The following is a 72,089-nucleotide window of genomic DNA, read 5'->3' on the forward strand; positions in this document are numbered from 1 at the left end:
CGATGCTCCGCTCGGGTGAGTACAGCCAGGACCACCCCCAACCCCGCCCCCGCAGCCCTGGCCGAGGCGCAGGCACTTCCAGAGGTGTGGCCCAGGGCGGCCGCGAGAGGCACTTCTTGGAACAGGCGGGAGACTCGTCACTTCCGGGGGCTGGGTGGGCTACTCCACGCGCCGACACACTCAGCAAAGAAGCGCCCGGAGATCAGCGATCTGATTGGCCCGGGCGGAAGGGCGCGCGGTGCCAAACTCGCTTCCTGTCAGTCCCCGCCCGCCCGTCCTACGGCCGCGCGCACGCTCGCCTGTCTGGAGCTCGCGCCTGCGCCTCGCCGCCATTCGGAGGGCCGCCGCTCTGCAGGGCCTCGCGGAGCAGCCTGGGGCCGCGAGCCCGGCCTCCCGGCGACGTTCGCTCACCTGGACGCCGCTGCGGCATAACGGTGAGCAGCGGGGAGGGTAGGGAGGGGCGTAGTCCGGAGCCGGGGACCCCGAGGCCCGCGTCCCATGGAAGCCTAGGGCATCCACTGCGGAGGGGCCTGCACCCTGTGCGCTCACGCCGGGCCTGGCGGATGGACCCCTCCTCCCCAGAGGCCGCGGGCGGGGTGGACTCTTTGGGACTTGGGTGTGGGGAGGCAGGAAACGTTTTGTTTAAAACCCTGCTGGGAAGTCGGTTCTGGCTCTCAAGGAATGCATTCAACCCTACATACAATTTTCTCTGCCCGTAGTCTGCGTGGGCTTTTGTCATCGTTGCTGTTTTAAAATCAGCGAGACAACCCACAGAATAGGTGAAATGTAATCATGTATCTGATAAGGGATTAGTATCCAGAAAATGTAAAGAACTCTTACAACTCGACAATGAAAAGCAATCCAATTCAAAAATGGGCAAAGGCTTCGGTAGTTATTTCTACAGAGAAGATGTGAAAATGGCCAATGAGCACATCAAAGGATGTTCATTAGCCATCAAAGTTATGAAATGAAACCAGAATGAAATACCATGTGGTAACCACTAGGGTGGCTATTATCAAAATAATCACAAGTGATGGCGAGGATGTGGAGAAATTGGAACATTTGTGCATTGCTGGAGGGGATGTAAAATGGTGCAACCAGCAGCTGTGGAAATGGTTTAGTGGTTTCTCAAAAATTTCTAAACTTACTTTGTGATCCAGCAATTTCACCCTTTGGTATAAACTCCTAAGAATGGAAAGCAGGGACGAAATAGATATTTTATGCCAGTGTTCCTAGCAGCCTTATTCAAAATAGCCAAAAGGAGGAAACAATCCAAATACCTATCAGTAGATGAATGGAAAACAGATTGTGGTATATACATCCTTAACAGGGCCTAAAATTCTGATACATGCTGTAGTATAGATGTGCTGAGTGAAATAAGCCAGACGCATAAGGACGAATGTATGATTACATTCATAGAGACAATCAAATAGAAGTTACCAAGGGCTGGGAGGTGGGGTAAGGATGGGAAGTTATTGTTTAATGGGTACAGAGTTTCTGTTTCTGATGATAAAAAGTTCTGGAAATGGATAATGGTGATGGTTTTACAATATTGTGAATGTACTTAATCGTGTTTTTTAAAATGGCTAGAATGGTAAGTTTTCTGTTATCTTTTAACACAATATTTTTAAATGTATAGGAAAAGGCAAAACTACAGGGATAGTGAAAAGATCAATGGTTGTTACCGTGTTTCCCCGAAAATAAGACCTAGCTGGACAGTCAGCTCTAATGTATCTTTTGGAGCAAAAATTAATATAAGGTCTGGTCTTGTTTTACTATAAAACCCGGTATAATATAATATAATATAATGAATATAATATAATACCGGGTCTTACATTAATTTTTGCTCTAAAAGACGCATTAGAGCTGATTGTCTGGCTAGGTCTTATTTTCAGGGAAACAGTAGGAGCACAGAGAATTGTTATGGCAGTGGAAGTGTTCTGTATTGTCCTGCAATGGTGGATACATGACCCTACATTTATGAAAACCCACAGAACTGTACATGTAAAGTGACCCCTAATGTAAACTGTGGATTTTAGTTAATAATAATATATCAGTATTTGTTCATTAATTGTAACAAATATACCACACTAATACTGGATGTTAATAATAGGAGAAATGTGCGGACAGGTAATGTGAAAACAGAATTTTCTGTTCAGTTTTTCTTTAAATCTAAAACTGCTCTAAAAATAAAGTTTACTAATTTTTAAAAAAATCATCTAGGTTAAAGAACAATGCTAGTATTTATATGCATAGAACCCAGTTAGCTTTAAACATGCCCTACCTATTGAGTTTTAATTTTAAAATCTTGACATCAAAATGTTTTTTAAAATGACCAATGGTGTTAGACTTTAAGGAAGAAATTGGATTGGAATGGAAAATAGGTGTGATGCCATATGGCATAGAACCTCGTTGAAAAATACAGGATGATGGACTGGCAAAACACTAATGATTAAAACTTATGTATTTTAGAGACAACATGAAGCCTGTAGAGGGTGGTAAAAAGTAAGGTGAGGTAAATTTTTATTAACTGGGTACTTTTGAGTTACTTTCATGGTTAGTCTTAGGAGCTCTGAAAATTAGAAAAAAAAAATTGCTAGAATCTTAAAACTGGAAGGAATGTCAGTGTCTAGCTTGTACCCAGCAGTTGAATTCTGAACTTGATTCTGCAACATTCCTGTGAAAGACAGAACTGTGTTACAGCAGAGATCTAGAATTAGGAAACTATGGTCTTCTGTTGCTTCCTCTAACCTAATTCGTGTGATCTTTGAGAAGTCACTTCCCCTCAGCATCAGTTTTCTCAGTTGTAAAATGAAGAGGTAGGTCTCAAGTCCTCTGAGGTTCCTTCCAGTCCTGTCTTGATCATTGGCTCCAATATGGAGGGCTCCTGCCTGACAAAGCAGTCTTTTCTATGATTGAGTAGAGTAGTCCATGATTGAGTAGTTCGTAGAACTTTATATGTTGAGCTTGAAATCTGTTTTCTTGCTGGCTTCCACTTGTTGCTTCTAAGATAGCTTACATATTGTCCATATTTCTTCCCCTTTTGAAGTTAAGTGCCTGTACTCACAAATGATATGCTTTTAAAAACTGCCTGCCTTCCTAGTTGTTTTCTTTTGCAAGTTCCCTAGTGTTAGTTGCTCTTTTAAAGAGTTGGAGACAGTGATCCACTGGGATACCCTGCCCAATGGAGAATATGGAATGTAGTTCTCTAAGGTTCTCTATATCTGATATTTGGATTTTAAATATTTGGTAAATTTCATCTTGTTGATTTTGGCTACTGTACTGCCTTTTCAAGATCTTAACTGAATTTCACTGTATTAGGTTTGTCAAGATGAACAAGAAAGAACCTGGATAGATAGCAGAACCTTAATCTGGTCCTCTGTCAGATGCTGATTATTTGCCTGATCTTGAGCAAGTTATTTAATGTCTAGGTTTGAGTTCCTCGACTATAAATTGAAGTTTTAAACTAGGTGGTTCCTGGGGTCTTCTCCTATCCGAAAATCCAATGACTTCGAAACTAGATGGTAGCTCAGGTCTTTATAGTTTTAAAATCCTGTGAATCTAAGAGCAAGCCCCCAATTTCATGAGAGAATATTTTAGATTAACAGATACTTCCTGGGCACGTACTATGTACCAGGGATGTGCAAGGGTTACCGAGGTGAATGGGTAGTCCCTGCCCTCCAGGAGCCCATGCCTTGGTATGGGATCAGGCTGTAGTGCCAGAGGGTGACCACTACATCGGAGGAGTGTATACGGCAGGGGGTCCAAGGAATATTGGGAAAGGTTGGGGAATTGACGAGTTTTTAAGAAGCAGTCTCACCTGAAGAATGGAGGAACTTGCCTGGCGACAGGGTGGCAAGATGTGGAATGTAAAGGAGAGGAAATACCTTGAGCAAAGGGCCAGAAGCTTGAATTGTCAGGGAATTACAGGTGCTTAAGTACTTTGAGAATGCAGTACAGTTGGGCCAGATTGTGAAAAGCTTTATATGCCATGTTCAAATTTTGTACTGTAGGTGTTGGGCTTACCTTGAAGAATTGTGAGCAGACAAGTCACATTAGGTTTTTATGTTTGGAAGATGACTGGTAGCAGTATGATGAGTGGATTGGAAGGAAGTGAGACTAGTGTTAGGGAGATAAGGCATCAGAATTAAAGCAGAAGGAAAAAAAAGCAATTGAGAAGTGTAGGGAATAGAGGGAAGGGTAGATAAATGTGTTGGAACTTAATCAGAAGAGTATGTGAGCCATTGTCTAGCTTTTTCATGGCCAGTTTATCTCATTCTGTTCAAGTCAACAACTTACCCTGACCTTTAGTCTTTTTGAAATTCATGCATGAAAAGGCATGAACAGTCAATGAAGCACCACCATCCTTTTTTCAGACGCCTCTTTCTTTGCCTATTTGTTCTGTTGATTATGTTGTCCCTTCCACTGCCTGTTAATTTGCTGCTCTGCTGGGTAGTATGGATAATTGACAAAATGGCAGCTGCTCTTGTAGTTTGTAGTTACGACAGCAGTCTTCTAAGAGCTTGTCACATCAGCTGAAGTTAGATGGTGGGTTTGAAAAAGGGTTGTTTATATACGTGAGCATTATTATTAAAGTGGAATGAGACAGGGACGGTGTCATAGATAGTATCTACTGTATTTGGTGTCAGTTCATTAAATAAGTATCCTAGCTGATTGGATTGGACTTCTCTCACTGTTGGAGGGGGCAGATTAGGGAGAGAAATAGGCAGAATTGTATTACGGGGGCACTAATTATCACAGAGATGTAATTTTGATTACGTTTTCTTTATCTTTTTTAGGTTCAACTTCTCATCTTTGTCCTTCATGTACTACAGACTGTTTTCTGTGGTTTAGTCAAAAAGCCATGTAGACTTGCTGCCCTTTGAAGACCACTTTTAAGATTTCTGTTAAGACAGCTGGTAAGTCTACTAGGGAAAAGCATGTTGGTCCTTATTTCTTTCCCACTCTACTTGTCCTGGATTTATAAAGTATTATTCTAACAGGGACTAATTTACAGGAGCAGCTGTAAAATGTAGGGTTAATATAAAATTTCCAAAGAGGTAAGGAAGGCAGAAATACAGTCAATGGAAAGTAGAAATAAGGAGAGGGTAATAGAGCTTTACTTACTGAAAGGGACCACAAGACTGGGATAGCAATCGGGAAAGGGTGTGTGGCTAAAAGAGGGACCAGTTCTCTACTGTTGTACTGTGTCAGACGTCCATTTATGAGATGTGGCTTTGTTACTCATTTCTTTGCATATATTTTTGTTTGCTTTTAACATTTCTCTCTTTTTAAAAAGCTTAGGAGAATATTTTATGATGAGAACATTTTTGACAAGTGCTTAGATTTCTTGGAGAAAAACCTCTATAAAAGCAAACACCATATCAAGTGATGTCTGAACATACCGTGTTTCCCCGAAAATAAAGACCTAGCCGGACAATCTAATGCGTCTTTTGGAGCAAAAATTAACGTAAGACCTGGTCTTATTTTACTGTAATAAGATAAGTAAAATAAGACCGGCTCTTACATTAATTTTTTGCTCCAAGACGCATTACAGCTGATTGTATGGGTAGGTCTTATTTTCGGGGAAACACAGTATGTTGATATGGATGTATCTGATAGAATTTGGGGTTAGAGAGGTAAATTCTGTAACATTCTTTTTAATTTTTTTTTAAACGAATAAGTTATTGGAGTATGATAGTGAGGCTTAGTAGTAGGCAGGTATGGGTAGTAGAAATTTTGAGATTGTCCAGAAGAGTTTTTGGTAGGAAGAGAAAAGACGGAGGGCCAGTTGGGAGAGAGGGAATGATATGGAAGTCTGAGGAGACATCGGGATTTAATACAAACTGAAAGGGAATGGAAACGGATGATATATTTACTGAATGGCCCTAGATGAAGGGTGGGAAAGCTGGTGAATGGACAGATTGAGCAGGCAGCAATCGAGGATAAAAGGATTCCGTTTACTCGGAGAAGCTGAGGTAGCTGGAGGTGATTGAGGCAAGAGCACTGGGCATTAGGCTAAGTGGTATTCATTAAAAACAGGCACTGATTTATAGGAGCAGCTGTAAAATGTAGGGTTAGTATAAAATTTCCAAAGAGGTAAGAAAGGGAGAAAGAGGGACCAGCTCTCTACTGTTGCACTGTGTCAGAGACGTCCATTTTTGAGATGTGGTTTTGTTTTATTCTGTATTTTATTTGGTAAGTTTGCCAGAGCATTTTTAGAAAACCTCCCTAACTATAGAACAATGTCCTCAGACTTTTCTGCAAGAGTAGAAGACAAAGTGCTTTACCCTTAAAGTTTATAATCTAATCCGTGTATTATACTTATGGGCTTTTTGATAAACTAGTTTATGAATTACTGTTGGTAAAACTTTATGAAGCAGCATATAGGAAAGGAAGAAAGTTGTTTTGTTAATGAGACTATGCATTATGCAAAAAGGGGTGTGTGTAGTTAAGTATGTACTACATTGAAATGAGAAAACAAAAGTACTTTCTCCATACTGTATACGAATTGCTTGAGAAATTGGGAAAGGTTTCTATAGCTAACAGTTTGTTTAATTATGCTTAAGAAACTCGGACAGAAATCATGAAAGTAATGCTTCTCTGCCTGTCACAAGTAAGACTTGTTTTGGATAAGCTACTGTGTGCTGGTCAGCTACAAGGTGATTTGGGACTATTTAATTACCACAAACTGAAGGAGTCTGTATTTTAGAGGCTACATGGTAGTGTCCAGAATAGTAATATAATAATAATAATAATAATAATAATAATAATAATGATAGTTAACACTGAGTGCTTGCTGTTTATCAGATATTGTTCTAATCATGCTATAAAATATTACATCCATTTTATAGTTGAGGAAAATGAAGCATAGAAAGGTTTAGTAACTTGATAAAAGCCACATAGTGGAGCCAGGACTCAAAACCAGCAAACCTGAGCTCAGCCTCTTATGCCATAATATATTTGACACATGACATGATAATGATATGATATAATGATATGATATGTGACAATATACCTCACCTCTCTAATATGAGTATCACTTGACTGTTCATTATTGTCACTTAAAGCCAGATGGGGTTACTGACGTAACCTATTATTTCTCCATGTTTTCTTCATTATGTTTTTAAGTTAAGATTCTTTTTAGAGAATATTCTTTATTACTAAGTGATTATGTTTTTCTTTTTTTTGTAGTTCGTCTAGCCCTAAACACAATTTTCTAAAAGACAGGATAATTGCAGGGTAACTCAGAAAGAGCTGATGCTTTCCAAAACACTAGTTTGTTTCTCCAGTTATCACCTTTTTAACTTTAGACACCTCAAAAATACAAATGAATCACCACTGATATGGGTGATAGAAAACAATATTGTCATTAATAACATCTTTAAAAACAAATTATCAAAATTAGAAATGATAGTACGTTTTTTTAATTACTGTTTTTTAAATTAATAATGGGAGATCCTGTGGTTATAAGTAAGTATTTCTAATCTGTACTGTTTTTTTTTTGAGGAGCAGTTCATGGAAAGAGTATATTTTGACCACAGTTACCGTTAACGCAAAGCACATTGTATGCTCTTAGTAATGGCTGTTACTTTTGGTAAATTTAATGGGGCGTAATTTAATGAGAAAAGATTTTGCAATCCACTTAGTGAATAAACTCATTGTATATGTTAGTTATAGAATATGTTTTAGCACTTGTTGGAGTCTCATGCTGAGGAGAGCATACTAGATGGAACTGGTGGAGAATAGAGTCCAGAATAGAATCATGTACATGAAATTTAGTAAATAATAAATGGAACGTTACGTATCAGTGAGAAAAAGGGTTGTGTAATTAGTGTTGTTGAGACAACTGAACTATTCATTTGGGGTGCAAACATAGGATGAATCCCTACCTCACCTCTTTATACCAGATGAATTAAAGATACAAATGTAAAAAAGAATGAAATTATCAAAATCATAGGAGAAAATATTGATTAAAAAATAATGAAGTGGGAAAGCATGATTTAAAAGAGTCATGAAGAAAATACTTTCAGATGTCATAAAAATGGCAGCGTGAGGTGAGACTCTGGAAATCTCCCCTGGAATTTACAACAAAATGAACAACTGTAACTCCACAAAGGACTCCCTGCACAGCAGTCAGGCAAGATTAAGAGGCTCACTACTGAAGTCACCTTAAGGCGGGCAAATTGCATGAGTGGGGGAGGAGGGAAGGGAGAAGTGCGGAGACGGGGCACAGGACGCAGACCTCGCTTGGTGCTCTGAGCTTGCTGCATCCCGGAACTACCGCAGCTGCGGGATAGGGAAGAATTCGGACTGTTAGGGATCCGTTTATGGCCCACAGGGCTGATGAGAACTTCCCAAAATTGTGGAAAGAATTGGATCCTTGAATCCAAAAAGCAAATGGAACACCTAATTACCTCAACCCCAACAAGCCTTCTCCAAGGCACATTGTATTGAAGCTGTCAAAAATCAACAACAAAGAAAGAATCCTCAAGGCAGCCAGGGAAAAGAAGATGGTAACCTACAAAGGAAAGCCCATTAGAATATCATCACATTTTTCAGCAGAAACTCTACAAGCCAGGAGGGAGTGGAACCAAATATTCAAACTATTGAAAGAGAGAAATTGTGAGCCAAGAATAATATATCCAGCAAAGATATCCTTTCGATATGAAGGAGGAATAAAGACCTTTCCAGACATACAGAAGCTGAGAGAATTTTCTAACACACGACCTGCCCTACAAGAAATATTAAAGGAGGCTATTAGACCACCATCAACAGGGACAATTTGTGGCAACCAAAGCATAAAAGGCGGGGGGGGGGGGGGGAGTAAAGGCCTGAACCGGAATATAGGAATGGAGAAAGTAAGCATGCTGAAGAAAATGGAATACTCTAAATGTCAAACTTTCTTTCACATAAACTTAATGGTAACCACTCAAAAAAAAAAAAAATCCAGAACTGAAATACATACTGGAATAAAAGAATAAACAGGGGGAAAAATCATAGAATACCACCACACAGAAATTGTGGTGGTATTGACAACTTTCTATTGACAACAACAAAAAGGCAAAGAAACAATGGAGACACAGTCTTACCAGGAAACTAAAGACAGAATGATAGGAAATCCTCATATATCAATAATCACCCTAAATGTAAATGGACTGAACTCACCAATAAAAAGGCACAGAGTAGCAGATTGGATCAAAGAACTAAACCCAACCGTATACTGTCTCCAAGAGACACATCTCAGCTACAAGGACAAACATAGACTCAAAGTAAAAGGGTGGAAATTGACACTCCAAGCAAATGGTATCCAGAAAAATCAGGTGTAGCCATACTGGTATCAGATAAAACGGACTTCAGGGTAAAAAAGGTAATGAGACAAAGATGGACATTTCATAAGGGTAAAGGGGACTGTACAACAAGAAGACATATCAGTCATCAACATTTATGCCCCCAATCAGGAAGCACCGAAATATACCAAGCAGCTACTAACAGAATTAAAGGGAGAAATTGACCAAAACACAGTTATACTAGGGGACCTAAGTACATCATTGACAGCTATGGATAGATCATCCAAACAGAAAACAAATAAAGAAATACCAGCCCTAAATGACACATTAGATGAAATGGACATAATTGACATTTATAGAGCACTTCATCCTAAAACATCAGACTATACATTTTTTTCTAGTGTACACAGAACATTCTCAAGGATAGACCATATATTGGGACATAAAACTAGGTTCAGCAAATTTAAGAAAATTGAAATCATCCCAAGCATATTCTCTGATCACAAGGCTTTGAAATTGGATATCAACTTTAAAAAGAAAGGAGAAACCACAAATACGTGGAGATTAAACAATATACTTTTAAAGAATGACTGGGTCAAAGAAGAAATAAGAGGAGAGATCTAAAGATACATAGAAACAAATGACAATGAAAATACATCCTACTAAAATTTTGGGGATGCAGCGAAAGCAGTTTTAAGAGGGAAATTTACATCATTACAGGCCTAACTAAAAAAAAAAAGAAAAAAGAAAAATCCCAAATAAATAACCTACGTTACACCTTAAAGAACTAGCTAAAGAAGAACAAATGAAACCCAAGGGCAGCAGAAGAAAGGAAATAATAAATATCAGAGCAGAACTAAATGAAATAGAGAACAAAAAGACAATAGAAAAAAATTAATGTGACAAAGAGCTGGTTCATTGAAAAGATTGACAAAATTGACAAACCCTTGGCTAGATTCACTAAGATAAAAAGAGAAAAGACACTAATAAAATCAGAAATGAAAGAGGGGAAGTTATCACAGATGCCACAGAAATACAAAGGATCATCCAAGAATACTATGAAGGACTATAAGCCACAAAATTCAATAACCTAGAAGAATGGAGAAGTTCTTAGAAACATATATCCTTCCTAGGCTGAATCATGAAGAATTGGAAAATCTAAAAACCCCGATCAGTAAGGAAATTGAATCAGTCATCTGAAACCTTCCCAAAAGCAAAAGTGTGGGACCAGATGGCTTCACTAGTGAATTTTACCAAACCTTCAAAGAGGATCTAATACCTGCCCTGTTCAAACTCTTCCAAAAAATTGGAGAAGAGACAGTACTCCGTAACTCATTTTATGAGGCCAACATTACCCTGATACCAAAACCTGGTAAAGATAACACAAAAAAAGAAAATTACAGACCAATATCTGTAGACCAAAAGATTACTCATGAGGACCAAGGGGGGTTTATCCCACGGGCACAAGGATAGTTCAACATACGCAAATCCATCAATGTAATACATCACATAAACAAAATAAAGGACAAAAATCATATGATTATATCAATTGACGCAGAAAAAAACATTTGACAAGATACAACATCATTTATGATTAAAACACTTAATAAAATAGATATAGAAAGAAAATACCTTAATATAATAAAGGCCATATATGACAAACCCTCAGCTAATATCATAATTAAAGGTGAAACACCGAAGCCCTTTGCTCTAAGTTCAGGAACACGACAGGGCTGTCCCCTATCACCTCTGCTTTTCAACATAGTGTTGGAAGTCCTCGCCAGAGCAATCAGGCAAGAGAAAGAAATAAAAGGCATCCAAATTGGGAATGAAGAAGTTACAATGTCACTCTTGGCAGATGACATGATGCTCTATATATAGAAAACCCTAAAGACTCCACCAAAAAGCTATTAGAAACAATCAACGAATACAGTACAGTTGCTAGGTACAAAATCAACGTGGAAAAGTCCGTTGCATTCCTATATACTAACAAATCTCAGAAAAAGAAATAAAAAAACAAACAATTCCTTTTGCAATTGCAACAAAAAAAATAAAATACCTAGGAACAAACTTAACCAAGGATGTGAAAGACCTATATGCTGAAAACTATAAGACCATTTTAAAGGAAATTGAAGAAGACACAAAAAAATAGAAAGACATTCTGTGCTCATGGATTGGAAGAAACAACATAGTTAAAATGGCCATATTACCCAAAACAATATATGGACTTAATGCAATCCCCATCAGAATCCCAATGGCCTTTTAAAGAAATAGAACAAAAAATCATCAGATTTGTTTGGAACCACAAAAGACCCCGAATAGCCAAAGCAATCCTAAGAAAAAAGATTAGTGCTGGAGGTATCACACTCCCTGACTTTAGTTTATATTACAGGTCAACTATAATAAAAACAGCATGGCATTGGCAGAAAAACAGACACATAGACCAATGGAATAGAATTGAGAACTCAGAAATAAAACCACATAAATATGGACAGATAATTTTTGACAAAGAAGCAGAAAACATACAATGGAGAAAAGACAGCCTCTTCAATAAATGGTGCTGGCAGAATTGGAAAGCCACATACAACAGAATGAAACTGGATTGCTATCTGTCACCATGTACCAAAATTAATTCAAAATGGATCAAATACTTAAGCATAAGACCTGAAACAATAAACTGCATAGAAGAAAACATAGGTACTAAACTTACGGACCTTGGGTTCAAAGAGCATTTTATGAATTTGACTCCAAAGGCAAGGGAAGTAAAAGCTAAAATAAATGAATGGGACTATATCAAACTTAATTAATAGCTTCTGCACAGCCAAAGAAACCATTGACAAAATAAAGGTGCAATCAACTGAATAGGAGAAGAGTTTTGCAAACAGTGCCTCTGGTAAGGGGATAAGATCCAAAATATGCAAGGAACTCATACAACTCAACAACAAAAAAACAAACAACCCAATTGAAAAATGGGCAGAGGACCTGAAGAGACATTTCTCCAAAGAGGACATACAAATGGCAAATAGACATATGAAAAAATGCTCAACATCACTAATCATCAGAGAAATGCAAATAAAAACCGCAATGAGCTACCACCTCACCCCAGTCAGAATGGCTATCATCAAGATAAATAATAACAAGTGTTGGAGAGGCTGTGGAGAAAAAGGAACCCTTATACACTGTTGGTGGGAATGCAGATTGGTGCAGCCGCTATGGAAGGCAGTGTCTAGGTTCCTCAAAAAATTATGAATAGAATTACCATATGACCCAGCAATACCTCTCCTGGGTATCTACCCAAAGAATCTGAAAACATTTATCCATAAAGACAGTGTGCTCCAGTGTTCATTGCAGCTTTATTTACAGTGGCCAAGACATGGAAACAACCAAAATGTCCTTCTATAGATAAATGGACAAAGAAGTTGTGGTATATATACACAATGGAATACTATTCGCCGGTAAGAAAAGATGCAATAGGATCATTTGTGACAACATGGATGGATCTTGAGATTATTATGCTAAGTGAAATAAGTCAGACAGAAAAAGTAGAGAACCATATGATTTCACTGATACGTGGTATATAAACCAAAAACAACAAAAGAACAAGACAAACAAATGAGAAATAAAAACTCATAGACACAGACAATAGTTTAGTGGTTACCAGAGGGTAAAGGGTGAGGGGGGTGGTAGATGAGGGTAAAGGGGTTCAAGTATATGGTAATGGAAGGAGAACTGACTCTTGGTCGTGAACACACCATGTGATTTATAGAGGATGTAATACAGAATTGTATACCTGAAATTTATGTAACTTTACTAACACTTGCCACCCAATAAACTTTAACTAAAAAGAAAATAGTTTCAATTTTTAATTTTTATGTAAACAATTGTGTGTGGTAAAAAAAAATATCGTAAGTAAAGTCAAGAAACAAATGATAAACTGTAAATATTTTTAGTCAAAGAGCTGATTCCTCTTATGTACAAAAGCTATTTATAAATAAGAAAAATGGACAAAGTATATCGTAGAAAAAAATATACATGGCTAATAAGGGAAAATATTCAATGTTTTTCATTAAAGAAAAGAACACTAAAACAATAGTGAGACCAGGTTTCACTTAAGAAATACCAAGGATTAGAAGTTTAATGATACTCAGTGTTGATGAGTTAGTTGGGGAATTGTTCTGCATATATACTGTTGGTTGGTATGTAATAATGCTGTAACTTCTTGAGAGTTTGGTAAAATGTATCAATTTTAATTGCAAATTGCCTTTGAAGCAGGTAATCCATTTCTAGAAATTTTCCCTTCAGATATACCCTCACATTCAAAGTTGCATGTACAAGGAAATTCAGTGCTTACACTGTATGTAAAAATGTCCTAGAAAATGCCCTCTAATTGAGCGGGACTCCTGAAACCCATACCTGCCCTTTCATAGAAACTCAGAAACTTAGCTTAGTTTTGTTTTCAGAATCACCAAAACCTATGATTTTTACTTCCCTGGAGTCTCAGAATCCTGTTGTTTCTTTTCCCCCACACTTTCTCTTCATTGAATAAAAGCAAGTTGCAGAACAATATGTTTAACACCCCATTTGTGTAGAATGTGGTTATACATTTGTGCATACATGGCACATTTCTTCAGTGACATATAAGTACAGTGGCTTTCCTTTGGGAGTGATGCTGTGTGACTATCTTATACTGCATAAATGAGTATGTTTTTAACAGTGAGCTGCTGTTGCTTTATCACTTAAGAAGTTGCATTTAAAAGTTTAAAAAGTCATTTTCTGGCAAGCAAGTTCCTGCCTCAAGGCTGTCCTCTATGTGAATTGCCCTTTTTCTTGGCAGACTCCTTTACATTCAGGAACTCGGCTCGAGTGTCTCCTTGACAGCTTTCTCTACGTTGCCTTCCATACTCTTACCTTCCTACTAATGTAAGCACCATATTGCAAGACACCCTTTTTAACCTGAGTGCCTAGAAAAGCATGGGACACAAAGTAATTCATTTATTAAATAAATGAAAAATAATATTAGGATGGATAAAACATTATATGTTGATATTTTTTAAAAGCTATCTTTTCATAGTTTAGTAAAACTGCTTTCTGAAATGGATTGAAAGTTTCTTGCTCAGCCTAAATAGTCTAGCTTGCATTTTGATATTTACTTAGCTTTGTGTGCTGACAGCTTGTTGATGTTCAGAGTTTTAGAGTCAAGGTCTAAGGTACATGCAGTAAATAATTCTGAGGTTAGGTTTGTGTCACTGATAGTCACATAACTTGGATAAGTCACTTCTCTGAAATCTGTAAATGAAAAAAATAATACTTGAGTCATATTGTTAAGGAAGATTAAATAAAGTGATGTATATAGACATGGCAGAGTTCCTGGAACTCAGTTAAAAATTAGTTTGATTTCTTTTTCTTCAAAGTCTTGATAGAGATGTTATTGAATAAATTCATGTGCCATCCTAGGCTTAAAATTACACAGTTTTAGAATTAACTAGAACAGCATTTCATTTAAGATCATATTTTCTGAAAATAATTTATTTTTACTTTTTGCAGCACTGTTGAAAAGTTTTTAAAGATATAATCGTGTGTGTTGTAACAGAAAAGAAAATGGAAGTATTCCAGGAACTTCGTAAACCATCAGTACGTTTGGAGTGTGACCACTGCAATTTCAGAGGCACAGATTATGAAAATGTACAAATTCACATGGGCACCATCCATCCAGAATTTTGTGATGAAATGGATGCTGGTGGATTAGGTAAAATGATATTTTACCAGAAAAGTGCAAAGCTATTTCACTGCCATAAATGCTTCTTCACCAGCAAGATGTACTCTAATGTATACTATCACATCACATCCAAACATTCAGGCTCAGAGAAATGGAATGAGAAACCAAAAAATCAGTTGAACAAAGAATCAGATTCTGTGAAAAGTCCTCCTCTTCCTGAACACCAGAAAATGCCCTCTAATTCAGCAGAACTCCTGAAACCTGTACCTGCCCTTTCCATAGAAACACAGAAACTTTGTCCAGTTTTGTCTCCAGAATCACCAAAACCTACTCCTCTTACTTCCCTGGAGCCTCAGAAGCCTGGCCCTGTTGTTTCTCCTGAGCCACAGACACCTTCTCTTCCTTCTCCTGAGCCTCCAAAACCTACCCCTATTTCTTCTCCTGAACTTCTAAAACCAGTCCCTGTTGTTTCTGAATCTCAGAAACCAGTCCCTATTCCTTCTCCAGAACCACAGAAACTTGCTCCTGTCTCTCCTGAGCCAGTAAAGGCTACTCTTACTAATCCCAAACCTCAGAAACACTCCCATTTTCCAGAAACATTGGGGCCACCTTCAGCGTCGTCTCCAGAGTCACCAGTTTTAGCTGCTTCCCCTGAACCTTGGGGGCCGTCCCCCACTGCATCTCCAGAGTCTCGGAAGCCAGCCCGGGCAGTCTCCCCTGAGCCGAGGAAGCCATCCCCATCAGAGTCTCCTGAATCTTGGAAGCCATTCCCTGCTGTTTCCCCAGAGCCTAGGAGACCAGCCCCAGCTGTGTCACCAGGTTCTTGGAAGCCAGGGCCACCTGGGTCCCCCAGGTCTTGGAAATCCAGTCCTTCGGCATCATCAGGACCTTGGAAGCCAGCTAAACCTGCTCCCTCTGTGTCTCCTGGACCTTGGAAACCAATTCCTTCTATATCACCTGGACCTTGGAAACCAACTCCATCTGTGCCCCCTGCATCCTGGAAGTCTTCATCAGTCTCACCTGGTTCCTGGAAATCTCCCCCTGCGTCTCCTGAGTCATGGAAATCTGGCCCGCCAGAACTCCGAAAGACAACTCCCACCTTGTCACCTGAACATTGGAAGACAGTTCCCCCAGTGTCTCCTGAGCTCCGTAAAGCAGGACCCCCCTTGTCTCCTGAGCTTCGCAAAGCAGGCCCACCATTGTCCCCAGATATCCGTAGTCCAGCAGGATCTCCAGAGCTCAGAAAACCCTCAGGGTCTCCAGAGCTTTGGAAGCTTTCTCCTGATCAGCGGAAGACTTCTCCTGCTTCACTTGATTTTCCTGAGTCCCAGAAAAGTTCCCGTGGTGGTTCCCCTGATCTCTGGAAGTCTTCCTTTTTTATGGAACCTCAGAAACCTGTCTTCCCTGAGACCCGGAAACCTTCTGGGCCATCTGAGTCCCCTAAAGTGGCCTCCGATATCTGGAAGCCTGTTCTCTCCATTGACACTGAGCCTAGAAAGCCTGCCCTGTTTTCTGAGCCTACCAAAACAGCTCCTCCTGCTTCTCCTGAACCACGAAAACGTGCTCTTTTTCCAGAGCCCCGGAAACATGCCCTTTTCCCTGAACTTCCCAAGTCTGCTATCTTCTCAGAAGCTCAAAAGGCAGTTGAGCTTGGTGATGAACTACAGACAGATGCCATAGATGATCAAAAGTGTGACGTTTTGGTTCAGGAAGAACTACTAGCTACACCTAAGAAACTCTTAGAAGACACTTTATTTCCTTCCTCAAAGAAGCTCAAGAAAGACAACCAAGAGAACTCTGATGCTGAGCTTAGTAGTAGTGAATATATAAAAACAGATTTGGATGCAATAGATAGTAAGGGCCAAGAATCAAGCAGTGATCAAGAGCAGGTTGATGTGGAATCTATTGATTTTAGTAAAGAGAACAAAATGGACATGAGTAGTCCAGAGCAGTCCAAAAATGTACTACAATTTAACGAAGAAAAGGAAGCTTTTATCTCTGAAGAAGAAATTGCAAAATATATGAAGCGTGGAAAAGGAAAGTATTATTGCAAAATTTGTTGCTGTCGTGCTATGAAAAAAGGTGCTGTTTTGCATCATTTGGTTAATAAGCATAATGTCCATAGCCCTTACAAATGCACAATTTGTGGAAAGGCTTTTCTTTTGGAATCCCTCCTTAAAAATCATGTAGCAGCCCATGGGCAAAGTTTACTTAAATGTCCCCGTTGTAATTTTGAATCAAATTTCCCACGAGGCTTCAAGAAACATTTAACTCATTGTCAAAGCCGGCATAATGAAGAGGCAAATAAAAAGCTAATGGAAGCTCTGGAACCACCACTGGAGGAGCAGCAAATTTGATTTTTAAACAGTGCGGATATATGCTCTACAAAGTTGTTGTTGAAACCATTTGTTGAAAGTATAGTCAAATAGTCTAGTTGGATCAGTAGATGTTGATGTGTATGGTATACCGTGTTTAGTTGTCTCAGTAGTACTACAGAGAATAAGCATTTGGTTATTTTTTTTTCATGGTCTCTGTTTATGTGGCTGTCTTGTAAGTCAATAAATTCATACTGTATATTCCAGATGGGTAAAATTTATCTAATTTCTTTAAGTACATTTGAATAACAAAAATGTAGGCGTTCCATTTAACAATCAAGAGCAATTTGTACTCAATTTAAATCATCTAGTTAAAAGTGTATCTTTTTTGGTGAAACTAATTTCAGACAATGGAAATTCTTAGTTGGAATGTTTAAGAATTAGGCATGAAAAATTTGAGAAATTTTGTTCTCTTAAACGTACTTTCAGATCATAAAAGTTATTTTGAAGTTTATTTGATCGTACAAAATTAGTTTTAAATAATAATCTTGAACAGTTTCTACATGTTTATTAACTTTTATGTCATGGAAAATTGGAGTCAGAGTTGCTGATTTTCTGCTAAAAGGGGAAAAATTGAGTAAGTTTAAAAAATTGTGTGCAGCCTTCTATACGAAACTGAAAAAGGTGAGTATGATTTTAGGTCTTGTATTATTATTTCCTTTGGAGTCTTCCATTGTCTCTTATCCCAAGATCTGGCTCTTCAATTCCCTGTGAGCTCACACCAACAGATGATCCGTAATTGCCAAATGTGTTAGAGATGTACCTCCTACTCCTGGGCCTATGTGCTGCCTGTTGGGGCTTCAGATCAGGTAATGAGTAGGAACTGAAAGTCTTCCAGATTCACAATGGAAAATTTTATAAATAGCATTTCTGTTTGAGAATGTGTCAATTTTATGTTTTTAAAGTTGTTACTGTAAATACTGTGAGACTGTTCATGGGTTATTTTATTCTAAAATATTTTGTCAAATGTGTATCAACCAAATTAAAAACAAAGGTTTTCATGTCACCAACATCTTCATGTGTGTGTTTTCTTTTTCATTGTATGATATCCAAATTCTATTACTTTTGCCTATTTCCACTTTTTTTCAGCACACTAATTTTTTTCATACTTGGAGCAGCATTTTCTCAAGAGTTCTGTGGTCAGGTAAGTTAGAGAATCACTGTACCACGTGCTCCTTGTGGAAAATCTCAGTGCACATTACCTTATTAAAGGTTTAATCCCAGCAGATGGCAGTCCTGACTGCCTCGTTTAAACAATGTGAAGCATTTAGTGCCATAAGGATTCTGATATGTAGCCAGGATTGAGACACTGCCTTTAAATAAGGTGTTCCTGGACATTTTTGAACAAGGAGTGTTTTTTTTCCATGGCATCCAAATTAGTATGCCAGTTGGGAAGGCTTAATGTTTAGATACTACTAGGAAGGTCTTAAAAGTTTCAGGTCTATCACTTTGTTGAGCACAGTCAGGCAGGAAAGCACTATGAATAGTTGGTTCTGTCTTTAATTTACACTGTGCACCTTGAGAACAAGCTTCCAAATCTGGAGTTTCTAGGCACGATGCCAGCAAGTAGGCCAGTAAAGTATTGGATCTACTGTTGTCTTTTTCTCATCTATACTGACGTGATTACAATTATGAATGGGAAAACAAAGGGTCTGCAGTACCCAGAAACCCTTTTGAAGCCTGCAATCTCAAACCAACCATGTTAATGCAACATTCTTTTCCTTAGGACATCACACTTTTTGCCTAGACCTTTGCTCAAGATGGAGCCAACTAGATCCCGTGACTTGCCATCTGATGTGGGTTTTTTCATAATATTGTCATAGAATAGAGGATATTCGGGCAAGTGGTAGTGATGCGTGTGTAGTTTTGGCCTTAAGGCCTTAACCCTACTTAATTAAATCAGCATGTTCTTGGCTCCCCTTACTGGTGGCTTCCCACTAAAATGTTTCTTCTTTTACGTCTAAGGTAAGGTAAGCTGTGCTATTACTTTAGAACGTGATACCTTTTTTTTAACATTGATAACTTTGCCTCCTGTACAATAGCATCCCTCTAATATGACCCTCTGTACATTTTCATTTTCTTATTTTCCTATGTAATTACAACTAATGAATTCTCAAACCAGTAATTTTACTTAATCTGCAAGGGAATCGATTATTGTGACATCTTTTACTCAACAGTCATGGACTTGATGCCCTTATATTTTGGGTGACCATTTTAATTTTCATTAATTTGACTACGTGAATTGTGATGTGTCTATAGCAGGTTCTTTTGTTTTTAGTATTGGTGGGGATGCTACATCTTTGTCTTGGATGAAGATGGATGCTTATCAAATCTGATCTCTGATCACAAAATGTAGAGGGCTACCTTTTAAAATTGAATTACTCCCTAGGTCTAAAAAACTCTGAAATTGTACTGCTTTTGCCACCTAGCTGTTTCTGTTCACGTTATTTTGATCATGTGATGTATTAGTTTCCTATTGTTGCTATAACAAATTAATGAAACTTAAGTGGCTTAAAAACAGTACCTGCTTAGTTCTCTGACAGTTCTGTATTTCACTGGGCTAAAGTTAGGGTGTCAGCAGGGCTACATTCTTTCCTGGAGGTGCTAGAAGAGAATCCATTCCCTTCCCTTTTCCAGCTTCTAGAAGTCACTTGCACTCATGATTCCCTTCCTACATCTTTGAGCTATCACATAGCATCTTTTTGACACTGCTTCTGCTGTCACATCTCTTTCTCTGATTCTCCTGCTTCCCTCTTTGACTTGAGGACTCTTGTGATTACATTGGGCCACCCAGATAATATAGGATGGTCTCCCTGTTTTAAAGTTAGCTGGTTAGCGACCTTAGATTTCCTTTGTCATATAAACTACCATATTCACAGAGTCTGGCAGTTGGGACTTGGACATCTTCGGGGGCCATTTTGCGTACCACACCTGGGCTTGGAAATGAGGGGTTTGGTACCTCTGGCTTAAGCAAGTCTGGTTGGGTTTCTTTGGCAATACATCTGTTGCTAGCACCTCACTGGTCTAGGCCCTCCCTCATCATTGTGTGCACAGATTGGTGTAGTAGAGACTCATAGTCTGGGGCCTCTAGTGTCAACCCTTAACCACCCTTTACACACCAAAATAAGGTCTCCACAACACGGATTTTATGTTGCATTCTCAATACAAAATGACCCCTTAAGATCCTGTTACTTAAGGCATTGACAAACGATACCTAACTCAAGTAACCTTCCCACCCCACCTTGCTCATTGCTTTTTCTTCCCCAACCTGTAATGCACACCCTTTTTCCTATTAAAGTCCTACCCTCACTAAGCCTGGTACAGTTCTCTCCACCTGCCAAGGATATTCTTGCCAAACTGCTTTTTCTATTTTATGAGCTGAAAAAAAGAAACCCTCATTTGCTGTTAATTTAGTTCAGGAATGCTATTTATTTACACGTTCCCCAGATTGGACGCTACACTCAATACTAAAAATACTGCTGGAATAAAATCTGATGTTTCAACACCTTTGATGCTGATCAATTAGTAGTTTAGTTGGTTTGAGCATGACGTCAATTAACTTTTTGCTTCTAACACCAGCCAATCTCTTGCAAATATTTGCCGTAGGCCATAGGGATGATTAAATGAAATAGGAAGACTACTAAATTCTTGATTTGTATAAATGTAAACTTGAGTTCTAGGTCAAGTGAACAAAAATATAACTTGTTATAAAAACAGACATGGCTCTGCAATCAGTTCCCAAACTTGAGCCAGTTTACAGACCCAGAGCCCCTTGAATGAAAGGGAGGCCAGGTCCCCTTGAGCGAGGACCCCAGTACATGGCCAAAAAACATACTGTTAATCCCTCTCATGGCCTTCCCCAAAGAGAACTATGGCCATTTACCTGAGTGACTGCTTAGGGAAAGGGAAATAATCAGACCCTTTAGAAATGCCTAGATAATGGCTCTGAACTGACATTGATTCCAGGAGACGCCAAGCATCACTGTAGCCCTCCAATTAGAGTAGGTGCTTATGGAGGTCAGATAATCAATGGAATTTCAGCTCAGGTACATCTCACAATGGGTTCAGTGGGTCCCCAAACCATCCAGTGGTTATTTCCCCAGTTCTGGAATGTATAATTAGACATACTCAGGAACTGGCAGTATCCCAGTTCCTACCCTACATTGGTTCTCTGACCTGTGGGGTGAGGCCTATTACAGTGGCAAAGGCCAGTTGGAAACCACTAGAATTGCCTCTACATTGGAAAATAGTAAACCAAAAGCAGTGAAATGGAGAGGATTCTGGAGTAGGAAGCACCGGGAATCTGTCTGCCTATCTACATAGTAATTGTACTGGCAGAATCTGATACAACTTTTGGAACTCTGGAGAAGGCTTGGGTAGACACTTATGGTTAATTTTAGTTAATTTCAGTTCTTCATACAGCAGCCACCCTTCCCTCAACCCCAGCCATCTGAGCATCTTGCACACAACCTGTGAGAGCTAGGGTGGGCAAAAAGGACCATGTCTTCCAAATATTGGGGATCTCAGCTCTGATTGCTAATTGCTGCTTTTGCTCACAGAAGTGCAAAGAGGTGGGCAGCCATTCTTATTGTACCTTCCCCCATTGTTGCCAGCCCCCCCTGCTCCCGCCGAAGTGACTTCCAGGTGAGGTAAATTTATGATCAATCAATGCAAATTATCAAGGATGAGGAACAGAAAACAGATTGAAAAGAAAGTGAGCAGAGCCTAAGGGACCTGTGGACACCATCAAGCAGACAAAAATATGCATTGTGGAATTAATTCTAGATGGAGAAGAGGAGAAAAGGGGACAGAATATTTGAAGACATAATGGCTGAACACTTTCCAAATTTGATGAAAAACATGAATATAAACACTCAAGAAACAGCAAACTCCAAGTAAGATGAACTCAGAGACCCACAATGAGATATATTATAATCAAACTTTCAAAAGCCAAAGACAAAAAGCAAACACTGAAAGCAGTAAAAAACAGTTATCACATACAAGGAATTCTTAATAAGATTTGCAGATTTCTTACCTGAAACTAGAGGCCAGAAGACACTGAGTTGATATATTCAAAGTGCTAAAAGAAAAACACACACCTGTCAACCAAAAATCCTATATCCGGCAAATCAAGACATTCCCAGATAAAAGCTGAGGAAGCTTTTGACCACTAGACATGCCCTGCAAGAAATGTTCAAGGTAATTCAGCCAGGTGAAATGAAAGTACAGTAGACAGTACCTCGAAGCAAAAAAATATCTTTAATAAAGGTAAATATATGGTGAATTGTAAAAGCTGATTTTGTAGCAATGGTTTGGAACTGTACTTTTTGTTTTCTACACTATTTAAGAGACTAATACATTTAAAGAAAAAAATAGTGTAACACCAAAATGAAAAAAACCCAATTAAAAAATGTCTCTTTAAGAGACATTGAAGAGGCCAGACAGATGGCCAACACACATATGAAAAAATGCTCAATGTCACTAATCATTAGAAAAATGCAAATAACCACAATGAGATACCACTTCACTCCTGTCAGAATGGCTATCAATAAATCAGTCAGCAAACAACAAGTGTTGGTGAGGATGTGGAGAAAAGGGAACCCTCGTGCACTGTTGGTGGGATTCCAGATTGGTGCAACCACTAAGGAAAACACTATGGAGGTTCCTCAAAAAGTTGAAAATGGGACGACCTTAATGACCCAGCAGTTCCACTCCTGGGTGTCTATCAAAAGAAATCCAAAACACTAATTTGAAAAAAATATATGCACCCCTATGTTCATTGCAGCGCTATTCACAATAGCCAAAATATGGAAACAACCGAAACGCCCATCGATAGATGATTGGATAAAGAAACTGTTGTTCATTTATACATACAATGGAGTATTACTCGGCCATAAAAAAGAATGAAATTTTACCATTTGTAACATGGATGGACCTAGAGAATATTATGCTAAGTGAAATAAGTCAGACTGAGAAAGACAAATACCATATGATCTCATTTATATGAGGAATCTAGAACAATAAATGAACAAACAAAATATAGACTCAGATATAGGAAAAAAAATACAGTTGCTAGATGGGAGTGGGGTGGGGATGGGGAAGAAGGTGAAGGGATTAGAAAGTACAAAGTAGTAGTTATAGTCACGGGGATGTAAAATACATTATGGGGAATATAATCAATAATGTAAAGCTTTTTTCAACGTTTTTCACCAAGGACCATATGCGGTAAAATACACAGCCGGGCCACTCACTCGAGGTGAAGTACGTATTGCCTCACCTGGTTTATTTAAGTAAACTAAATATATTTTTAGAATATGCTGTGGGCCAATGAACAATGGATCATGGGCCGCAGTTGGCCTGCGGGCCGCAGTTTGGACACCCCTGTTGTAAAGACTATGTAGGGTGCCAGATGGGTATCGGAATTATCAGGGTCATCATTTCATAGACTGTAGATGCCTGACCACTGCACGGTACACCTGAAGCTGAAGTAGAATAATATTGAATGTCAAGTATAATATATATATACTGCTCTTGTTGGTGTGTATATACACAACACACACACTACATATATATACACACACACTACATATATGTATATACATATATATATATATATATATATATACACACACACACACTACATATATGTGTGTGTATATATATATATATATATATATGTATATACATATATATGGTCATGGGATGTAAAGTACAGCATAGGGAATATAGTCAATGGTATTGTAACAGCGATATATGATGTCAGAGGGGTGGTAGATTGGGGGTGGTTATCACTTTGTGAGAGGTATAAATGTCTATTACATTGTTTTTTACACCTGAAATTAATAAAAATACATTTTAAAAATAAAATAATTAGTGTGAAACTAGCATTACTATGACTATATAACTCCAAATCTTTTTTCTACATAATTGAGGAGACTAATGCATTTTATGTTTTGGGGCACGTAATGTATAAAGATGTAATTTTGTATAAAGGGGTGGGGATGGAGCTATAAAGGAGCAGAGTTTTTGTATGTTTTTGAAGTTAAGCTGCTGTAAACTCAAATTAGGATATTATAACTTTAGGATGTTAGTCTTTATGGTAACCACAAAGAAAATTGCTATAGAGCATATGCAAAAGGAAATTAAGAAATTTAAACATTTCACTACAAAAAAAAATCAACTAAATGCAAAATAAGACAAATACAAGGAATGAGGGACAAAAACCACAGGCAAATACTCTATATGCTCTGTGGGCTATAAGGCATATATTAACAGAAAACACCCATCACAATGTCTTGTCTGGTGGATGAGGCAGAAACTTTCCACCTCAGCAAGACAACTGGATGACCAACCGTGGCCTGAGGACCATCATGAGCCCACCTTATAGGAGGAAGCCAGAGGGGGAGCCAAGCCTCCAGAAAACTACTGGTGGAAGTGGGGCTCTTTCTCTCACACCAGGCAGAGCTGGCTCTACTGAATGACCAACCTAAGATGCACACAGCCGGCCAGGGTATGTCAGGTGGGAACTGACAGGACCTCCTGACTCCCCAGGGCCTGGTGCATTGTGGGCATCCCACACACGTACAAGTGAAAGGCTACCAGGAAACACACTGGCCAGATGAGTGCCTTCATGCCTGGCCCATGTATTGTAAGTGCGAAGCTTAACCTCTTCCAACAGTCTTGTTTGCTCCTGTGAAGGGGAAGTCAGAGGGCACTTTGCTTCAAGCAGGCTGCCCCAAGAGTGAATGTCGCCTGCTCTTGGTGGCAAACATAGGAGTGGTGAGCATAGAAACCAACCTGGCCTTGAAGGCTTGTTTCCTGTTGCTGGATACTGGAGCTGCAGGACAAGTTCATGACTTCTCTCCTGCCCAGGGTTCTGTATGAGTTTGGAAGCCAGGCTCCCTCTCCGAGCAAGGACTTCCACTACCTAGTCATCACCACAACTGACGTAAGACACTGGCTAGGCTAAGGACCTGCTTTCATGGATATTACAGCTTTAAGGCTTGACAAGCACACGCTTCCTCTCATGCTGGGAATAACAAGCACAGCGATTGGGAGCTTGGGCTGTGAAGTCAGGCAAACCTGCATTTGAACCTACCTCCATCACTGTGTGTGTGTGTGTGTGTGTGTATGTGTGTGTGTGTTGTGTGTTGAAGGTGAACTTGGGCGACCTAGTCTCCTCAAATGCAAAACAAGGTGACTTGTAGGACCTACCTCATAAGGTTGTTACTGGCATAAGATAGCAGAAAGCGCTCTGGGCACTTCGAGGGCCTGGCACACTGAATGTACTTAATAAATGTTAGATGCTGTCTTTACTTCATGTTCTGATTTACTTATACTAAGAAGAACTTTGATCACTAGTAGGAAAAATAGTTCATATTGAAAGTGCAGGGTTTTATGGCTTACCGCTTCTTGGCAATGAGTTAGAGCCTTTGGATTGGACACTATCAAACATCTGAGTTATAAATAGCCAATTTGTAACCACCCTGGAAATACTCATGGTGGACTCCCACCCTGGTGTAGGAGCTCCAGTGGGCAAGAAGTCATACTTGATTTTCCCTTCGCCTTTTGTGCTGTCACCACAGAAAGGAGGCCTCAGGCCCTGGATAAAACAGCCCATGCACCACTTCCTCATCCAGAAGACTTTCCTGCCTCCATGGCTGGGCAGGGCACCCAGACACCTACACTCTATTGGTACTGACTTTTATTGGAGTGTCTCCCCCTCCTTAAAGGCAGAGCTCTGCATGCGTTCTTCCTGGAATATAGAAGAAGTATTTGCTGAGTGAGGAGAGGATGGGGCATTCTTTGCTACCCAGCATTTCCCCACGGACACAGTGTTACCTGTCAGTCATTTTTTAACCCTGGCTACACATTAGAATTGCCTGGAGAGCTTTAAACACTACTGGGTCCTGGGCCCTACCCCAGACCAGTGAAGTATTTCAGGTGTCGGGCACAGGCCTGGGTGTTTTCTAGAGTCTCATATGCTTCCAAACAGCCAAGGTTAAGAATGATGGTTATAGACCATGTTTATTAGTCTATAACCCACCTCAGTCTTACCCACCACCCACCTGTGCTGTGGTAACAGACACTCCCCATGTGGGAAGGGGATCTGCTGTCAAGTAAGGGGGCAGCTTCACTTGACACCTCGGTTTTTTTTCTTTAAAAAGGTAATATGATATCTACTTCACGGAGCTGTTAGGAAAAACATGATTAAGAGAAAGTGGCTGTGTACATTGTGAATCACATTTGTGGAAGCAGGAACATCTTAACACATACTGTATTTCGAGTTGTAAAATTCAATATCTAAATGAGCAGAGAAGAGGCCAAATGAGTTCAATTTTTAAATTGTGATCTCTACATTCAGGGAGAGAAGAGGGTTGAGATGAAGCCAGAATGAGTGAGCCACGTCGGTGCCCAATGTGGTTAATAGGTTGGTTCCCCTTCAAGCTGATAGTCTTTAAATGTTTGCTAAACATTCATTCAGAAGAGGTTTGTAAATCTTGAAAAAGACTTTTATGTCTCCTTCCCAGAAAATGAGAAACTAAGTGACTCTAGTGATTGAATAACAAGTCCTTTTAAAAGTCAGATAGAACCAGAGCAGGGGAGGGGAGGAGGAAGAAGAGGAGGGGGAAATCAAATCGTTTCTAATTCTTTGCTCTCAATGAAATTGAAAGAACTATCAGATGGTAGACCATTAGAAGTAATTTTTGATTATAGATAACTATGGACATTTGGCATATGACAAAAAAAAAAAAAAAGAATTAAATGTAATACTATAACCAAACTCCTCTGCTCCCTTTTATTTCAACAAGGTTTCTCAGCAATTAGAGTAATAAAAATGAAAAACTGGAATAGAATTGTCCAACATCATCTTATTCTATTAATAAAAAGGATTCATCTGTCAATATTTGAACCAACTGGAAAAAAATCTCCATCTGTCTAAAATGAATTTTCTTTTTTCCCCTCCTTTCTTCTGCCTCCTGCCCCTCCCCCCACTCATTCAAGCCGTTGTTTCTCCGTCTAGTTGTGTAGGACATAGCTCCCTGGCCCCTGCTGGTATTATGAGCCTCTTGCCTTCTACACTGTTCTATGGCAGTGGCAAGGGCGTTTCTCCAAACCTGACCCATAATGAACAGTTTATTTCAGGTGACCACAGGTAATTAGCCGTTATCCCATTGACTGTGGTCTGCCAGCTTCTCACTCCTGGGTATTGATGGGATTTTTACTCAGTGCGGTGGAACTTATTTCCCCAAATTTCCCTCTGTTACTGTTGCCTCTAACTCCCTCCCTGTTTATCAGTTTTTCTTTGGAGTTCTTGGTTTTAAACAATAGCAACCTATCCTGGCTGACTGAAGAAGAGAAGGGAAATTATTGGGAGGCTCTGGAGAATGAGATGAGGCTCAGAACCAACAGAGAGAGGGTAACATGCAGAAAGCACATACCAGGCCCCGTGCATCACTGTTGTCACCTGTGCAGTGCCATTATCCCCACCACCGCATGCAGCTGCCCAGCATGGCACTGAATCATCGCTTCACCTCTGCACTAGTGAGCCAGGGTCACGGGCAGGAACGCCTTGTTGGTTGAGCTCTGGCCTCCTGCTGTCAGGGGCAAGGGATCCCACATGTTTATTCCTCCTAAATCGGTCACTGTACTTGGGGAAAAGGTAACTGATAAAATAAAAAATATCCTTATTTCCTGTCTGCGTCTTATTTCAGCCCTTTCCCCAGTGAACTGTAATGGTCCATCCATGTGCGTGGACTTCCCTGCCAAACGGAGAGCCCGTTGTCAGCATTCTTCTGCTTTGTATCCTGACCATCCCTGGCAGGAGACACACCCCCAGACGAGTGTGGTTAGACTGAATGACAGTCCTGTGTAGGGGGGCCCTTGGCAAGTGGGAGTTTGTCTGTGGTGTGGAGGGGCGGCCATGCAGATCTGCCTTTTACTCCTCGGGGTAGCACCTGTGATGTGCCTCTTGGAAGCAGCACAAGAGGTTTATCGAAATGCGTATTACATGGAAATGCTAGTTTCCAGGAAAACTTGATATGCTTAGAATTTTTCTAAATATTTCTTGTTTAATTAGCAAAAATTGCAAGAGGAACCACAGCTCTATTGCATTACAACCTATTAGTTCTAAGTTAGAACTTTGAGACTTTGGAGTGTTTCTTTGCAGCTGTTTTGTAAACGAGGTTGTGGGTCTATGTTGGTGTGGACTCCTGGTCTTACAGGCAGCACGGTGGTGAAGGGGGGGTCTCTCGGGGCATCAGAATCACCTGGAGGATGAGGGCTGGGCCCTAGAATATGAGTAGTTCTGAGGCAGGGCTTGAGAATGCGTTTCTAACAAGTGCCCGAGTACAGGCAAGCTGCTGCTGGCCTGAGGAATCACATTTTGAGCATCAAGACTACAGCGCAAGTAGTGGTTTTCCTATGAGTCAAAGATTTCTCATACGTTACAGCAAAACCAAACCTGTCAGTTAAGATCAGATTTGACTGAAAGCAGTTGATACCGCGACTCAAACTGCTTACAAAGCAAGGAAGGCCCCGTCTCACCTAACAGAAGTCTACAAGGGGTTAGGGGCTTCAGGGCGAGTTGGTCCAGCAGCTCCACCACTGCAGTCAGGGGCCCAGGGTGGTTCCACCTCTGCATTGTGCATGCACATTTTGGCTCCGTTTGGAGGCTGACCGCCCTTAGGCCTGCCGTCTCTTTGGACTCACTGAGGTCATGCAGCCACAACTCGATCCATGACAACCACCCGGCACACGCTAGGAGCAGACTGGTTTGTGTCTGGGGGCTGCGCTGATCAGACCTGGCCTGAGCCATGTGGGCTTGGTGGGGGACGGGGTGGGCTGTGGGAGGGTGGGCTGCAGGCAGTGGTAGGTCCTGTTTGGAAGAAAGGAGACAGTGATGACTTGCCCACTTTTCAGTGGAGACAGAATATGAAGTGTCTGTTATTTCAAGCAATAGTTTTTGCGTGTAATATGGAATTGCTCCGTTTCATATTTTGGAGCAAGAAGATTGTGAAAACAATTTCGTGCTGAATTACTGACAAGCTAAGGTATAAAAAATGTAACTTTCTAAAAGTCATTTCTTTGAGGATCTGATGAAAGCTAACATAGACCATTCCATAGAAAAATATTTGATATGCTCACTCATAATATCGTGACACTAATTTACGGAACCCACGGATGACACGAAGAACAACAGTGTCACGATAGCCCCCAGCATGGGTTTCTGCTTAAGAATTCCTGATGAAGAGGATCTGGTTATGCCATTTATGACCCGGAGGGTTTGATGAAGACCGTGACTTTATAGGGGGTTTCCGTTCCTTTTATGTGAGAGGAAGGGTGTGACCCTGTGAAGTTAGGGAAGCGTCTGCTTTGCTCACACTGTACGCTTGATCCTTAGAAAAGTACCTGCCACACAGAGGCATTCAGTGAAAATTTGATGAATGGATAAATGTGCAAAGGTAACAATAACTGTCTCTTCAAAGAGCTGTCATCAGGAAAAATGTAAGAAACTTCATAAATATGAGATTCTATTATTTCAACTTAAGTAAGCTAGGATTTCTTAATGATATGATCCTTTCCAGTGGAAATATGGATTTATTATAAAGATAGGTGTATTATTTGTGAAAAAGCATAGGTGACTTTTTGAGAGTGGATGGCATTGAGTTGGCCTGTCATAACCTAAGCTGTTTCTGTCCCCCATCTCTCTCTCTTGCTGATATTTAGAGCAGATGCAGAAAGTGTTTGGGAAAGAAGTACTGGATTATTCTTTGAATTTCTGTCAGGGAAAATCTGATTTGTTAGTTCACATGCCTGACAACATAATCCTACAGATCTTTTCTTGATTTGGATGACATTGGGCAGCCATCAAACACTTGCAAAAGATTCCAAAAGATAAGGCCTTAAAATATATTTTACTTGTAAATATTGCACAAAATTTCAAATAGAGAGGGAGTCATTTAGAATTTTAATTATTTTTGCCCCAATCCAATGTTTGTCATCATATGAAGTTAAGATTTTCAGTAACGATGCCATAACCCACCGATCTCCTCAAGTCAAACTCCTGGAGGCCTTGATTCTTTCTGTGTCCTTACCTCCCACATCCAATCCATCACTCAGTCCTGTCAGTTCTCCCTTCAAAATATATGCTGATTCTGCGGCCTCATTCAAGCAGCCTTCCCTGGACTATAGCCAGAGCCTACTAACCAGAGGCCCAGGTTCTCCTCTTGGCACCCATAATCTGTCATGTGTGGATCAATTGGAATGACAGGGAAAATAAATCAAACCTTGTCACTCTCTCAATGGTGTCTCGGTGTCCCACAAATAAAATCCAAACTTCTTACCCACCAGCTCCACCTGGTGTGTCCACCGGCCTCTCCAGCCACACTGCTCCTTGTCCACCATGTGTTAACCCTACAAGCACACATCCTGCTCCTACAGGCCCAAAGCGCCAGCTTCTAGCCCCTGCCTTTGGAAGTTCCCTCTACTTCCAACCTTAGCACAGCTGGTCTCAGCTCAAATACGGGCCTTACTCGCTATCCCATCATCCATTTCATGACCTTTGTGGCACTTACCACGTATGGAAATGTTCTGGCTTGAAGCTCGATGATTTCTGCATGTGTTTACCATAGGCAGCCCCACTAGAAAGGCAGGTACCTGAGGGCAGAGGCCTCGTGCATCCTATTTATGTTCTGTCCCCAGGCCCAGGATCAGAGTCGGTACCCAGTCAACATGCGATGAATAAAACTGAGCAAATGCGTCCTTAGTGCATCTTAATAAGTATTTACTTTAGTGATTAAAAATCCTTTGAGCCACACGTTAAATCCACTATTATAAAATAAAAACTTCATTATTAGACAAATGAAGAATATTTCAATAATGTTGACCTTTCTTACTAATTTACTCAACAAACATTTACTACATACCTAAACTTGTCCAAGCAATGTACTGTGTGCTGGGACTACAAAGACAAAAATACAGTTCTGATGGGGAGCGGGGAGACAAAATGAGAAGAGAGTTTATGTAGAGGGAGATGGACAAATAAGAAGATAAATTATGAACAGTGTAATGTCTATTCTACAATTCTTCACGGGTGAGCACAGACGGGGCCTTGGGGGGAGGCCTGGCACTCAGTGGAGTCAGATAGGAAAGGAGACACTACAGATATCTTTGGGAGTTACAATGAAAGTGTCTGATGACAGAAAAAGGTGTCTCATGTCTACTGTTTACTTTTGGGGGACTGCTCCTAGGAGATAACCATTTCTAAAATACGCCACTTGCAGGTAAAGGCCTGTTTCAAACCGGGTTCTATGATCTGGCTGGGTTTATCTTGTTTGCTTGGCTTGCTTGGGAGGCTTGTTATTTTTTTTTTTTTTGATAGCAGCAGCAAGATAACCTTCTACTTAAGTCAAGCATCTGATTTCTGTGCTGCTCTTTGCAAAGATGACGGACTTCAACTTTGAGACATAATGCTCCTTCCCGATGCAGCCAGGCACAGAGCACTCAAATATCTTCTCTACTGTTCATTCACCATAGCTTTGAAACAAACGAATTCACTGATAACTCAGGTGCGCTCCATCGACAGACGCTCAGAATGTTTTCCCAAGCCTCCATCTTGCCATCCTTTTCTCAAAACTAAGAAATAGTCTACATTTCTACCAAGCCTGTCACAAGTGTCAATTTTTTATGATAATCATGAAAAGAGGAAATAAATACATACTCTATAAATACATGCCTTAATAAAGTAAAGAAAAGAAATGAGCAAAACACACCAATAAGTTCTCTTGTCTTTGCCTCTTGGTCTCCCGGAAGAGTTTCAGGATTGGCACTAGTTTTCTCTTCCTCCACACAGTAAGTTTCTAAAAACTTCTTATATTCTACATCTGTAAATTTATAAAGAAAATACATACATTCTTCCCCATATATGGGAGAGAACTCACAATTGATCAGTATATTTAACTCAGTAGCTCCATAATCCATCCTTTGAGAAAGGACTCACCATCTTCAATGCTTCCTGTTTTGGCATCTTTTTTCTTTAGCTTCCTTTTGGCTATCTTCTGGAATGGAGCCAACTCTACCACTGCAGGGTATTCTAGGCCTATCACAGGGAACAATTCCAAAAACCATTTTGAAATTCTACTATATTCATTTTGGAAAAAAAAAAAGATCTATTAATAGCTAATTTAAGGATTGAGCATAGCAATGATAATGTTACTGTTTAAACTATAATTTAATTATACTTTCAAGCCACTGTAACCTTAGCATGTCAAAGTCATGATTTAAATAAAGGAGAAGTCATTATGCATTAAACAACATAATTCATGTGGTAGTGGTGGTTACATGACTGAATACAGTCACAATTCACCAAACTGAACATGTTAAAAGGGTGAATTGACCATATACAATTTATACCTCAGATCTCTCTCAAACCAAGAGTTTATCATGAAATATCTTTATATAGATTTCTTAATCACATTTAAAAATTATAAATTTTAAAAGGTTAATTTTATTATGAATCTTATATGAGTTCAAGGAAACTACTTTACTTAGAAGTGACACTTGGCTTAAAGAGTGGGCTTCAGAGTATATATAACATTCAGGTAATATTTGCTTTACATAGAAAATTTTAAAATTAAAGTCATTAGAAACTCATTTTGTTTTTATGTGGGGGAAAACATAAACATAGAAATGATCGCTAAGACAATCTGCTATATGCTTAATCATCAGTCAGAACACTCTACCTTGACTCTAAACTCACTGAGCACTCACTTTTTGTCCTGTCAGGAAGCACCAGGTGACTATGATTTTGTATCTCTTGTTTTTCTGGGAGACACATGCTACAACACTGAGGTGAACCTAGTGGACATTATGCTAAGTGAAATAAGCCAGGCACAAAAAAGACAAGTACCGTATGATTCCACTTCTGTGGGGTATCTAGAGTAGTCAAGTTCATAGAAACAAGGTAGAAGAGTGATTTCCAGGGGCTGGGGAGAGGGAGAAATGAGGACTATTTCTGTAGCAAGTATAGAGTTTCAGTTTCATAAGATGAAAAGAGTTCTGGAGAGTGGTTGCACAACAATATGAATATACTTAACACTACTGACCTGTACACTTAAAAGGGAATAAGATGATAAATTCATGTTATATGTATTTTACCACAATTATTTTTTTTTTTAAAAAAAGAAAACAGGCACTCAAATGAATTACAGAAAAAGTGAGCATTCCACACAAATGTCAAATAATTCAAGCATTAAACTTGCTTTTAGTCATAGGAAAAATCTCTTGGCCTCAGCCTAGTCACTCTTTAACCATCTTTTCTAGTTTGTGACCCCTCAGTGGAGGGGAAGGAAACACTTATCAGTAGTGGGGTTGGGGTAGAGTAGGAAGAGTTTGGTTTCAGAGGGATTTATAGAAAATAATACGCTATTAAAAGTGTACAGACTTGATAGCAGCAAACACACCAGCTGACAGTCTCACAGGATAGGTGGAAAAGCACAAAAAAAATCAAAGCAGAACCCAAAAAGAGAATTGGAAACATTTAGTGTAGAGGTAAATTACATTGTCTCACAGACAATGCTGTTTACAGGATCAAAACTGATGTTTATTACTACAGTGTCCTCCCCCCATGATGTCATCCTGAAATTGTGTAATTATGAAGCATACTCTGTTTAGGAAGGCGTTAATATAAGTGAATAGTATATTTTAGAAAATTTCTTTAAAGCATGGCTAAAATAATTTAGTTTTGGGAAATAAAAAAATAAAGTTCACTGATCCAGAAAACTCATTTAAATGAAAAACTTCACTCTCTGATGATAATACATAAATAGGTTGTCACTATTACAAAGAATTGCTGGAACTCCTTGGTTTATATATAATTTTAATTTTTTAATGTAAGCACACAATCACAGTAACAGTCAAAATTTATAAAATAATTTTAGATTATTATCTGAGAACTTCTTAATTAAAACCCACAAGCTTCCAGCAAAACTTAATGTACTTAGAGATTATCACAAGGAGTTTAAAATGCCAATGACCCAACCTTTATTGTCAATGAAGATCTAGTCATCAAAATTATCTCTAAAAAGAAGGGTCTCTTCAAGATTTCTAAAATTAATGTATGCTCTTGAATAGAGATGAGGATAAAGACTGTAATAAGAGATAACAGTGAAAATGATTAGTGACAAATATAAGACTTCTTTAATTTTGCTATTTTTTCCCTTGTCTGGATATAACAAACTACTTCAGATAAAACCTTTAAGCCAGAGAATCACCTCTCCACACATCTCAACAATCTGGATATTCTTGAGCAAAAACCCCCAAAACAAACAAACAAAACATTAATTGAGATCTCTTTAATGATTTGGGAGAAACACTTTAGGTCACTTTCTCTACTGTACAAATAAGGGTTACAATACTGGTCCTTAGAGGTTGAAAACCAAAGGCAAGGTTATTCAAAGGTCATACCTAATCATGCATCATGGCTGCAATACAACCTAGTTGTGATTCATTCATAGAAGAAAATGTTATACTGTAAAATAGTCTTTACTGATTTAAAGAACACTTTTAGGTTTTTAAGATGATTTACTGTAGCACATGTTACAGCCTCTGCAGAAGACCTAAGACTTTTGTCTGCTATCTCACAGCTAACAGTTTCCCTCACTGGCAGTAACTTTCAACCCCATTTCACAGATGAGAACACTGAGGCCCAGAGAAATTAGGTACTTGTAGAGAGTGCAGATAGTTAAAAGGTGGAACTAGGATTCCAATCTGAGTCACTCTATGAGTCCAGCATCTGTCCTCCTTTAACTGTACCAATTTTCCTAAACTTTAGTCATTTGAAAATCATCTTCATGTTTTTTAAAACCATATCTATATTTACCTGTTAGTGGTATTTTTAGTTGAATGGACTTGACACCTTTTACTTAAATGTACTTATTCAGAAGGAAAGTTTATATGGCTACCATAAATGAGAACTCATGATATTGAAGACAAAAAGAATAATAATGATAATAAAGAGAATAATACAAATATAGTGAAAATCACTAAATCACTGATGAACTGTCACCTGTTGAAGGTCTAACCTGAGGTTGGCTCTCTCTGTTAATGAAGAGAGATTTGGAAGTAAGAAGTTTTGTCAGGTCATCTAACTACAAAGCTGTAAAAGGGAATTTAAAAAGATACAACTTGAGAGGGGTAGTGTGGGGTCTGGGTGTTAGTGATGGTAGGCAGTACAAGGGGCTTCTAGGGTCTGGAATATTCTGTTTCTTTATCTGGTGTTAAGTTACATGGGCATGTTCATTTGTGAAAATTCATGGGTTATATACCTATTTTTTATTTACTTTCCTTTGTTATATCTCAATACAGTTTACTTTAAAAAACCTCTGTGAAATAAGGTTTGTTGATATCCAAAATACATAAAGTAACTAATATGTTGTTAGTTGGCATGTGTTTCTTTTTAGACTATGGTGGTGCTAGTGGAGGCATATTTTAAATCTATTTTACAGGAATTTAATGATCTGCCTACTTAGAAATAACTGGCAGAAATAAAGATCTGCATTGATTTCTGGGTACATGTGGGAAATAAGATGGAAGTGGAGATGGCTTCTATTATCTGTAATAATTTGCCAGCAAACGACAACACCTATCAGCTTCTTAATGTTGGTAAACAGCTGCTCACCTGAGATCTGCAGTAAAGAACTCAAAGTAATCGTGTGCAGGCAGCGGGTGTAGCTGCTCTTCCAGCTGCTCTTTGGTGAGGCTGGGAGGAAGGCGCCGGATCACCACCTGGGGAAAGGAGGCTGGCTGGGTTTTGTTTCACTCTTACTGTACTAACCTTCAATTATTTCAATATCTAGTGACCTGTGTTTATGCTCAGAGAAAATCTAAACCAGGAGTCCATAGAAACACATATTTTATGAACATTTAAGAAGTGTATATGAAGTTGTCTCCCTAATAAGACATGTGTCCATCTGACACCCTACAAAATCTTTACAACATTATTGATTATATCCCCCAAACTGTCTTTCATATCCCTGTGACTATATTGTAGTTACCAATTTGTGCTTTCTAAACCCCTCCCCTTCTCTGTCATTCCAACCCCCCTCCCATCTAGCAACCATCAGTTTTTCCTCTATATCTCTGATACTACCGTGTTTCCCCGAAAATAAGACCAGGTCTTATATTAATTTTTGCTCCAAAAGATGCATTAGGGCTTATGTTCAGGGGATGCCATCCTGAAAAATGCTAGGGCTTATTTTCCGGTGAGGTCTTAGTTTTGTGGAAACATTGTATTTCTGTTTACTTTGCTCATTTATTCAGTTCTTTAGATTCCACATGTAAGTGAGATCATATGGTATTTGTCTTTCTCCAATTGACTTATTTCACTTTGCATAATGTTCTCTATCTAGGTCCATCCATATCGTTGCAAATGGTAAGATTTCATTCTTCTTTATAGCCGAGTAATGCTCCATTGTATAAATGTACGACAGGTGAAAAATAAATAATAATAATAATAATAATAATAAATACATACGAGTACATAGAAAACATGGCTGTCAAAAGAGTAATGGGGGTTGAAAAACTGAAAAGACATCAGTGAGGTCAGAAAAGGCTGAGCATAACAGTTCTTTTTCATGCAATCATGTCATTACTACCAGACAACTCTTGGCATGACGCTTAGTATCTGTGCCCCGGTGAAAAATAATACCTCTTATCCTCTCCCGGGCAGTATGGACAGCTACTGCCCAGCGCTGGCGAGCCCAGCCTCTCAGCCCCAACGGGATACCTGTACAGGTTGAAAAGACATTTCTTTCTCCCCAAACCAGAAAAACCGCGTCAGCGGGCGCAGAAAATCCAGTATCTGCTGGAACCACGAGCTCGCAGCCCCGCTGCCCGGCCGCTGTCCGCGGTGCTGAAGCGGACGCCCTCCTTTTGCCCCACCCAGCATCTCACCATTCTTCGCCCCCTCCTCCGCCGCCACCCCACTCCTCTGCCCCGTCCCGCTCGCCCCTCCGCCCACCACGCCTCTTTCCTCGTTCCGTCCCTGCCCAGTTCAGGACCATCCTTTTTTCGTGATGTTTGTCTGCATCGCCCGCTCCTCGCCACTCTCCACTTTGCTGAGGACCCTCCTCCTTATGCGAGGTGTGTCTGCATTGCCAGGTCCTCACCCCGCCCCGCCCCACCTTTCTGAAGTGAGGTTTGCAAGTACCGCCCAGCCCCGACCTCGCTCAGGACTATCCTTCCTCCTCGCGAGGTTGCCTGCGCTACCCCCACAGCCTGAGGACGAGACTGGAGGCGCCTCGGGCTCTCGCGGCGGCGAATCACCGTGGAAGTGGGCTTCCACGGCTCACGGCTTCTCCCTCCCTCTCGGATCTTGTGCAGCAGGGGCCACCCCGGGGCCTCTGGGCCCCGGCTCCCATCGCATCCAGTACCCGCGGCAGATCCACCGCCTCCCCTCGCCTTGGCCCAGACTTCGCGAGAACTAGGCCTGAGGTTGCCCCCAGTGTCACCCCTTCCCTCACCCCCACCCCTCAGATCAGTTGCCGCCTGTTCCCCACCCCCCCATGAAACTGCTGGTTCTGCATCTCCATCCCCCGCAGCCTATGACTTTCGATGCTGCCACCTTTCACCGCACGGGAGACACACGGGGTCAGGGGGCTTGCCGCAGGCTCCGGACCCTGAGCCTAGAGTCTGGTGTCCGGGCTGCACGGCGTAGGCCCTGGACCCGCACCTCTGACTAACGCTCTGTTGTGTGGTCACCTGGAAGCAGTGGTCAGGATGGTTGACATGTCGAGACTGCCCGCACTCTCCTGCAGCCCGGACTTCGGAGGGCCTGGGATAGAACAAGGATTCGACCGCCACGCCTGTTAGCGGGTCAGCGGTCAGCGGGAAATTCAGCGCCAGAGGACGTTTGGCTCCAGCAGGAGCCTTTGATAAAACTCTGAAGGGCTGATCTGTTTCCCACGGAGGAGAGCTGGTCCTTTAGCTAAACATTCCTGAGAACTAATTACATTCACGGGCTTCATAAACTATTTACAGCTATTCTTTTCCGAAGAAATCTGAAAGTTTCAACATAGAATAGCAATTGCACTCAAGAAAAATCAACCGATTGACAAACAGCACAAATGGGTACACGGCTTGCTATTCGGAATAGAATAAATGTACCAGAATAGAGAGCAGAAATTGGCCAGCATGGTAGGTTCACTTCAGCTGTCTTTAGGCGCTCAGGTGTCAAGGCTGACTATCTTCTGGATGGCGTTACAGGCTGGGTTAGAGTAACTAATAGACCCACGGCACCCACAAAACAGGGCCTTCAGAAGGCTTTCCAATACTTTTACTCAGCTTTTTGGGGCTCTCAATTAATGGGACAGCAACCAAGCCAAATTCACATTTGTATACTTTTTTTTTACAAACATGCAGGCAGTGACACTTTTGGTTAGAATAACATATATGGAAGTTCTTCATTTTTAAATGCCATATATTTCATATTTTCTCATATTTTTCTTTATGCATATTGGCTATACTTTTTATTCACAGCACCTTTATCCCAAGAAACTCAAGTAGAAATCAAAAAAAGAAACTAGAGAATGGAGTAACTGAGGCATTAAGAGATCAAGGGAGTCACTGGAAGATATGGAAAGTAAATCCAGGCTTAACTCGATCCAGTACTTATCCTTGAACCACTAAATACCTATGAACACACTAGAAATGTGACATATTAATGGGCCAAAAGATTCAAAAAGTAGTTCCAAAACTGAATTCTCTCAAACCCCATGAGGGGGCAAAGAGCTGTTTTCAATATCTCATAAAGTCTAAAGGAATCCTGTTAGAAACACACCTATGATAAAGTTGCACACTAGATCTACAGTGTCCTTTTTGTCCAAATCACTTCCGTATATAAAAAAAGCTGCTTATGTTGATGAAAATCTCTGATGATCTTATCTGTGATAAAAAGAGGGAAAATGTGGTTCCCAGATAAAATCTTTTAATATAGGGTGGGAGGTAGGGGCAGAGGGGGCTGACGGTGAAAAATATGTAAACCATTTATTTCAAAATTTTCAATGTTTCAGCAGTCTTGAAACACAAAAGCTTGTATTTGGAATATCTTTAAAAATAACTGTTCTCAATCTATTTGCAGGTCTTCCCTCTCTAATTTCTAAATATTAAACAATCATCTAACAATATCTAATTTTAGCTCGTTAGTGATATTTCTCCATAGGGGTAATGAAAAGGACTCTAAATCTCACACCCCACATCTATTCTTATTGAAGCAGTCTAGCACCAAGGGAATTGTTTATTACTCAGCCAAAACCCACCAAGATTATCAAAAGGAGAAAAGATCTCCTGTCCTCCGCTGCTCAATAGGCCCCATCGTTCACAACGCCTGGTGATGTTTCTTGAGTCCATATTTGGCCCCCACCACTATGGAGCCATGGCTTACGCTATGAATCCCTCTCAGTCCAAACACTGTCACAACCATGGGATCTTCATTTGAGATCCCCCCGAATCTTGAGCACACCCCCATTTACTGGTGACTACATTATGCTAGTGTTGAAAGGATACTCCCTACAACCCAAAACTGTGACATCACTTAAGCAGGAACTCTGTTCATCTCTGTATGCCCAGCCCAGGCCTGTATCTGGCACTTACAGATACTCCCATGTTTGCTGGATGTATATTTCTCGTCAATCCAGCCAGCAAAATGCCCAAATGTTGTTCCCCCACCCCCCGCCAATCAACAGGCACCACTGTCAATTTTTAAAGACTCCTCTGATTCTGTAACTTCCTGTTACAAAAAAAGTTCAAAGAAAAGGTTTCAGAACTATGACAGAATTTTAGAATTCGGGTTTTTTCTGAAATTATTCTTTCAATAAAATATTATAATACAGTTTGCAAGATACAGTAAATGAAATACTAGTTATGATTTTATATGAAAATAGTTAAGATTTTATATGAAAAAATAAGTATATCACAAAGAAAGTCTAGCTTCTCACACAATACCGAGCCTGTTAAAATGTCTTGTTTTACATACATGCAGAACTACAGTCAAAAACAAAGCAGTAAGAACAAATCTCCAAATGTCAGAGTGAATATAGTGGGTAACTTTGTTTTTGCTTAATTGAACACTCCACCCATGAATGTGGTCCTGGGATAAATGCCTGTCATAGGAAAGACTATGTTTACTTGGGAGCACAGGTCTAATTGGTAAACGACAGTCGCTTAAGGTAGCCGGTGACCCTAACACTCCCATTTTCCTTTGAAGATGATAGCATGGTCACATTAAAGGTGGCAGTAAGGATACCTTTTTAGGAAACCATGCATCATTATGAGATACTGGAGAAGAGGGTAGTCCCAGAAAAATATTTGGCTTACAGTTACACATGACCTTTTTTGATACTCTCTGAAGTCTAAACATTGGCAGCGAACTGTTGTTAGTCCAGTACGTGAAGCTTTTACCTTTTGTGTCTCAAAGCACTGTCAATATGGTAATGGCTCCCGTGCAGGAGTTCACTTTTCCAGAAACCTCAAAAGTCATACCACATGATCAACGAAGACACTAAATGAAGAAATATTTTGGTCTGCTGTGCAAAATTAATGTACAAGAATGTATTAATAGAATACCTTCATTTTTATGTCTTTAAAAATGATTATTTTAAGTGCCATCATTTGATCTTCTAGCCTCAGCTAAAGAAGAGAAGCATAAAAGCAGGCACACATGATGCCTGGCAAAGAAGAGATAGAAAAGCCACTGAAAAGAAAAATGAAAACTCAAAAACATACTATTTGAGCCTAACTAGCTGTAGACAACTCGTGGTATCTAAGTGCATTACTGAACGAAACTGACGCTCAGAGTGATGAGCTCACAGAGAATGGGGCCTGGACACCTCGCTGGCTGTGCTCAGATTCCTCAGCCTCGCTGGGAGGTGAGAGGGGCGTGGGGGGGAGGGGAAGGGAGACTCACGAAATAAGAGCTAGTATTATTCTGCCATATATGTAGTTTTTTTTCAGATAATTGATGTAATATTCTGTAATGCATGTAGTGAAGTATTTCAGAATACTTTTTATAAAAATGTTTTTATCAGGCTACTTGCAGTATGTGTTCAGGACAGAAATTTTCAGTGAATAGAAGCTATACCCACTCTTAATGCCTACAGTGAAGTGTTTAAAATACTCTTCTAATGATGTTTCTACAAGCTACTTGCAAGATGCGTTCAGCACAGTGTTATTTCAGTGTATGAAAGTGACAGTCTGTAATGCATGTAGTGAAGTTTTTAAGAACTTATTTAGTAAAGATGTTCTAACGAGCTAATTGAAAGATGAGTTTGTCGCAGTGTTACTTTAGTTCCACTGGAAGTTATTCTGTAATGCATGTAGTGATATGTTTAAGAACACAGTTATAACGCTGTTTCTAACAAGGTACTTGCAATTGCATTTAGAACAGTGTTATTTAGAGAATGAAAATGATGCCCCGTCTGTAATGCATGTAGTGTTTTTAATAACACTTGTTAGAAACATGTGTCTACCAAGCTACTTGGAAATTTGTCCAGCACAGTTTTATTTCAGTGACTATCATGCATGACCTGAAGTGTTTAAGAAAGATTCTTATAAAGTTATTTTTAACAAGCAACTTAGAAGACACAATCAGCAAGTGTTATTTCAGTGAATGGAAGTGATACCATTTTTAATGCACGCCATGAAGTTTTTAAGAACACATTTAATAAAGATAAAGATGTTTCTAAAAAGCTACTTTAAGAGGCATCCAGCACAGTGTTAATTCAGTGAATCGAAGTAATAGGCATTCAGGAATGCATCTAATGAAGTGTTTAAGAACACATTTAATTCAGATGTTTGACAAGCTTGAAGGTGTGTTCAGCACAGTTATTTCAGGGAATGGAAGTGATACCCACTTTGTAATGCCTGTGGTGAAGTGTTTCACAACATAATTAATAAAGATGTTTATAATAAGCTACTTGATAGATGCATTCAGCAGAGTTTTATTTCAGTGAATGGAAGTCACATTTACTCTGTCATGCACGCAGTGAAGTGTTGAACACATTTAGTAAAGTTGTTTATAACAAGTTACTTGCAAGAGGCATTAGCACAGCCTTATTTCACTGAATTGAAGTGATAACCTGCCGGTAACGCATGTAGTGAGGTGTTGAAGAACACTTCTTATAAAAATGTATCTGAGGGAGACGCGTGCCCTTGGAGGAGGCTTGGATTTTCCGGAGCAGAAGAGGCTAAGCCTGCTGTCAGTTCATTTTGCAGCTGGTAGTAAAGTGGCTGCTGTGGTCACAGGCACGACTTGAGGGAAGGGGGACTCACGAAACTGCACCCTCAGTAAAGTGAACAGGAGTTGTAGATAATATGTCATGTCTCATGTGTCCTGGTCATTATAACTTCCTACTTCCCTATAGCAAGCATGATATAAGGGCTTTCATGGTAAATGTTATTTTAACTGTTTCTATGGTTACTGGTAAGGTTCAGTTTTTAAACCCATATTTTAAGTAGCTACAGGAGCTTTAGGGTTGAATCTAATTTTGCATTAGTCTTTTCATTTATCTTCTACCTCCTGTATTTTCTACTCTAATAATGTAATTTAAGGTTTTACACAATGAATAGTTCACTTTTTCCCTGGGCTTTCTATATAAACAGTTTTTTAGATATGATTTGGTTAAAAATAAATTGTTATAAAAATTCTGTTTGCAAATTAAACTGTAAAAGTAAACAAAATGTATCTAACAAGGTACTTGAAAATGAATTCATCACAGCATAAATTCAGTATATAAGGTGTTATGCCATTGTTCTTGTCACTTTCTGAAGCAGTTCTGGAAGTCCTCTTTCATGGGTGTCTTCAGTTGTGCTGTCATGGCTGCTTCAATGTCCTGAATCATTTTGACTTTGGGGAAGAGCCAGAAGTCACTTGGTGTCAGATTTGGTGAATAAGGTGGATGAAGACACACTGTAATGTTTTTATTTGACAGAAATTGCCGTACCAGAAGGATGTGTGACATGGAGAGTTGTCATGATGGAGGATGATTTACGGCACACTTTAAAACACACCTTCTGTCAACCATAGCTCACACCCAACTGACTGCACCAAACAAGTTGAAACTTGTCACACATTGTTACTAAGGTTTGATGCGCTGCTTCCTGTATTGAAAATACCTGCCTTTCTGTTGGCTGGCACTTGGCAGCAGCATTCACTGTATTTTGTGATCACGATGGAAAGGCTCCATGTCACACAACTCTTCTGGTACGGCAATTTCTGTCAAATAAAACCATTATGGTGTGTCCTCATCCACCTTATTCACCGGATCTGGCACAATGCGACTTCTGGCTCTTCCCCAAAGTCAAAATGACCATGAAAGGTGAACATTTTGAATCGATTCAGGACATTGAGGCAGCTACAAGAACGCAACTACAGGCACTCACGAAAGAGGACTTCCAGAACTGCTTCAGAAAGTGACAAGAACAATGGATAAGCGTGTTTCAAGGGAGTATTTTGAGGGGGATTAATGGCAATATGTCTTTTACTATAATAATTTTTTTTAAATTTAAACATTCACCGTATTTTTTTATCACACCTTATATATAAGTGAAACCTATTTTGTAATGCATGTATTAAAGTGTTTAAAACACGTTTAATTAAGATATTTCTAACAAGCAACTTGCAAGATGCATTCAACACAGTATTATTTCAGTGAATGGAAGTGATACCCACTCTTTAATGCATGTAATGAAGTGTTTAACACTTCTTGTAAAGTTGTTTTTAAAAGCTACTAGCAAGATTCATTCAGTACATGTTATTTCAGTGATTGAAATATCACTCTGTAATGCATGCAGTGAAGTGTTTAGAAACACATTTATAAAGAAGCTTTAAACTAGCTGCTTGCAAGATGTGTTCAGTGTTACTTCAGTAATGGAAGTGATACCCACTCTGTAATGCAGAGTGAGGTTTTTTCTCCCTCTCTTCTCCTTCTGGAACCTCAATTAATTCTAACATTTGTCTTCTGATCAAATACAAGAGCTCTCATAGCCTTTCTTCACTCCTAAAATCTTAGTTCCCCCTCTTCTTATTACTTGCTTATTCTTATCCTCCAAGTCACTTATTCTCTCTTCCCTCTGGTCTTCCCTGCTATAGATTCTCTCTATTACACTCTTCATCTCATTTAGTGAATTCTTCAGCTCCACAATATCTGTTTGGTTCTCTTTATAATTTTACTCTCTTTGGTAAAGAACTTCTGTTCATCAATTTTATTCCTGTGTTCATTAAATTTCCTTTCTGAATTTTCTTGTAGCTCATTGAATTTCTTCATAACAGCTATTTTGAATTCTTTATCATTTAGATCAAAATATTCTGTGCCTTTGGGTTTGGTTGCTGGAGAATTATCATTTTTATATCATGTTTTCTTGATTTTTTTTTACAGTGTTTGCAATGAAGTGCTTCTGCTTTCATATTTAGTAGCATACACCTCCTTAACTGAGCTTTGATGTCTTCTTCAGGTCTTAGAATTTAGCAAGCTGGCTATTAGAAACTTCCTTTTGTATTCCAGCAGGTGGCACTATAGCTCCGGTTTGTGGGTTTTCCTTTGCCCCTAACCTTGACTGTTCCCTAGCACACTCCCTGATGGCTGGAGCCTGCTCTCACTTCTGCAGTGGAGCACATGCACAAGTAGTCAGCAGCAGAGCAGAGGGCAGTCGGGTTTAACACTTGGAGGTTCCCTGGGCCAAGTAGGGAGATCCTTGAGTGGGGTCCTCTCAGAGGCTTATGGGCAGACTTGCTGCTGAAGTCCTGAAGCAAACATCAGGAACCACATGCTTTAATATATGATATTCTTATCTGCTTCATTCCCTTTCTCCTCTCTTCCCTCAGTTATGGAGGTCCCTCCTGAGATATCCAGGTACTCCTTGAGAGAAATAGGTTTCTCCACCTGCAACCCGAACAACTGGAAGCGAGACAGCCACTTCCCACTTCCACTTTCCACCTCTTCCAAAGAAGAGGTTGCTGTTTCCATCTCCTTTGCAGCAGATATTGCTGCTGCCACCACCAAACAGCTTAGCCTCCTGCAATGTTTCCAAACATTGGTGGGTGTGGCTCTGCCAAGTTTCTCCCTCTCCTCTGTTTCCAAACTTCTCTTTATCCCCCTCCAAAGGCATGCTGAAATCTCCCCTCAGGCAGGCTGGACTTCTACATAGTCTCTCTCACCCCTGAGTACCTGCTCAGGTTTGCATTCTCCAGGTTCCCCCTCCCCGCCACCATCACAGCAGGTGATGGCACTCCAAGGGGGTGCAGCACTCCCTTGGATCCTCAGCCCATCCCAGCATCTTATTTGTTTATTTTCTGACACATCGGTACACAAGAATCCTCCCAGGTCCTTTAGTGTGAGGTGTGGCGGCACTTTTATTTGGTTATTCATATATAATTAGTTGTTTTTTAAAAAAAGGAGAGGAAAGAGGAAGGACTTATGCCTCTAGGATGCTGACATCACTTCTGTCTTTTTTCTTAATGTAGGCATTTATAGCTATAAACTTTCATCCAGAACTGTTTTTGCTGCATCTGATAAGCTTCGGTTAGCTGTATTTCCACTTTCTTTTTGTAAAGGTATTTTTAATACTTTGCTTTCTTTATTGACCCTTTTATTGTTCGGGAATATGTTAATTTTCACATATTTATACATTTTCTAGCTTTTTTCCTGTTATTGATTTCTAGTTTTATACAGAAGTGGGAAGAAAAGATGCTTGATGAATTTGTTAAGACTTGTTTTGTGGCCCAACATATAATCTGTCATGGAGAATGATTTGTACTTGAGAAGAACGTGTATCCTTGTGGTATGTATATTTTTTTTAGGTCCATTTGGCCTACAGTGTTATATGAGACTTCTGTTTCCTTATTGATTTTGTGCTTGAATAATTTACGCATTTTTCAAAGTAGGGTATGGAAGTCTCCTACTACTTTTGTAGTGCTATTTTCCCCTTGGTTTTATTAATATTTGCGTTATATATTTAGGTTCTCCAATATGGTAATGATAATTTGCCTTTGCAGATCACTGGAATATAACAAATAGTAGCTACTCTCATCCTTCTTACATATACACAAATTGAAGCATCAAAAGGAAGATGAGCTGATTGATTATACTCTTAAATAAGTCAGTTCCAAATGGCATCATCTAATGCCATTCTTGTTGCCTAAGACAAGAATTTATAAAAACCCAGCACTTCAGCCATTGTTCCTGTCTAGTTCTAAATTATAGATACAGTGAGAGCTAAAATAGAAAATGCTTTGTTCACCTTCCTCTTGTAGGAGAACAAGTGGAAATGTTTCCTGTTCCATAATTTTTTAAGAACCAGGGTTCCAGGTTGTATTCCCCGGTTTTAGCTAAAGTGACTGTTTTCTTTGTTTCAGAATGCCACCCCTACTGTGCTTAGTCATATTTCCTTATGTAAAACCACGTAGTTCTTGTGTTCTAGCTAAACTTGTTCTCCATAAATCTTGTCTCTTTCTGACTTGGCCCCTTTGCTTTGCAGTAATTTTCCTATATGACATCCTTATTAACACTACCATTACCCCACTTTGTGTCCACCTGTCCAAGCAGCCCAGCATTCCAGGTCTAGTTCAAGGTCTTGGTGGTGTTTAGGAAGACTCAACTTTGAAGTCACTCTGAGTCTCACTGTAGAAGTGATTCCTTACACTTCTGAACACCTATAACCTTTGTTGTCTATATTACTTAGTGGGGCAGTTTCATTTTTATTACTATAGGTCTCTGTGTTATGTTTCAACCAGACTAAAAGTTCCTTAAGAGCAAAAATCAGAGCTTATATTTATTTCTCTGTATCCTCCAAGGTACTTACTCATTGCAGAATCATTATCAATACATATTATTTACTGTCTAATTGCATAGCTGTGTAACTGACAGCCTCATGGGAACTTTCTTCCCAACTTTAAGGCCCTCAAATATCCTCAAATGAAATGCCTTGATTAACACTACAAAAATAGATTTGTTTAGGGCCTTGGAAGATGCAGCTTTGCTAAATGGGCAAAAGGTCCTTAGAGTAAAAGAGAGATATACCTACCAATTTCAGGATTGCGTTGGTTTCTCCCTTCTTCCCTGTGCCCCAGGACTTGGAATATCAAAGGCCATAATTAGCTCCTTCCAGAAAAAAATACCATAGATGCCTGCTGTAAGTTGTAAACTTCCCTTGGTCACTCAACTCCTCAACCCAAATGAGATCATGTACATGAAAAATGCAAATTATAAAGGAACACGTCAGTAAATTCAAGTGTTTTTAAATCCATTGGTTTATAATCATCAGTCCATGAAGAAAGGTTCTCACCCAATGTCCTGAAATGTCTTGATTCTTAAGATTTCATAGGAAATTGTGAACTGTTACTCAATTAGTCCCATTAACATTTATAGAATCTGCCCTTTGCTTTTGACCTGGGTTTGAATAGTAGAAAACTGAAGAAAGAAAAATATAGTGAAAACCTTAATGTTATTTAGAACTCTGAAGTCTCAAACTTAGAAGAATTGGGCAATTTTCCATATGGCGTTGTTTTCTGTTAACACTCAAAAAATTAAATCTGGCCAGGAAAAATTTAAAAATCCCAGAGCATAGATATAGATATTAACAAAAGCCTGAGCAGCAGATTAAAAAAAAATTAAAACGACATTGATAACCTTAGGGCTGATATGCACTTGCTGGTGATATTTCAAGGGCTCCTTTAATTGCTTTCTGTGGGTAATGCACCACATGCCAATGAATCGTCCCTCGGTTATCCTGCCTCAGGGCTATTTGTGGTGAGGCAGGTCATGTTGTGGAAAGTTAGATGTGAGTTCAAGAGTGCTGTGTGATTCTCAGCTTGCTGTGTTGCTCTTTTAATCACAGGGCTCATTTCATCCAAGGGCACCATTTCACAGGAAAGATCCAGAGATGGGAAGAAACTTGTCACAGGCCACAAGTAGGTTAGAAGCAGTGAAAAACTTGTACTAGATCTTCTTTTGATACTTAGTTCACGAGTTACTGCTTCACTTCAATTCAGTACAAATCAATATATTAAAGTCTACAGTGCACAAAGTACAGAGCTAGATATTGGGGGACTCAAGGATGAAAGAGACATTCTCACTCATACATTCACATGCTATATCTGCTGTACCTCCATAGTCCTGGGCCTAATTTACAAGGACCACTCCCAACCCAATCTGGTCATAGTCTCTCCCACCCATCTTCCACTATTTCTCTCTGCAGCTAGAAGTCCCGCTGCATGTCATGTTCCTCCATCTTCTTCGCTTAATTTTGACGTATTCATCACGCCTCATGCCCATTTCCGTCTTTCTGACACCTTGCCAGCCCATCCCGGCCATCACTGAGCTCCCAGTTCCTTACTCCATTTTGAGGCTGACGTTGCCATCATTTCTATAGCACTTAAATGCACTGTCTTGCAGTTTTGTCCAATTTTTCCTTCATATTACATCTTATCAGCCTCACCTAGTGCTATTACAGCACCCGCAGTATGACGGGTATTGCCAAGGGCAAGTGCAGAAAGTCTGGATGGGCAATCTTGGTACTCCAGTGAGTAGCACGAATTAGTGTCTCTCTCATTTTCAGTCAGTCGCCTGTTGGTTTACTGTGTGTGTCAGCCAGTGTTGAGGCCGGACCTCCATGACTTGGGGTGAGACAGAATTTGTAGAAGTTTCGTTAGCCTGAAGGGAGATTCCAGTAGGCCCTCAGAGCAGGAAAGTGATGAGTTTGGATGATGACGAGAGGAAGGGACTCCATCGGAGACCCTGCTTTCCCAAGGCAACACTGCACAGGGCTAAGGCGTCCAGCAGCAGTGACCTCTCCCACAGAGGAGGCGGCAAGTGGTGACCTCTCCGGTGGGGGAGGTGGAGAGCAGTGAGTGAAGGACTACTCTAGGTGTGCGGGGCATGGCTGGAGAGACCCCGTTTCTGTTCAGCATCATCCGGAGTAGTGAGGTGGAGCCTCCCTGACTGGGGGAGGGCGGAGCAAGTGAAGGAAGCAGGTAAGAATATCAAATGATATTAGGGAAATATGATTCCTGCTGGAAGTCCGCCCATACCCTCTGGGAGTATTCTACTCCAGGGTCTCCCCAGTTGGTCCTTGGCACTCTCAACCCCCGAATGCTAAACTCACACCTCTCCCACTCTGCAGCAAGCTCCTTGTGCACACTCCTGGGCACGGCAGTATGAGAGGGTGGGGTCATTGGAGTGTTCTCAGAAAAAACGAACCAGGGTCTTTGGACAGCAGAGAAACCACAAACCAGAGCCACAGCGCCACCTCCTGGGAAACAAAAGATAAGCTTCCAGCAGCCCGCCTAGTGAGTTATCAGAGAACACACAGAGCTTAAAAGTTCTGCCACAAGAGGGCGCAAGAAGAATGAAGCCGGCCTATCCACGACAACCCTGGGAAACCCCAGAGAAACCTTAACACCAAATCGCAGTACCCACGTCAAGATAACCAGTAAAACTACTTCAAATGTGAAAGCAGCAACACAAAAATACAAAAAACTAAAAAAATCAAGGAAATATACTATTTCCAAAAGATATCAATTATTCTCCAAAAACTGGCTCAAAGATATACAACAGTGATCTAGCTAATAAAGAATTCAAAATAGCTGTACTAAAGAAATTCAATGAGCTATAGGGAAACTCAGAAAGGCAGTTTAATGATATTAGGAAAAAACACATGACAAAATAAATTCTTTACAGATGAGTAAACCACGAAAAAGAACCGAACAAAAATTCTGGAACTGAAGACTAATAAATGAAATGAAGACTACACTGGAGAGCATCTGTAGTATAGAGCAGATAGAAGACAGACTAAATGATTTAGAGGACAGCAATTTTGAAATAACACAATTAGAAAAGAACAAAGAGAAAATACAAATGAGCAAAGAAATCCTGCATGATCTATGGGACTCAATCAAAACGGCAACTATCAGAATAATCAGGATTTCAGAAGAAGATGAGAAGGAAAAGAAGGAAGAAAATTTATTTGAAGATATACTAGCTGAAAATTCCCAAGCCTTGGACATTCATGTGCAAGAAGATACTAGGTCACCCTGTTGTTTCAGTGCCAAAAGACCTTCTCCAAGACACATTATAATAAAACTGTCAAAAATCAAAGACAAAGAAAAAATACCAAAGAAAGCCTGGGGGAAAAATAATCCACAAAGCCCGGGGGAAAAAAATAACCTACAAAGGAACTCCCAGTAGGCTAATTTCAGCCATTTTCTTAGCAGAAACACCACAGGCCAAAAGAGAGTGAAATGACATATCCAAGTGCTGAAAGATAAAAATTCCCCCAAGAATACTCTATATGCCAAAGTTATCCTTCAGGTATGAAGGAAAAATAGAGACTTCTAGACAAACAAAAGCTGAGGGAGTCCATTACCACTAGACCTGGCTTGCAAGAAATGCTGAAAGGAGTACTTAACTACATCGCATGAAATGAGGTTGGGTGATGTTAACATCTTGGCTGCATGAGTCCTCTTTTCTCTCCCTTTGGTCCACAACTATAGGACATCCATAGTTGAACAAAAGTGCCTCTGCACATGGTACCAGGACGCCCAGGAGTTTCCTAAACATTTGTGCATCTGAAATGGGTGGATAGGACTTCAGTAGGCGCTGCACATCCAAAGGGAACCTGGAGCGCGCAAAACTGGGTGGATATCCATAACAAAAGAGAAGTTATGGAGGTCCAGCCTGCCTGATGGGAGAATCTGGCATGCCATCACAGTGGGATATAGATGAGTTTGGAAGCAGAGGAAAGGAAGGAACTTGCCAAGGTGGCCCTCCTCCTCAGGATGACACTGGGAGGTACTGGAATTTGCTAGCATCCATGGTGAACTTTTTGGCAGAAGAGGTGGAAAACACCAACTTCTCCCGCAGAGGAGGTGGACAGAAAAAGTGGTGAGTGACTGCCCAGCTGCCCTAGGTGTATGTGTTGCAGTTGGAGGGACCCATTTCCCTCTAGCAGCACCCAGATTTCTGAGGATTAACCTGGGGAAGGGAGAGGAAAGGGAAGGATGCAACAGAGCATCAAAGGGCATTGAAGAAACACATTTCCTGCTGCCTGCATTGGGTCTTCTGCAGGAGGTCTACGCACAGTCCTCTGGGTGTGCCCCACTTGAGGATATCCCCCCCCCACTTTTCCCCTCACATACTTTTAGAATGGCGTGTTAACCATTTAACTACCATACAAAGGTTAAAGGAAAAGAATATTAAAAATAACTATAGCTACTATAATTAGTTAACAAATTCACAGCATAAAAAAAAGTAAATTGTCCCTCTCCTGGACATCTACCCAAAAAACCTGAAAACATTTATCCATAAAGACACGTGTGCTCCAATGTTCATTATAGCTTTGTTTACGGTGGCTAAGACATGGAAACAACCAAAATGTCCTTTAATAGATGAATGGATAAAGAAGTTGTGGTATATATACACAATGGAATACTATTCGGTGGTTAGAAAAGATGAAATAGGACCATTTGTGACAACATGGATGGATCTTGAGATTATAATGCTAAGTGAAATAAGTTAGACAGAAAAAGCAGAGAACGATACGATTTCACTGATGTGTGGTATATAAACTGAAAAAACAAAAGAACAAGACAAACAAATGAGAAACAAAAACTCACAGACACAGACAATAGTTTAACTACCATAAATAGTTTAGGGGTTACCAGAGGGTAAGGGGAGAGGTGGGTGGTAGATGAGGGTAAGGGGGATCAAATATATGGTGATGGAAGGAGAACTGACTCTGGGTGGTGAACACACAATGGGATTTATAGATGATATAATACAGAATTGTACACCTGAAATCTATGTAACTTTACTAACAATTGTCACTCCAATAAACTTTAATTTTAAAAAAAGGTAAATTGTGACATCAAAAATATAAAAGGGGAAAAGTGAATGTGTGGAGTTTTTAATAAGGAAACACAGATAAGTTGCAATCAGCATAAAATGGACTATTTTACTGATAAGATCTACTATGTAGGCTTCATGGTAACCATAAAACAAAAACCTAGAGTAGATTTATGAAACATAAAAACATGGGAAACAGAGATCACCACCATGGAAAACCACAAGTTTAAAAAGGTAGGCAGAAACAGAGGGAAAAATAAGCAATGGAGATATAAACAACAAGAAGGCAAATGGTAAAATGGCAATAGTAAGTCCTTACCTGCTAGTAATCCCTCTAAGTGTAAATGGACTGAATGCACCAACAAAAAGGCTCAGAATGGCCATGAATTAAGAACAAGGTCCAACGATATGCTGCCTACAGGTGGCTTATTTCATATCTAAAGACACACATAGATTCAGTGAAGGTATGGAAAAAGATATTCTTCCAAGCGGAAACCAAAAGATATCTGGAGTAGTCATACTTATAACAGACGAAATAGACTTCAAGTGAAAAACAGTAACAAGACATAAAGAAGGTCATTATATAATGATAAAGAGGTCAATAAATCAAGAAGATACAAAAATTGTAAATATATACATGCCCAACATTGGAACATCTAAATATATTAAGCAAATATAAACAGATCTGAAGGGAAAAACGGATAAAACAATAATAGTAGGGGACCTCAATACTTCACTGTCAGCAGTGGATAGATCAACCAGGCACAAAATCAACAAGGAAACATTTGAACTGAACCATCTTTTAGAACAAATGAACTTAACAAACATATATAAAACATTTCGTCCAACAACAACAGAATATACATTCTTCTCAAGTATGCAGGGAACATCCTGAAACAGAGACCACAAAAATAATAGAAAAGATCAATGAAACTAAGAGCTGTTGTTTTTTTTAAAAGAAGAAATGAAATTGACACACTTTAGACGAGTAAAAGAAAGAAGACTCAAATACATAAAATTAGAATGAAAGAGGTGACATTACAACCGATACTACAGAAAGACGTAAGATCAAAAGAGACTACTGTGAACCTTTATATGCCAACAAATTAAATAACCTATCATAAATAAATAAATTCCTAGAAAAACACAACCTTCTAAGTCAGAATCAAGAAGAAATAGCAAGTCTGAACACATCAAAACAAGTAAAGTGATTGAATCGGTAATCATAAACCTCTTAACACAGAAAACTCCAGGACTAGATGGCTTCACTGGTGAATTCTACCAAACATTTAAAGAGGAATTAATGTCAATCCTTCTCAAACTCTTCAAAAAAATTAAAAAGGAAGGAACATTCCTAACTCATTCTTCCAGGCCAACATTACCCTGATACCAAAGACAGATAAACACAACATTACAAGAAAAGAAAACTATAGACCAATATCCTTGATGAATATATTAATAGATGCATTAATCCTCAACAAAATGTTAGCAAAATGTTAACAAAATTCAAGAATACTTTAAAAGGATTATACACCGTGACCAACAGTGATTTATCCTTGGGCTACAAGGATGGTTCTGCATACCCAAATCAATAAATGTGATATATCACATTAATAGAATGAAAGATAAAAATTATGTGATTATCTCAATAGATGCAGAAAAAGCGTTTGACAAAATTCAACATCCTTTCATTGTAAAAATACTCAATAGGCTGGATATAGAAGAAATCTTTCTTTTATGATGTTTGTTCATCACAAAAAAGGCCATAGAAAACCAACCCAAGTGAACATTATACTCAATGATGAAAAATTGTAAGCTTTTCCTCTAAGATCAGGAACAAGAATGTGATGCCCATTCTCACCACGCGTATTCAATATAGTACTGGAAGTCCTAGCCAGAGCAACTAGGCAAGACAAAGAAATAAAAGGCATCCAACATGAAAGAAAAAAGTACAACTGTCATTATTTGCAGATAATATGATTTTATACATAGAAAATCTCAAAGACTCAACAACAACAAAAAAACTGTTGGAACTAATCAATGAATTTAGTAAAGTTACAGAATATAAAATTAACATACAAAAACCAGTTACGTTTCTATGTAATAATAAAATATCTGAAAAAAATGATCCCATTCACAATAGCATCAAAAACAATAAAATACCGAAGAATAAATTTAACTATGTGAATGGAAGATATGTACAATATAAACTCCAAGACTTTTGTTGAAATTGAAGACACAAAAAAGCACTGTGGTACCATGGCAATCAATTGATCTGGTAATGGATGCATGGACAAAGAAGATTTCATTATATATATAGTGGGTGTGCTATTTAGCCATGAGAAAGAAAGAAGTTCTGTCATTTGCAAAAGCATGGATGGACCTTAAGGATGTGGGACGTAAAAAAAATTAATGCTTTCCCTTCCACCTTCTAAGTTCTTCCAGCTGGGCCAATAATCAAATTAACAGATTAACAGGGGAAACTCAAAATTTTAATACTTGCATATGGGGAATTCACATAGGAATGAAAATTCCAAAGACGGTGAAGGAACATTGGGTAAATATAACATTTTTGGACAAAGGAGAAAGAGGGCAGATGGGGTATTAGGTTTCAGCAGTGAGAATGGGTGAATTATGGAGAGTTGAGGAAGAGCTGAACACACGTGGCAGGAACATTCTTGCTGGGCAAGTCAGAAACCATGGGACACAGGGGTACCTAGGCAAACAGGCCCCTCCCTGCTTGAAGCTCTGTTATTTACCACACTTAATTCAGATTAGGCTAAGCTGAGCATCCTAAGAGTCCCTTCCTGAAGCAAGTGTTTCTATCTGAATCTCTTGGGCAGGAAAGAGCGGGGAAAGGGTCAAAGATTTGTTCTGAGTCTTGTTTCTTAATAAGCAGCTTAAAATCAATATCCTAAAAAGCAGCTTCAGGGTAGCAAAATTTTGTTCCTTTCAAGGGCATGATGCTAAGTGAGATAAGTCAGACAGAGATAGTCAAATACTGTGTGTCACTTACAGGTAGAATCTAAAGAAGCTGAACTCATAGAAACAGTAGAATGGTGTTTGCCAGGGATTGGGGGTGGGGGAATTAGGGCGGTGTTGGTCAAAGAGTACATGTTTGCAGTTAGAAGACAAAGAAGTCCTGGAGATCTAATGCACAGCATATGATTAGAGTCAACAATCTGTATTACATACTTCAAAGTTGCTAAGAGACTAGATCTTAAATGTTCTAACCACACAAAAAAGGATAATGCCATGATGTGACAGAGGTGTTACCTGAGATGGTGATCATATTGCAATATATAAATGTATCACATCAACACACTGTACCCCTTAAACTTACACAATTATTCTATGTCAGTTACTTATCCATTTTTCCACCTTTGGGTCAGTGGGATAGGACATTGCAGTGCAGCACAGTGACCTGAAATGCTCCGGAGCGAGACTGCCTTGGTTCACAGGCCACCTCTGCCCCTGAACAGATTTTATATAAGTTACTCAACTCTCTAAGCTTCCTTCTCTTGCTTGAGAAGGAGAAAATAATAGCATATCATGAGGGGTGCTATGTGGCAAAGGAGTTAATATATGTGAAGTTCTTAAAACAGTAGTTGCCAAGTGCTTAATAAATTCTCGTTGCTGTTGGAGGAGAGCAGCTGAAAGAGAGCAGGTCCCTTCTAATACAATGTGACTCCATTCCCTTATTACAATTTTGCTAATCTGATCGATCACAAAGAAAGTTTTTCCTAAGGAAGAAATTAGGAAAAGTAGACAGCTGTGGATCTGACAGATGGGAAGGCCATGACCTCCGTAGTCTGACACAGTGTGATATCCTGGCCTCGGAAGGCATTGAGTGGCTGGTGAAGTAAAGGGGAAGGAGAAGAAAACTCATGGGGATTTTTAAAATGCAGCATAGCCCTGTCTGGAAATGACTGTCCTCAGTAAGTCTCCAAAAGGACCTTAGTCCCTTTTAAATAGGTGCAGAGAAAAAATGAGACTGCTGAGAAACTCAGAGAAATGTTCTAAAACAAAAATAACACTTAAGAATTTTAGACAAATCTTGCCTGTAAAGAGAACCTTCTTTATAAATAACAATTGCCCTTTTCCAAAGCATCCTTTCCATTGAAATAGCATACACAGCAAAGAGAACATAATCTTCTGGGTAAAAATATGTCTCCCCCCACATTTCTCTTATTTAGGAATGAGTGGGAAGTTCTGTTCTGAAAGAAAAACCAAGAAGAAAAACGTATCCACTTTCCTTCTCAAACACTCTAATTTACCAAAACAGGCAGAATTACAGTGGCCCCTGTTTTACTACATTCTCATGACTTGGTAGAGTGGTAAGCAAGAATTAGAAAAAAAAAGAGGAAATCCTACATCCTATTACATAAAAATCTGGCATGGTTGACGTCAGCTACGATAAAATTTATAAGTGAAAGAATTGACAGCTTCCTTTGACATTCCGCTTTTAAATTGTCATATTCCGTAGTTATGTGTTTCACTAAACACATTTCCAACCACAAGGAAGGGGTGTGTGTGTGTGTGTGTGTGTGTGTGTGTGTGTGTGTGTGTGTATCTTCTTTTGGCTGGATCTACCTTTTCCTTTGAGAATCACAACCTGGAATGCCAAGGAGTTATCCAGGTCTCGATTGTTTACAAGAAAGTCGAGGATGAGATATGACTTGAACCAGTCTTTTCTAATAAATTGACATTGTAGGGTGTTTGTTTTTGTTTCATTTGTTTGCCATTGGTTCTCAAATTGAATTGGATTAAGGATCAGGCCTGTCCCCTAAAGCCCTAATCTAATCTATGTTATACTTTTAAAAGTCACTAGAAATATGTTAAAAATGAAGAAAACTACACTTACCCAAACTCTCTCAAGGAAAGAAATGTGTAATTGGAAGGGATAATTTGATAATGGAGAAGGAGGAAAGAAGTTGCATGTGAATGACAAAAACCTCAAAGAGCAAACCCCTTCCACAATGGTGGTCTGGGCGATTCAAGGCTTTTTATTATGCCGGACAGGGTATGGGTTGCAGGCCCGAGCTGCGCTGCTGTTCCACAGAGCAGCTGCTTACAGCAGAGACGGAGCCACCTCCAGGCTTCTCCTTTCCCTCCTTCCCCCGGGTCTGTCTTTGAATAAACATTGAAAAAGTTTTGAAGGACTTCGAAATTATTAGCTTGCCCAGACACCTATGCCTCAATCTGTCCTAAAACTTACCATCAATTTCAAGGGGTTCATTTTTCCTGTGCACGTCAAAGGCAAAGGAGGCATGAATAGGAGTTTGCAGCAAAGAGAGTAGAGGTTCATTTAGGGAAATGGTAGCAAGTCGGGAGATGCAGGTGAGTTAGTGCTCTGGAGACCTGGCTCCCCAGTGGCGTGTAGGTTACAGATTCTATAGGGCAAAATCACAAGATACCATGGGTTAGGGGTTCGGGGTCGTGTTGGAAACTGATTGGTGGTACCAATCAGGTGAGGTAAGGATAATGTATCATTTCTTCAGATCTGGAGGACAGTTCTGAGGTCTATTCCAGAGTCCCTGTGTCTGGTCCCATGGAAAATAGCCAGGGGGCTGGTCCACCTTCGGGCTCAGGAGCTGAAACCTAACTTAGGTCAAGATGTAACCTTTAGCCTGAGAGAGGTCCGGACCCTGTGACCATCAGTCAGGTCCGGGCAACTGTCCTCTACTGCCTCGGGGGTTGCTGATTATCTGGGAAAAGGCTTGGTCTCTGAGGGGCAAAGAAAGAGAGAGAATTTCTAGAGCTAGGATTTAAAACTCAATTTAATGAAAGTGATAAGGACTCCTGGTTTCATTTGCATCAGTCCTAAATGCTAACCTTTTCCTGTGCAGTAAAATACCAGGAAGCAACACAATGAAATCAATAGACTTCAGTTAGAATGCAATTATGGGAGGCTTGACAAAAATGTCAAAAAGATTTTTTAAAATTATTTAAAAATTTTTTTCAATTATAGTTGACATTCAATATTATTTGATATTAGTTTCAGGTGTACAGCATAGTGGTTAGACATTTATGTAATTATGAAGTCAAAAGGTTTTAAAACACTTGGTCAAATGGGATCACATGTCATTGTGAAATAATACTTCGTTATCTGCTTAACGCTGGTGACAAAGACGTTGCAGGCAAATATAGTAAGTTAAATAGCTGTTAGTAAAACTTAGCTCTTTTAATATTAGAAGACTCAGTTTTAAGCAACCAAAGACCTGATAAAGACAGCATGAAGCACAGTTGGTAAGACACGAAATCTTTACTTTCTAGGAAGATTACTTTAAAAGCTAAAAAAAGAAACCTTTCACAGTTTATTATCTAAAGCAGACCAAAGTCAGAGAGACCTGATGGCTCAGTTGGTTAGAGCAGGAGCTCTTAGCAACAGGGTTGCCAGTTCGATTCCCACATGGGCCAGTGAGCTGTGCCCTCCACAGCTAGCGTGAAAACAAGGACTTGACTAGGAGCTGATGGGTCCTGGAAAAACACACTGTTCCCCAATAAAAATTAAAAAATAAAAATGAAAATATAAAGCAGACCAAAGTCTAAGAAAACTGTTCTTTTAGCAGATACGAGAAAATTAAGTTTTAGTTTTACCTAAGTGCACCACTGGTATTAAAGCTTATTTTTAAAACACTTATGATAAATTAATTCAATCTTATCTAGCATGGTTACACATAAAACTCCTTTCTCAAGATTCCTTTTTCACCTGAGACCTGGGAGGCATATCTTTGAAATGTTACCATCAAGAAAGATAGTAACTTTTTCTTCCAGTTTCTGTGGGAAAGTTGGAATCTAACTTTAGATTCTAAACTCTAAATCTAACTCCATTCGCATCAAGTTGCAAAACTATCTCTTGTCATAAAGACATGAGAAATTTGTTTTTTCTCTGGATAAAGCCAATTAGCTAACACAGATGGTCACCCCAATTACCAGGTGAATCTGGGATGAGCTATGTGTGACAAGTGGTGTTGTCAAGTCCTCTTATTTGAGGACTGGCTATTGTTTAACTTGAAAACGTGTAATTGGTTGAATCTTCTTGGCTATATAAAAGGGTTAGATTTCTTTCTGCCTTTACAATCTCTTAGCAGATTGCGTGTGATGTGACCAGCTCTTCCTCCTTTCTCTAACACATCCATAAACAGATCATCCAATAGTATACTTTTTTCAGTCAAAACTTATATATCCTAATCTCAAAAAGTACCCACTTTACTCCTGGCACTCTGATAAACTAGTTCTCAGCATGATGTCAAAAACAGTTAAGTTTGATGTACTGGTGTAAAAAGTTGTGCAACCCTAAAGCCATGATTTGAAGGTTATTTTATTAATCTGAGTTATCCAGAGAAACTGAACCAAGATCTGTAGTTGGCAAGCCGGAGACCCAGGACAACTGATGGCGTAAGTTCTACTCTGAGCCCTAAGACTTGAGAACCATGATAACCAATGCGGTCAATTCTAGTCCAAGTCCAAAAACAGGAGACTGATATCCTGGCTCAAACAAGAGAGAAAATTCTCTCACTCTGCTCTTTTGTTTTCAGGCCTTCAGTGGATTGGATGAGACTCACTCACGTTGGGAAGAACAATCTGCTTTTCTCAGCCCATCAAAGAAATATTAATATTATCCCAAACACCCTCATAGGCACACCCAGAATAATGCTTAACCAAATATCTGGGCAACCCATGATCCAGTCAAGTTGATACATAAAATTAGCCATCACAAGTCCACCCCTTGTCAACTAGGCAGCCATTGTGTCCCTTAAACTATATATTTAATCCCAAATAATGACAACAAAGTCATAATTCCACTTGATATAATAAAACTATCCTGCATACAAAATGAAATGCACTAACACCTTTCCCAGAAAAGAAAGTAAAGTCCTAGGGTGATGTTCACTCTTCTGCTTAATATCCCACAACTTAAATACTATGATATTAGGTTGGTGCAAAAGTAATTGCAGTTTCGGCAATTATTTTTAACCTTTTAAACCACAATTACTTTTGCACCAACCTAATATAGTACCGTGTTTCCCCGGAAATTAGACCTAGCCAAACCATCAGTTCTAATGCGTCTTTTGGAGCAAAAATTAATATAAGACCCGGTCTTATATTATATTAAAATAAGACCGGGTCTTATATAATATAATACAATATAAGACCGGGTCTTATATTAATTTTTGCTCCAAAAGACGCATTAGAACTGATGGTCTGGCTAGGTCTTATTTTCTGGGAAACATGGTATTAACTATACTTAAATACTATGATATAAAGTCAACACATCTTATGAACATAAGGGACTATGAGAAGGAAGAAAATGTTCACCTAATACACACACACAGACATACATTCATAACAAAATAAGGAGAACTATTCATGACAAATACAGTTCTCATTTCTATAACTGGTCACAACAGATATTTATAACTACCTTCTTCCACTATCTATTCTGTATTCGCGTTGCCCTAAACAAGCATCTCAGCTGGTTGTGGTTCTTTACTTGTGAGGTGACCAAACCTTCATTCCTGAAGAGTCTGCAACAATAGTAGTCCTATTTGGTTTGGGTTATTGTAGTTTCCCATTGACCTTCATCACGGAGCATGGTATTGCTAAAAGAAGCCCTAAGAAATCTCCTGTATTCCAGACTTAATGTTTTCTTATGTACGTTGTGGAGTAGCAGCTCATTTTCCCCTTAGAAATCAGGATCAAACACCCCACCCAGCATCACAACCTCCTTCTTTGCCTATTGTTTTAGAGGCATAATGAGTCCAAAGTAGTCGGACAACAGTTTTAACTGCTCATTCATTAACTGAATTATTGTTGTATCTCCTGGTATAAGAATTCCTCACTTTGGAGCTACGACTTCTAGGCCAGCAGAGCCAAAGATAGTGGGATCAGAAAGCAAAAATTTTGCTACTGGGTCACTAGTGGTAATAGTGAGTGGTGCCACTAACATTTTCACCCCTTTGATTCCTGGATCCATAAATCTTGGCTATGGTAGAAAAAGCATCATGTGATGGACACTGATTCCAGAGAACCTTGCCTAGCCCTGTCAGTTATTGCCACTAGCTGGCACTGTAACTAAATGCTCAAAAGCCCATTCCACCATTCTATTAAACCAGCTGATCAAAATGGTGGCGAACATGGTAAGACCAGTGAATTTCATAAGTATGGGTCCATTGCCACATTTTTTTTTTCCCTGTGGAATTTCTTAATCAGAACCAATGCTATGTGGAATATCATAATGGTAGATAAATAACTTTGTAAGATCACAGATGGAAGCTTTAACAGAAGGATTATGTTCAGGGAAAGCAAATCCATATGCAGAGTAAGTGTCAATTCCAGTAGGAACAAAATGCTGCCACTTTCATGATGAGAGCAGTCCAATGTAATCAACCTGCCATCAGGGAGCTAAGCATACTGGGAAATGGTGCCATATTGGTAACTCAAGTGTTGGTCTCTGCTGCTGGCAGATTCGGCTTCCACAGTGGCAAGAGCCAAGATGGCCCTCATGAATGGAAGTCCATGTTGCTGGTTCAGATATAACCTCCATCCCGGCCTTCGTGGCCACTTTGCTCATGAGTCCATTGTACAATGACAGGGGTGGCTGGGAAAAGGCTGATGGGTGTCCATAGGATAGGTCATCCTATCCACTTGACTGTTAAAATCCTCCTCTGCTGAGGTCATTCTTTGGTGAGGATTTATATGGGACACAAATATATTTACGTTTTTTCCCCTTTCAGAAAGGCCTGTCCACATACCTCTTTCCTCAGACCTCTTTGTCATTAATTTTCCAATTATTTTCCTTCTAATTCCCTGGCCATCCAGCTAAGCCATTGATCACAACCCATGATTCTGTATCTAACGCACATCAGCCCATTTCTCCTTCCAAGAAAGTGAACAATCTGGTGTACTGCTTAAAGTCCTGCCTACTGGGTACATTTCCCTTTACCGCTGTCCTTTGAGGATGTCACAGAGAGGGGCAGTACTGCTGTAGCTATCCACAGAGTGGTCATCTGACAACTAGATGAAGTCTCCTGTTCCTCTGTAAACTAATCCTAGGGAACTCCCCAAGAGGCCATTGGTGCGATCTGGGAGAGAGAAGGCAGTGTAGCAGGAATGGGGACTGTGAATATTTGGGTCACTTCTTCATGTAATTATTGTCACTTCAGGGCTGGCTCAGGCCTGACCATGTATATATATCACTTCCACTTGATGATGGAGCGCTGCTGCTGCTGTAGTACATACCCCATTTTATGGCTGGGTGGGTCAGATAACACCCAGTTCATGATGGATAACTCGGGTTGCATGGTAAGTTGGTCATCCTAGATTAAGATTTCAGTCACCCGTAAGGCCCAGTAGTAGTCCAAGAGATGGTTCTCAGAAGCTGAGTAGTTATCTCCAGAGGATGGCAATCGGCTCCGAAATCCTAAGAGCTTGTGCTATGATTCACCTATAGGGCCTGTCGAAGGGTACAAACAGCATCTTATCTGCCTCTGACACTTTAAGCACAACTGGATCTACTGGATCTTATGGCCCAAGTGGCAGAGCAGCTTGCACAGCAGCCTGGACCTGTTGCATAGTCTTCTCATGGTCTGGGCACCACTCAAAACCAGCAACTTTTCAGATCCCTCAGTAAATGGGTCAGAGTAGCACATCCAAATAAGGAATGTGTTGCCTCCAAAATTCACTGAATGTCACTAGGTGTTGTGCCTCTTTTTGGTACTATTAGGACCCAGATGCAACAACCTGTTCTTCACCGTAGGAGGGGTATCTCTACAATCCCCACACCACTGAACCCCTAGAAATTTCATTGAGATTACAGGTCCCTAAACTTTTGTTGGATTTATTTTACACTCTCACACGTGCAAATAAGTCTAGAGTATTGTTCTTTCTTGCTCACAAGGTTCAATCAGCATCATGTAACCAATTCCACGGAGCAGTGTGATATCTGGTGGAAGGGAGAACAAGACTCCTGCAAATTGAATTATGACACAGCTGGAGAGTTGATATTCCTAAGGTAGAATAGTGAAGGTATATTTCTGGCTTTGGCACATCAAATAAAACTGCTTCTGGTGATAAGAATCAATTCAGAAAATCCATCCTTAAAGTTCTGTTCCTTTAGAACCACTCCTGGAACCAAAATCCGTATTAGTTGGGTTCTCCACAGAAACAGAATATCTATCTATCTATCTATCTATCTATCTATCTATCTATCTATCTATCTATCTATCTATCTATCATCATCTATCTATCTCAAATTGGCTCATGCAATTATGAAGGATGAAAAGTCTTGAGATCTGTAGCTGGCAAGCTGGAGACCTAGGAGAGCCAATGGTATAGTTCTAGTCCAAGTCCAAAGGCCTGAGAATCAGGAGAGTTGGTGTAAGCCTAAGACCGAGTCCAAAGGCAGGACAAGACCAATATCCCAGCTCAAAGACAGTTAGGCAGAGAGAGAAAGTTATCTCTCCCTCTGCCGTTTTTGTTCTATACAGGCTTACAGTGGGTTGGATGAGACCCACCCACATGGGGAAGGATAATCTGCTGTTCTCAGTCTATCAAATCAAATGCTCATCTCATTCAGAAACACCCTCACACAAACAGCTAGAATAATGCATAACCAAATATCTGGACACCCTGTGGCCCAGTCAAGTTTGCACATACAATTAAGCATCACAATCACCAAGAGATTGGCCTGACAAAGTCCTCTCTCTGACCTAGTGTGGCACTACCTGCTCCTGCCTCATTTCTTAGAGTTCCCACTACTAGAATAATCCTTTCTGATTATTAATAGGTAACAATCTTGTATCTTGATGAAATCCATATGGGGTGGAATAATTTTAGTAATTTTCTAAGATTGCTGTAAAAAAGTACCACAAACTGGATGGCTTAAACAGCAAATTTATTGTCTCACAGTTCTAGAGGCTAGCTCTGAAATCAAGGTGTCATCAGAATTCGGTTTTTTTCTGAGTGCTATAAGAAAGAATTTGTTTCATTCCTCCACCATTGCTGGTGGTGGGCTTGCAATCTTTGGTATTCTTTGGCTTATAGAAGTATCGCCGTGATCTCTGCCTTCATTTCACATGGCATTCCCCGCTGTGTGTATCCGTCTCTAAATTTCCCATTTTTATAAGGACACCAGTCATATAGAATTACCTCTTTAAAGACTGTATCTCCAAATAAGGTCACATTCTGAGATACTACGGATTAGGATTTCAACCATAAGTGGGGGTAGGGCACAAGATGGGGTGTGTGTGTGTGTGTGTGTGTGTGTTTCAGATCTCTCAGGGTCATAGGAACCTGGTATAGAACAGAGACCAATTAGTTTAAAATCCTGGCTAGAGGATCTAGTGGGCAAATTTGAAAACTGAGGTCTAAAGCAGCAACAAATCTATGGAACTCTGGTCATATTAGCCTGAAAATGTCTTTGGCAGAAGTTGGCCACTGTTGAGAGATTTTGCATCTTTTGCCTGTAGGGAAGCTCAGCTTTATTCCACCTAGACACTACCACATATTTTAAAGGCCTGTTACTCACTTTAACAGGACAGCCTGTGTGTTGCCATAGAGATGGCCAGGAATGAAGTAAGGGGAGATTTCAGATGCCTGGAGGCTCAATAGTTGCTCACCATTACTGGTTCCCCAAGTGTGACACCAACAGTGGCCTTAGTCATATGATTAGAATGGAGTATGAGGAAGCCATGCTTTTTCATGCAGTCTCAGTGGATTAGACATTGTGCACCGACACACGCACATGTAACTGGTACTACATTTAAAGTGATGTCTGTCTGAGAGCCAGTTCTCACATAGAAAAATTCTAATGAAAAGCTTGTAATCGAGGGAGATATGGGCAAAATCCCAACAGATCGTTTGCATATTATTTTTCCTTATTGTATTTGGTAGGTTGAGTCCTACCAAATATATCCTACCAAAAATAATTTTATAAGCCTACTTTTCTTTAGGAAAAAAATGAGGTTGATCAAGAACGATTTTTCATAAATTACTTGATTTCCTCCCAAGATCTGGAAATACTGGAGCCCTGAAGGATTAAAAGTGTTCATGGAGTTTTCATCCTATGACTCTAAGGTATTATTTCTCGCATCTGGTTTAGGATTTTTTTTCATTATTATTATCATTATTTTCCAGTAAAGATGTTGTGAGACAGTTTGCAGCTGTGAGACAGTTTGAAATCACAGAAAGAAAAGTTCTGGCTATTTTGCTGCATTTAATATGGCTAAGGATCTTTTATCATGAAATTCTACTTTTCATCTTTAACAAACAAACAAACAAACAAACAAACAAACAAAAACAACCATAGGTCTCTTTCCCATCTGCTTCTACAGAAGAAGGCAGAGTTTTTATGAGTATAGTGGTTGATGGCAACTCAAGTGGAAGACATTAAGTTCTCCGAATTTCATTTGCTTTTGCAGAGTTAAACTTTGCATAGCAGCCTGTCTTCAGTGCTGTGCTCCAGGATTCTTGCATAAAGGAATAGAATTGCAGCAATGATTTAATGCTTCCAAGAGTCAAGAGGCACTAACAATCCAGATCAGACAAGATTAACTACCCTACTTCTGGCCAATCTCAGGCTGCTACATGACACAAGGAAAAGAAGTCCAACGAGACTTTGTAAAACCATAAAATCAAATAAGAATTTGGATTCACAAGCAAAAGCATTGTATTGTGATGTGAGGGTCTCTGGAATAATTCCAGTTGAGACTCTGTGTGATTCTCTACATTTTAATTTCCATGGTGAGTAGACAGGGAGAGTGTTGACTCCTAAATATCTGCTTGCAGATCAACTGCTTTTAGCATCATTTACATTGATTATTTTAGAAAATATTTCTCAAATTATCTACCACAGATCTCTTGCATTGAATCTCCCGGGATGCTGGTTAAAAATGCAGATTTTGGGAGCCCATCCCCTGCACCTACTGAATCAGAATCTCTGTTGTGGGGCTTGGGTATCTGGGATTTTAGCAGAAACCCCCGTGGCTCTTACACACACTGAAATTTCCAAGTCACTGATCCAGGCAGGGTCTCTTCCCTCATTGGCCAGGTCCTGGGACAAGACTTGATGCTACAGCACTTAAGTAAGGCCAAGGAAGAGGACACTGCTGCTCTGCACCCTGGACCTTGGGCACCCCAGCACCACTAATACTACTTCCTCTAGAGCTGTGATGTCACTGCTATGGGAAAACCAACAGGGGAGAGAAGTCCATTACCCTTGCTTCTCGGTGGGAGTATCTGATTGGCTGGCCCTAGCTCAAGTGCCACAGACCAAGGAAAAGAAATACACAGTGTTTTCAGATTTCTAGAGTGAGAGGGAGAGTTTGCTTCCCAACAAGATTCATAGAGTAAAAAATTCCCCAAACATAGGCAGATGATTGTCAGATATATATATATATATATATATATATATATATATATATATATATTTAATGATAACAAGAGGATGGAGAGCAATAAATGAGAGTTCAGCTACACACACTACAATCACTGTGGCAGTAAACAAAGCCCTGGGCATTGGAGCACTGAGACCAGTGAGTCCTTCTAGGTGAGCCCTGAGGGCAGATTAGAAAATCCCGTAAAAGGGCCCTCTTCATGGAGCACTTCCTGCTGATCTCTCTCCAAAGGCCTATACTTAAGTCACCGTTGCTCTTACTAGTAAGTTCAAACCATTGACACTTTAAATGTTTTAGTAGCCCTCTGTCTCTAGCCCTTTAACTTTTCATTCTAGGAGTTTTAGGCCTCCTCGGTATCTTATCTCATTCTTCTCTGGGTCCCTTTTTCAACGGTCAATGCTTTTTTTTATATATATATAATTCTATATGACCATTCTTATTTTACAAGTGAAGAGGAGCTTGGAAATGGTGTGTAAAAACCAAAGCCACATAGCTAACAGTAGTTTAGTTGCATCTTGGCTGTTTCGCCTTTCTATAAGCCCAGGAAGACAATTCACTTCTCTAGGCCTTTGGCATCTTTGCTCATTTTTACATTCCATTTCTACGTATCTGTATTTCTTATGCCTCATCATGCTCAGCTGGATCACATTCTTCTTAGAAGGTTTAAAATTTCCATCTTGCGTGACTTCTCTCCATATCATTTCCTTTAGGTAGATTCAAGCAGGACTTGCTTTCCTAATAACTTGTATTGAGCTCCTTGTTCTAGCCATTTTATCAACGTGATATCACTTAATCTTATAAAGAAAAAAATTGAGATTCAGAGAAGTGAGGTTAATTACCTAAGGCTACATATTTAATAAATGGCAGAACTAAAATTCTACCCAGGTTTATCAAACTCTAAAGCCCGTGGTTTCCCACACTATCAACTGCTTCCTACACTATACCGGATGGAAACGTAACAATATAACAATGGAATTTTAGATTACAGATAAAAATGGAAATGTTACAGGCAGAGATCCCTAAAACCATGGCAACAATCATCTACTGTTCATCTATGTAACACTGATTGCCTTTAACACACACACACACACACACACACACACACACCCTATCCCTCCATTCCTCCAATTCTTGGTGACTCCTTTGTCCTCTGAACTGCAATAGTAATTAAGTACTGCTCTTTATCAGGAACTGGGCTCTAATCCTTGTAATAACTCTGTAAGTTCATCTATTTATTCATCTATTTGTCAGCTTTTCCTATCGATCCACAGAATAGTGAGGACTTCGCCATATTCAGCATTATAATATTGTGCCTAGCACAATACTTGGTAGATGTAAGGAACCCGATAAACCCTAATGAATAAATGTATGGGTTATTGTTAGTCACAACAAATTCAATCCATGGAGCTGGGTTTATGTGCTTTGTGCCATATGAGACAGGCACTTTGATTGGCTACACAAAAGTTATGCCCAAACCCCTCCTCCCTTTACTTCTCTCACTATAGAAGCTAAATGTCAAATGCTCATTTCCTAACTACCTTTGCAGCTAGGGGCGACCATGTGACCAAATTCTGGCACATTTGAATTAAGCAGAAATCTGCTAAGATGGTGAGTAGGGGGCGTCTAGAAAATGTACTGTTTTCCTGATTAAAAGGGGCAAAAAGCATGCAGTCCTTCTGAGACAGGTTAGTTAGCATGTTGCTAGGTAGACAGGGAGGTCCCTGGTGGAATAAACAAAAGATAGACATATTCTGAGACTTCAGGTTTTGAAATCACTCCTTCGCTCCAAGACAAAATAAAACAGTGCCCTGAGGTTAATCTCAAAATTCCTCTTGGCCTGACAAACAAACCAGATCTGACAGATAGGAATAGGTTATTTTGCTAATCCCTTTAGGATGGGCTAACAGAACAAACCTGGTAGACAAATGCCATTAAAAGGCGCCAGCTCCCCTTCCCCAAACAGGCAAGGGAAGGTATAAAAGTAAGAGCTTTTGCCTCAGTCATGAGGCACCCCCCATTTGGAACCCCCTCCTGCTTCGGAGCTCTGACCCTTTGCTTTCAATAAACTATTCTGTTTTTAAAACTCTTCGCCTCTCCTGGGTCCGTGTTTCCATTCTTCGGTCTCACGAGACACAATGCCAGCACTCACTCACTCAAAAGTCCCCTACGTCATTTGGAGACTCACAGAGAAATATTCCTACACTTCCTTCTACTTTGCCTTGAAAGTAGATTTGATGGCTGCATTTGTAGCTGCTACCATGTGAATCTGAAGAAAAGACCATGAGAATAACAGAGATACTGTTGAGTTACTGGACCAATGCCAGAAACTGCCTAACTCCAGATGTCTTATGATGTGAGAAAGATAAATTTCATTCGTTTAAGCCATTATTGGTGGTATTCTGCTAACTAAAGGCAGAACATAATTCTAACTAATATACCACAGTATGGAGGTAGAGCATATAGCACAATTAAAATTATACTTCATCCATCAATTTATTCATTTATTTTCTATTCATTGAATGGGCCTCACTATTTGCCAAACATTGTACCAGCCAGAAAATAAGAGTGAATAAGATAGTCCATGTTCTCATGGACCTTACATTCTAATAGGAGAGAAAGACAATAACAAAACAAATAAATAAAAAATATATAATTAAACATTAGATAGTGATATGAGGTACAAAGAAAAATAATAATGCCAAGGTTTGTTCTTTTATGATAGGGAGAGCCAATGAAAAATTGGAATGGATGAATGACACATTTGGAGACGTAGAGAATAGATTCTAGGGAGCAATAGTTAAAGCAAGGAGAGGAATAAAGACATAACCCAGATGAATGGTAACTCTGTGAGGTGATGGAAGTGTTAATTGACCTGACTGGGGTAATCATTTCACAATATATACATATATCAAATCATCATGTCATATGCTTTAAATATATATGACATTATTTGTTAATTATACATCAATAAAGCTGGAGGAAAAAGGTTAAATGAATGATTTTTAAATTTTAAATATTTATGTTTATTTAACTTGATTATTAAGTTTTTGCTTTTTATTTTATGCTGGAATAATAAGGGTTTGTGAAATATATAGATTGTTTTCTTTTTGTGAGCTGTTTTGAAGTTGTATGCATGCTGTAATTCACTTTTGTTATTCATACTAAGATTCTGGGGGATTTTCACCCCTATAATGGCATATAGACCTGACCTCAGCCTGCTATTTCCTGAAAGTGATGGATTAGCTGATGGTCTAATGTAATCTTAATTATTTGAAGGTCATAAATTTGACATGAACCAATTAGTTTATTTTGTTTTACTTTTTGCCATATCAAATCCTTTTAAAAAAATAACTTACAAATTATAAAGGTAATAATGTTCATTATATAAAACTTGGAAACTTCAGAGGCACAGTTAGACAACAAATCGTAATCCTATGCGTCTTAGAGGCAAGTAATGTTGACATTGTGGGTATATGCGGTGGTATGCTCTTACATGTCTAACAACGATATTGTGATTCCAATGTGAATTCCAATATGAATTTTGGTTGATATTTTTGTTTATATTAATGAGTAAGGTAAAAGTGATTAAAGTGAAATAAACAAAACATATGTCAGAGTTGCCACTCATTTGTCAATGACATAAGCAACTTATTTGCTGATTTGGGTAATAGTTTTCCAATTCTGGGAGAAGGCTTCCTCAATTTTTTTGTGCTATTCAAAATGTAACAGCCACAGCACAACATGCTTTTAAGTTGAAATCTTCTCCATCACTTCCTTTAGCCTAGGCAATCAATAAAACAATAATTTAAAAAAAGAGATGTAACTCAGATGAGATAAGACCAGAGTGTGGAAACCATAAAGTGTTAAAGATCTGGGTATATTTTGAAGGTAAAGCCCACATGGTTTGCTGAGGGATTGTAAGTGGAATGTGAGAGAAAAAGAAGCAAAAAGGAACCCCAGGTTTTTGGCACAAGCAACTGAGTACATGGCGATACTAAGATGTGAAACATTGGAAGAGGAACAAGCTTGAGGGAGGAAAAGAAAAATGTTCTGCTTTTAGACATACTTCGTTGAAATTCCCAAGTTGAGATGACCAGCAGGCCATTGAATAAATATGTCGGGAACTCCTAGCGGAGGGAACTACAGACAGAGATACAACTTTGGGAGTAATCACATATAGATGGTACTGGAGGCCATGACATTGGATGAGGTCAACGAGAGTGGCCATAATTAGAAAAGAGAAGAAATTCTAGAACTAAGATAGAGGACAGGAAGACAAATCAGCAAAGGAGACTGAGAAGAAGGTGCTGTTGAGGTGGGAAGAAAACCAGAAGAGTGAGTTACCTGAGCAGCCAAGTGAAGACAGTGTTTGTAAAAGAGAGTGATTGGAGCAGACACTGTTGGTGCCCACCCACTTCCCTTCAGGTCTCACAAGCAAGGAAACCAGAAAAATAAATAGACATTTAGAAAGAGCATAAAAGAGCATAAAAAGGAGATCCAAGATGGCCAAGTAGATAAACACTGTGCCTGCATCCTTCCGCAAACACATTAAAATTACAAGTAAATTACAGAACAATCAACCTGAAGAACCATCTGAAGTCTAGCTGGACAGAAGCTTTATAACTAAGGATATAAAGAAGAAGCCACATCAAGACTTATAGGAGAGGAGGAGATGCAGAATAGGCCCCACACCTGTGTGTGGCAGATGAGATCTAAGAGGGATATCTCGGCTGCAGAGGTTCTCCCCTGAAGGAGCAATGGACCCCAACCTTCACTGAGCTCCCAAGCCTTGAGTACTGGTTGGGAAAAGGAGCCCCCACAACATTGGCTGTGAAAAACAATGGGGATTCCGACCATCTGGGTGGGACAGAAGACGGCGGGAAACCCAAATGTCCTTTTAAATGGCCCGCGCACAGACTCACTGGCTTGCCGACACTTACCATGAGCTCCAGCAGAAGGACGGTAACTCAGAAATCCTGGGAGACATACAGAGGGAAGAGTGAAGGTTGTGGTTTCACAGCAAAGGTTGGAGAACAGTTGGCATTGTGTGAGGTCTTTTCCCCTACAGCTCTGCAGCCAGCACTCAGGTGCCATCATTCCTGTGTTAAGCCCGCCCCTTACACTTCCGGCAAAATCTGAATCTAATTGGTCTGGTTGGTGAGCTCCACTGCTCTGCCCTGCTGGCTCACTGGGATTTAGCCCCGCCCAACACCCCCAACGTCAGAGGCACCTTCTCATGAGCAGCCAGCCCCACCCTCATTGCACCCTTTCTTGGAAAACTCCCTGAGTCTGTGGGCGTCAGGTGGGTGGCAACTGACCTTGGTGTGTTCTGAGATTTTTGCTGAGTAGCTCCAAGCTCAGCACTGGTACCAAACCAGAATTTACATTAACCTGGTGACCACAACTCATCCCTCTCT

At 39.7% G+C, this 72,089-nt stretch overlaps 1 protein-coding gene and 1 long non-coding RNA gene across 3 annotated transcripts; one reads left to right on the plus strand and one right to left on the minus strand.

Moving 5' to 3' along the window:
* The first annotated feature begins 294 nt into the window (after positions 1-294).
* Positions 295-18,391, plus strand: CHAMP1 (chromosome alignment maintaining phosphoprotein 1). Of its 2 annotated transcripts, XM_019742107.2 has the most exons (4): positions 295-434; positions 4,800-4,919; positions 14,125-14,210; positions 14,835-18,391. In XM_019742107.2, exon 4 carries the CDS (start codon positions 14,889-14,891, stop codon positions 17,361-17,363), a length of 2,475 nt encoding a protein of 824 aa, XP_019597666.1. In that variant the 5' UTR covers positions 295-434; positions 4,800-4,919; positions 14,125-14,210; positions 14,835-14,888; the 3' UTR covers positions 17,364-18,391. The 2 variants fall into 2 exon arrangements, with proteins under 2 accessions (XP_019597666.1, XP_019597665.1); XM_019742106.2 differs by lacking the exon at positions 14,125-14,210.
* A 13,426-nt stretch (positions 18,392-31,817) lies between these two features.
* Positions 31,818-37,806, minus strand: LOC109443300 (regulator of nonsense transcripts 3A). Its single transcript, XR_012496060.1, has 5 exons — positions 37,617-37,806; positions 36,061-36,181; positions 34,423-34,529; positions 32,383-32,481; positions 31,818-32,266 (listed from the first exon to the last, which is right to left on the minus strand). It is a non-coding gene; the product is annotated as a regulator of nonsense transcripts 3A (long non-coding RNA).
* Between the last annotated feature and the right edge of the window lie 34,283 nt (positions 37,807-72,089).

This window comes from Rhinolophus sinicus, linkage group LG04 (genome assembly GCF_036562045.2).
Source record: "Rhinolophus sinicus isolate RSC01 linkage group LG04, ASM3656204v1, whole genome shotgun sequence".
Lineage (NCBI taxonomy): Eukaryota > Metazoa > Chordata > Mammalia > Chiroptera > Rhinolophidae > Rhinolophus > Rhinolophus sinicus.

Excerpts from the sequence above, each read along its gene's own strand:
- CHAMP1 (XM_019742107.2), top strand. The coding sequence starts at position 14,889 with ATGGAAGTATTCCAGGAACTTCGTAAACCATCAGTACGTTTGGAGTGT.